General features: G+C 35.4%; 1 protein-coding gene and 1 pseudogene across 1 annotated transcript; one reads left to right on the plus strand and one right to left on the minus strand.

Annotated features, from left to right (window-relative positions):
* The first annotated feature begins 13,425 nt into the window (after positions 1 to 13,425).
* LOC149223956 (endochitinase 4-like) lies at positions 13,426 to 15,547 on the plus strand (annotated as a pseudogene).
* Positions 15,548 to 56,033: 40,486 nt separating this feature from the next.
* Positions 56,034 to 58,695, minus strand: LOC149223957 (endochitinase 4-like). The gene is made up of 3 exons (XM_089383435.1): positions 58,336 to 58,695; positions 56,622 to 56,736; positions 56,034 to 56,521 (listed from the first exon to the last, which is right to left on the minus strand). Exons 1-3 carry the CDS (start codon positions 58,616 to 58,618, stop codon positions 56,224 to 56,226), a joined length of 696 nt encoding a protein of 231 aa, XP_089239561.1. The 5' UTR covers positions 58,619 to 58,695; the 3' UTR covers positions 56,034 to 56,223.
* Between the last annotated feature and the right edge of the window lie 13,394 nt (positions 58,696 to 72,089).

The following is a 72,089-nucleotide window of genomic DNA, read 5'->3' on the forward strand; positions in this document are numbered from 1 at the left end:
CAATGCTGCGAGTCTTGGGCGTGCCTCTGGTTGTTCTTTGCTATGAGTGTGTTTGCCTTTAATCCTTGGTTCGTTGACAGTTGTGGTTCGTCCTGTAGCTGCCTGGGTAAGTGACCTCTGTTGTGTTTTCGTTTTCCTTGTACCGTGGGTTCAACAGGCTGCCGTATTTCAACTCATGCACTGGTATTGCTCATTCTGGTTGGCAACTCAATGTTTTCTTATTTCCAGGTTTAGCTCGATGGCTTTCTTTCATTCTCGGCTTAATACACAGGTAATTGCTCTTTCTCTATTTCAATTTATGGGTCTTTTTCCACAGTCTCTGACCTGGTCTGCTCCTTCGTCTCCACAGTCAGTCGGCGCTATTGGTTGAATGCCGATCTTGGGTCTCACTGCAAACTCTCAGGTAAGACGAATGCAACTTTCATTGTTTTGTTTCCCTTTCCAGCTCTGTATTTCACTTCTGTTACAATTTATGCTCTGACACCTGTGTATCATGATTGTGCAGGTGTTAAGGGTTTGCAGTTGGAGGGTTTGGCCATATACGTCTCGGTTTTGTCTGGTAGGCTCTGACTCTTTGAATTTCTTGTAGTGTTCATTCTGATCTTTAACTTATGCCTTCGGGTTGTATGCGTTTGTCACCCACGTTGCTTTTTGAATGACTCACACTGTGAGCTTTACTCTACTACTTGGAATTCTGGGCTTCGACTATGTCTTGACTGCAATTTTCTGTATATGGTTGCAATTTTCTGTCGAAACCCTCACCTAGGGTTTGTCGTTCAAGGGTGTACGTGTCTATGCTGTGTATGAATATGTGGTTGAAACCCTCACCTAGGGTTTATCGTTCATGGTTTGAGCGTTCACAACTTAATTCTTACATCACTGTTATGTAATTATTATACGTTGGACTTTGCAATTTTTTTGAAAGGAAAATTCTTTAGGGAGATATGATAAGACTTAGTTTGGTATACCTGAATAACGTTCGCTATTTTTTTGCTCTGAATTCGTAGCCGGAACTGCTGTTATGCTTCTTCAGTTTGCTTGAGATATGATGTATAAATGTGCATGAACCCTATAGTTATGTTGGCAATGTTATATGGCTGTCAATTTAATTGTATGGTGCAAACTTTCGTCCGGCCTGTGGGTATTTGGCCTGTACCGAATTCTCGTTGTATTACTCTTGGTTTATTTTCGCTGTTTGTTTCAAACGAATTACAAACCCTCATATTGTATCTGCTCTTCGATCTCGCTATGAGAACCAGTTCTTTCTCTCAGGAAACAAAAGGAAATTATTTTCAAGAATCTGTGTAGAGTTAGTTGTATGCTCAGATAGTCATCAATTGGAAAACATAATAAAGTACAGTAGACATACAGATGGACAGAACTTAATTTCTCTATTCTTGCTATTGTTTGTGTGCGAAAGGTACTGAACTGAACCCCTTACATGATTTGTCCTGTTACATTTATAGGTTCCTTGTTCCAGTTAATGAAACTATATAGTTGTTTTTCAGTTACAAACTTTTACAGTTACTTGGTTATTAGTCGTTCGTTCTATCTTATGACAAGATTTTCCCTTAAGATACACTTGTCTTTTTCCTTTTAAAATAAAAGGAAAATCATTAATCCATGACTTCTTAACAACAGAAAAACAAATAACCCTAACTGATCAACTACCCTTAACTAATTTAGAAATTAAGACAAGAATAAAAGTTCTACTTACTATTCTGTTAACTAACATAAAGACAACTAAAAGTAAACTCAAGTCTTTGACCTCACAGAGACCGACACCCGGTCATGGTGCCTGAGTTGGATGCTCCTGCATCATAGCACTTATGTGCATATAGAGAGGACTTGAATCTTTTGTATGGAGTGATATATTAATAGTAGGTGAACCAAAAAAGGATTTGAAATTGACCAGAATCCATTACCTTTGCATATTTTGTATTTTCTTACTAGGTGATTGTATTGTTATAATGGTTTCTCAAGAATGCCTTGAAAAGATAACAAGGATGCATATTACAAGACAAAACAAAATGGGACGGGCATATGATAAAGACCAAAATATGATTAAGCCACAGATTATGAAAGCATATCAATAGAGATCCATGCGAACATGCCGAATAGAATGGATATCCCTAAAGTCACATAGTCATCTCGAGGAATAAATTCTTGGAAGTGTGTTGAAATTATAATAAGAATACATCCAAGCTTTCTAACACCATGATAACATAGAAGTCAGTGTAATGGTATAGAGATAATAAAAGAGAACTCCATGTATGAATAGTGATAGGTTAGACTATCTAGTAATGAGTAAAACCACGTGAAATGTGCCATGTAAGATATCAGGATAAAGATATCGGATAGAGTTTAAATTAACTTACGAGATTGCAAAAATAGGTTATGTTGAGGTTCCGAGATGGAAAGAGGTAAAAATGAATATCGAGAAGAAATTTAAATTGATTTGTGATAACATCTTAATATCTCGAGGTTACGAGATAAGAGGAGGATTCATAAAAGAATTCTTGTAAAGTATTTAAATAAGAGTTAAGAGAAAAAGGAAGCCCGAGATTATTATTAAAATGCCCAAATGTTCGAGTTCACTAAAGCGATCAAAAGCAAGTACCCTCGAGGGGATTCCAACGAGGGACATTATGAAAAGAAGCCACCAGGCTAGGAGGTCAGTGAGCACCATAAGAGCTAGGGTAGGGGACGATCGAAATTATGGCTAGTATATGGGTGGAAAATGTTGACTCAGGAATTTACAGAAGTAAATACACTGAGCCAAACTGGTAAGAGTAATTATGTTAGAATTCCAATCCCCTCTTCACACCCTTGTTGATAAACCTGAGACTCACAGAGGCCAAATACAAGGCATGAGATTTTTTATTGGATTCTGCTATGGTAGGTTGATGATGTCGGGAGGCATGCATGCCTTCCCATCTTCCAGAGCAATAGTCTATCATGTGATACATAAACCCAGAATCCCAACATCTCAATGGCAACGCTAAAATGAGTTTCTCACCAACAGAGGCAACGATAACTAGAACCACCGCAATCGCCATCAGCATCGACCTCGTCCAGAAGCTCATGCTGAGCAAAGAAACTAGGCCTTCCCATCTTCCAGAGCAACAGCCTGTCATGTGATACATAAACCCAGAATCCCAATATCCCAATGGCAACGCTAAAATGAGTTTTCTCCCCAGCAGAGACAACGATAGCCAGAATCACCGCAATCGCGATTAGCACCAAACTCGTCCGGAAGCTCATGCTGAGCAAAGAAACTATAACCGACCAAAGCTTCTTTCAATTACAACAAAATATGGCAGCGCGGGTTTTGAGATTCAAAATTCCAATTTGGAGCGCCATTATACAATTCAAAATTTGGTGGCAATTAATATCAGATGGTAGATAGCATATGATACATGACATGCCATGATACACATGTCGCTCATTTCAATGTGCATCAATACAAACAACGACATGGATGATGGCATCATGCATATCTCCATTACTATGGAATCAGAATCTGTTAGCCGAAGAATGGAGGGGATGTCAAAACATGTGTCCCAATACTGTCCTTAGAATCTCTTAACAGAGCATTAATGTTTCTATAGAGGTGGAAATAGCTCTCACCTTTCCATACTATGGTGAACATTAATCAAGATGTAATCATGTTTTTCATTGAAATAGAGTTTGATAATGACATCTTCCAAAGAAATTACCAAACGTAATATAATTTCGTTCAAATAGAGACTGATAATGACATCTTCCAAAGAAAATACCAAAATTAATATAGCCCTTAAATATAAGGTGAGGAAAACTCTGCCAATTAAATAATTATTTAAAAATTATAGAGTTGTTAAAACATCAACAAGCTCTTTATTCCAAGACGAATGGATTTGGGAGATGTATTCCTCTTTTTAACCCACAGAAAATTGATAATAATAAATAAATTTTATGTGAAATATATATATATAAACTTGTATAATTTAAATTTTTAAATTGAATTATGTATATTTTGTTAAATTAGTAGTATAATAAAAGAATGTGTTTATTTAGTTTTGGATTAAAAAAAATTGATGTAAAGTCACTATTCCATTATGGTGATAATCACTTCTTGATGTGAAGTCACTACTCTATTGTAGTAATATATTGAATATGATGATGATTAGTCTTATCCAAATTAAAAATATATATAAAATAAAATAAAATATTATTAGGTTCTCATTAATATTGCAAAAAACTTATGAAATTTGTAAATAAGATGCTCACATGTTAGAGAAACTACATTTTGATTATACTATAAATATTTTTTATTAATTAATTATGCCAATAGGCTTGTTTATTTTAGAATAGTCTTTTTATAATTTTAATTTAATTATCAATAATTAATAGGTGTATGGTATAGATTTAATTTCCATGGAATATGCCCAGAAATGATTATTAGGTGGATGATAGAGATTTAGCTTCCACAGAATATGCTGAAATATTTATAATAGTAATCACACATCAAAGGTTAAGACTTATCTAGGAGTTAGTTATGATATTTTAATTAATTTGTCTCAAAGTAATTACTTAAAAAAATGTCATATTAACACGTCATATTGAGCATGTAGTATTGATAACCCATGGCATTGTTAAGAATCTCCATGGTTAAGAATATTGTTATATGTTTTTCAAAATATTTGTATATATTGAAGTCATATATTAATTATTTTAATAATAATAATTTAAAATAAAGTTATAATTTAGTTGATTTTTTATTTTGGACAATGTGAGATGTCTAATGGAGTAAATATTTTGACATTTATCATGTCTACTAACCAAGTAAGAGTCATGGTTTATGTCTATTGTTTTTTTTTGTAAGCTACGGCATTTCTATTATCTACATCAAAATTAGAAGTACAACCAGAGGAGCCTCAATCCGCCCAACTGGGAAACCGTATCTGTTGGCTCCAATTCATCAGACAGACAATAGAGTTTTTCATGTTTAAAAATGACAAAAAACTTTGAAGGCCATTAAGCCCTATTTCTCCAGGTTTATCCAAAAAACTATTCTGTCCCATTACTGCTAACAGATCTAGATTAAGTACTACTGCTAAGGCATACAAACTCATATTCAAAAACCAAGCAGTATCATTCTACAGTCAAAAGAAAACAAACAACAGGCCTCTCAATTCGCCGCATTTCCTCTTCTGAATTTGTTGTTGTCGTTGGTCTTCCCCAGCTCCTTCAGCATCTCTTAGATTTCCTTGAGTTGCTCGTTCTGTTGTCGCAGTAGCCCTTCCACGTTCGCCACGTCCTTTTTCGCTGTCGCCATTTCCTGCGCCATTTCCACCATCTCGGCCGCAACTTGCTCCATGGCTTTTGCCAAGAGGTGCTTCAGCACCCAGTAAGTGTGAAGCACGCGGTGGTACAGGGTTAATCTGCCCCACGTGTTACCAGGGTCCGGCAGCTGCAAGGCCCATTCATCCATCTCCGGGTCGGAGGGTTCCTCTAATACCTTGTCCTCCGTGGCATCAATGATTTTCCTTATGTCCAGATTTGTCTCCAAGTTGTAAGCCTGTTCAGCTTCATGCCCCGCCATGCTAATTGATTTCTTTCCCCTTTTCCGTCTTCTTTGCGCCTGATTACCCTCCTCGTTGATGGTTGGTTGTCGGGGTCGACCTCTTCCTCTCTGTTCATGCGTCTTCCATCGCCCACCTTTTCTGCCCCGTTTAATTCCTTTGCTGCTTTGCCCTGTTTCGAAATGCTTGCCCCTAAAGCCTCCCCCCTGGCTATGCTCCATTTCGTCTGAGCTTTCTATTTCAATTTTGACGTGGCCCCGTTCAAAGTGCCTGTCGCCTACAGCCTCCCTCTCTGCCTGGACTGTCTTATCCCTTCTCTCAGCCATTTTGGTGCGGTTGAGGCGTTGATTGTGATTCCTCTGCCAAATCTCCCCTTCTCTCGCCACCTTCTTCGAATTCTTGTTGCCTGTCATTCTCCTCCTGTTCTGTCTTATAAGCTTCTCGCCACCTTTTCACTTATGATGGGTTTGCTCTCCACTTCTTATCTCCCCTACGCTTTGAATGATGGTTCCTGCGGTGATGTCCGGTTTTCGCTTTGGGCCGCGTCCCTGGTGATCTGAATGATCATTAAATGCTGATGACAGGGATTTAAGGCCGCCGTCCTTCTGTCCTGTCTTCGCTGCCGCATGAGCCTGCCTTATTCTCCTTCTCCCGCTCCATGCGAAATTTTGATTACCATCATGCTGAGTCATGGTTATCGTTGTTTATGAGCTGTTTTAAGCCGTCCCATCTTGCCATCGCTGCTTGATTGGACCAGCTGTCATCCACTTTCGCCAATGATTCTTTACTTCCCCAATTAGCCAGGCAATCAGCGGGCTTATTTCCTTCTCTTCTTACATGAGAGGTGATCTTGTATTCAATTCCTTTCAGAGTTTCCTCGATTTCTTGGACTATACTCGCTGTCCTCCAGCTTTTAACTACCTTCTCCCACTGTTTCCCTTGGATTAATTTCCTTATGGTACTGATGACCAGGGCTGAATCCCCTTCAATTTCGATCTTCCTATATCCGTTCCTTATGGCGATTTTGAGCCCCTGATACACTGCCATAAATTCCGCTTCGTTATTAGTCATTGTTCCTCCGTGTTCTGCATAGATCCATTCTACCTCTCCTTGTCTGTTTCTGAAGACTCCTCCAAATCCTGCTGGACCTGGGTTCCCCTTTGCTGCCCCATCGAAATTGAGTTTGATAAACCCTTCCGGAGGTTTTTGATAGATTGTGTGACTTTGGCCTGCTATAGGTTGGTGCTGCTTCGCTTTTTGATAATAGATCATCCCTTGATCCAGATTCAGACTTTTTAGGATTTCAGTTTCTGCTTCAGATGTCTTCCAATCTTCTTCTGCCCAATTTTCCGCTAGGATTGATTCTCTGATTTGTCTTAGGGTTCTTTTCCATACTTCTTCCAGGTCTGAAGATTTCCCCTTAAAGATTCTGCTATTTCTCTCTTTCCAAAGATTCCATACGTTGAAGCCTGCTGTCAAGCTCCAGGCTCTTCTTACAATCTTTCTTTTAAACTTCCCTTCTCCCCAATCACATAGGGTTTGGATTATATCCTGTGGATTTCTTTCCATGGTCGAGAATAAGTTTCTCGTCTTTTCCCATTGGAATTGGGCCGCCCTGCATCCATTGAGAAGGTGTTCCTGGTCTTCTTCGTCTAGATTACAATGGCTGCATCTTGAAGGACCTGAGAAGCCTCGTTTTTGAATTCGATCCAATGTTAGGATGCGTTTCCTTCCTACCAGCCAAACGAACATTTTGATCTTCGGCCACCATTTATTTCTCCATATCTTCCTCCACTTCTGCTCTTCGGCCTCCCCCTGCTCTTGCTGTATCTTTACTTTATAGGCTTCCCTTATGGTGAACGCTCCTTTTGTTTCCTTACCCCATCGAAGGATGTCGCTGCCTCCTCTCTTTTTTATTTTCCTGGAATCTAATTCTTTACTAAATATAATTTTTTGATCCTCTGTTGCATCCCTATTCCATTCATCCATAGGTTTCCATGCCCTCCATTCTACATTCCCTCTTTCTTCTGTCCAATAATCTTTAACCCTAATGAGGTCTCTGTCCATACCTGTTCTGTAGATTTCTTGCATTCCTTGTAGATCTAACATTTTCTCCCTCTGTTGCCAGGCTTCCTCCCAAAATCTCGCGATCTGGCCTCCTCTGATCTCCCAAAAAATATGCCCATCAATTAATTCCCTGTTTTGGATGGTTAGGTTCCATATGTCTGATCCTCGAGGTGCTTCTTGCTTCCTTAGTATTTCTTCCGGAGTGACTGGCATATTATATTTTGATGTCCAGATCTCTTTCCACAGGTCTTGCCCCCCTTGCATCCATCTCCATCTTAACTTAGCTACTAGCACTTGATTTAGGGTCCAAGGGTCTCTCAGACCGAGACCTCCTTTTTCTTTTGGTTTGGTTAGGCTGTCCCAAGAACAGAGGGCCCATTTCTTTTGTTGCTTGGGTCCTCCCCACAGAAATTTTCTGTAAATCTCTACCAGCTTATTGCATATTCCTTTCGGAGCTGCCATCACTGATAAGGGGTATATCAGAATCGCCTGAATGGTGGATTTAAGAAACACAACCCTTGCTGCCAAGTTCAGGGTACGAAAAGTCCAATTTTCTAGTCTTTTCATGATCTTTTCCAGGGTGTTGTTCCAGTTTCCTATTTTGAGGGATGAGGAGTCTAGCATCGTTCCTAGGTACTTTGTAGGGAGATCCCCTTTCCTGTAACCCAAGATCCTGGTTAAATGGTTTTTAATGGGCTCCACCGTATTAAAGAAGAAAGTTCTTGATTTTTCATTGGTTACCTCCATACCTGAGCCTTCCATAAATACCTCTAAAATTTTCTTTATTCTTCTCACCTCCTTCATGGATGCTTTGCAATATATCATGATATCATCCACGAACTGTTGGTGGGTGACTGTAGTTTGATTACCCCATAGTCTCAGGCCTTGGATTTTCCTTTCTCTTAATTCTTTTTTGAAGTATCTACCTAATCCTTCTGCTGCTATTATGAAGAGGAAGGGGGATGGGGGGTCCCCTTGTCTCAGTCCTCTTGTAGCATTAAATGTCTTTGATGGTGCTCCATTCAGCAAGATAGAGAAATTCGGGGTGGAGATCATGCTTAAGACCCATTTCACCCATCTATCACAGAATCCAAATGCTTTGAGGATAGTTTCAAGATAATTCCAGCTTAACCTATCATAAGCTTTTGATAGGTCTAATTTTATCAGCATTCCTTTTTCTTTCTTCGTTTTCAAAGTGTGGATTACTTCCTGGGCCACCACTAACCCATCCAGGATCTGTCTTCCTTCTACGAACCCAGTTTTCTCTGGGGAAATTATGCTTGGTAGAATCAATTTCAGCCTTTGAGCCACCACTGATGCTACTATCTTGTAAATAACGTTGCATAAAGCTATAGGGTGAAAGCCTTCGGCCTGATCTGTTTGATTAGTTTTAGGAATCAGGGTCAGCAGGGTTGAGTTTATCCCTGGCCATATCCTTTGATTTATTCTAGCTTCCTCCACCACTTCTAAGACTTCCTCAGCGAGAAAATGCCACCCTGCTTGAAAGAATTCTACTGTATACCCATCCGGCCCGGGAGCTTTATTCCTTTTCATGTTCTTGACTATATCCTCCACTTCTTCCATCGTAACTTTCCTCATTAGGGCCAAATTCTGATCTCTGGTTACCAGTTTTGGGATCTCCCTACTTATCTTAGTTATGGCTTCTGATCTATTATCGTGAGATTCCTTTAATAGATTCTTGAAATGATTGACCAGTACTTTTTCAATTTCTTCGTGCTGGAGGACTCTCTGACCTTCTTGATTTTTTATTGAGAAGATTCGGTTTCTTTGTCTATGTTGTACCATCGCTTTATGGAAGAACTTAGTATTCCTTTCACCTTCTCTGAGCCATTGAACCCTTGACTTTTGTCTCCATAAAATCTCTTCTTGTTTCCTTCTTTCTTCTAGCTGGTTCAATATAATTCCTTCTTCGTTTGTTCTTTCCTCCTGAATACCTTCTAGGATATTCATCTGCTGCAGCTCTTCCATTCTCTGCTCCAGTCTCTTTTTTTCTTATGGTTTATGTCTATTGTTGTTGTGTAGGATTTTTATCATTATTTCTTCCATTTTGTTTTTATTTATAATAAGTAATTTCAAGTTAAAAGCAATGATGATTATTAAGATGGTTTTCGGCAATAATCACATTGTACATGCAGATTCTTATATTTTCTTAAAAAAAAAGAGAAATGTTGCAAATGAAATGCGGAGAGAAGTGATGAAAAAAACACTTCATGTGAGATGGTGTGCAAATGTGAACATTAACAAAGAAAAACTACTTCATTTTTAAAGATGAAAAATTTGTACTTGTGAATAGAAATATTAATATTGTATAATTTTATTATAATACAAATATTATTGAATTTAGGCTTCTGTAATCCATATCAAGTTTTTTGAGAAGAGTTTAACATGGAAAACACCAACGAGTGTGGTTTAACGTCAGGAAAAGTTGAAGAACCAGATCATGGCTGTAGTATAAATAGAGAGAGTAGGTTACATTTGACTAGGAAATAGCTACATTGGATCATGGCTACAATATAAATAGAGAGAAATGACTACATTAGATTGGGTAACCAGACAGGACCAAGAGATATGGAGAGGGACATGTAATTAGTTAATTAAATAATTAGATAGTTAGTTTTATTTCTATTTACGATTAAATGTAAATTGCTTGCATTTAGCCAAATTAACCAATAGACTTTTTTAATCATCAAAGAATAGAAAGACATATAATAATATTATTATATTAAATACTAAGAATAAATGAGTAATAATTATATAGCCTAATTAATTAGTTAGTTTTATAATTTAATTTAATTATATTAGAAACGAAGTAATTTCTATTTAGAATACAAATAAAAGTTAATAGAAAAATTATATCTATTTTCAATTAGTTAGTTAATTCAATTTATAATTTTATTTATTTTAATCAAAGATTAACCAATTAATTGATATAAAACCTTATAATCCTATTATCTAAGTCTCATGAAGAACATATTTTTATCCATTTATATAAGGATTAAGATGTAAAAATTAAAACATAAATTATTAAATGAAAAAACCCAAAGGAAAAAAGAAACTAGAAAAACAATCCAAAGTTATATGAAATTTAGCATTTATTAATTCCAAAAATCTTATGAAATAAAAAAGGTTATCAACATTATAAAATTAAAAAATTCAAATATGAAAAACAATGTGTTATAAAAATTTAATTTTATTAAAATTATGATCATTTTGAAATACTTTTATGATCATTTTGAAATACTTTTATTTTATGTTACAAACATAAAAATAAAGTTTAATTTTTTTTTTCTCAATAATTTCTTATTAGTCCTCATCCTCAACCTATATTTATACAATAATTTTATTTCTTTAACATATAATAATTTTAAAAATTTCTAATCAAAATCCATCTATATAATAGTTTTATTTATTTAAAATTTTAAATTTTAAAAATTAACAAAATTCAAATAAGGGAAAAAAAATAAATGAATTAACCTTTTCATTTTAATGGATGCATTCGATTTGAATTAAACTTTTCTGGACGGATTTAAAGCTTATGACAAACAGACATCAATGAATTCATCATTTCCGCTAATATATGTCAAGTAAAGAATCCCTGAAAATTTTCCCAGAGTGCTTTCTAATGAATGTTGTGGAAGAGTGTATGTAAATAATGACCGAATGAATTTTTTGCAGAGTGTTTTCGACCAAATGCTGTGGAGGAACATTTCTTAAGTTACTAACTTTTAACCCTCACCTCTGTGTTTTAATCCAAAGAAACAGTGAAAAATGAAAAAAAAAATGAAGATTCAATTCAAGCGCAATATATTACTCCTTTGTTTTTGAAAAAGTGCGCGTTGATCCTCAAGAGGGGAAATCCGAGAGACTGCTATTTCCTGATCCTGGCCTATGCAACATACTGAGTGTCTCAATAGAGTAAGAAAAGCTTGGCAATTGTTGGAATCCACTGTAATTTCCAGGATAAGACCAGGCCACAGGAACCTCATAACAAGACTTGTCGAGAGGCTTTGGGAAAAGCCTGAGATTATTCAAGTAAGAACCGAACCTTTGTTCAGCTGCGTTCCCTATCTCTACTGTCTGCCCGACGTCTATGTAATTAGCATCATTGACCCATGTTATATTGTTGTCGCCTCTGTGTTTTGCTTTCCCTCTGCAATTGATGTTCTAAAATCCACCTACAATGCCAGGAATGAAGAGGTTAATTTATTTAGGAATGAAGAGGTTAATTTATTTATAAATGAAGGGAAAAATACAAAAAAATTGCTTCTTTACCTAGTTGAGTGGTAACATCGACCAATAAAATCATCCCGAACAACAACAGGACGACAATCCAAATGGTCCATTTACCGGAGCCTATTTTGTCCATTGCTTCCTGAAAAGTTCCTCCGAACAATAGATGTGACGCAGAGATGCCACTTACATATGAATGTGGATTCCGTGTGAAGCTCTTCTATCCTTTTGGGTCGCCCTCTCGGCGAGAGCTACAAACACAGGTTTCAGTTTCAGAAGAACATTAGTAGAGGGCAACCAATATTTCCGACCCCATTAATACATCGGCACAAGTTCAAATTTCGAATTTGAGTGGGGCGGGCCTTGTGTTTCGTATCAGGACATTTCAAATTTTGAATTTGGGCGGGGCAGGTCTTGTGTTTCGTATGAGGCCATTTCATGGCTATCAATATCACAGGAATGGATGGGCCTATCTTACGCATGCTTCCACGTTTCATGACCATCAATACAAACAGCCAGATGGATGGATGATCATAGGTAGAGGTTGGTAAATGTTCCTCATCAATACGCCAGAGTGGAGGCCAAAGTGGAGGCGGGCAGGGTCGATGGGCAGGAGCACGGCAGACAGCAGAGTCGCCGGAGCTGCGTGACCTGTAATCGCCGGAGAGGGATGCATGCCATGATCCATGGTCGAGCATGTAAGGGCGCGATGACGTCAAGGAGGCTATCTACCACTGTCAGAGGGTGTAAGGACATAGCATTAACTTTGCTATGGAGGTGGAAATAGGAAGTGCCCCTGTGACATAGCGCATGATTAATAAGGAAATGGTTCAGTGTTCAATGTCACACACGAGTGATGGACGGGAGCAGACGCCTAACACGTTAACATTAATGTTGATATATGTCTCGTGTTAGTGAGGCACTAGGTCATGTTGAGGCTCACACGTTAACATTAATGTTGATATATGTCTCGTGTTAGTGAGGCACTAGGTCATGTTGAGGCTCACGAGGTATCTTGGTGGGTTGGAATTTCAAAACAGATTTATGGGTTAAATTCGTAGGATTTCACACTTTCTCAATTTATCTTCACAATTTCAAAAAAAATTGACAGTTTTAAAAAATACTATATTTAACGAGCAAATCATTAAATGACCACCAATTTAACCATCTATTGAGGGCTCCTCGGAGAGTGCAAATAAATACTGGGCACAATGGTTCAATGTGTTCCATGTCTCTCAGACTCACGAGTTGTAGAATCCCTAACAAGTTCACGTTGATGTTGATATATGTGACGTGTTAGAGACGTGAATAAAACAACAATTTATTTAGTGAAGGCAGTTTAAAGTCGGGTCAACAAATCATATAGAAATTGTGACAAGAGGTTGGCAAAAGGCCATCATCTTAATCTTCATTAATCTCAAATATTAAAAATCTGAATGGCTATATAACTAATAGCTTCTTCTTGCTATTCAGCCGAGCACCGCACTTCTCTGTGTGCATGTGCCAGCGATTGCAATAGTATTGATAGACAATACTCGCCAAGATGGCAAAGCATCTCCGTCTGAGCATTATTATTCTATGGCTTGCTCTTGCCCTTTCTGTTCTTTCGATCTGCCGTGGAGCTGTTGGGGATATTGCCACCTAAGCCTTTTTTAGCAGACCTTTATCTGAAGCTTCTGGTAGCTGCGCAGGAAAGACCTTCTACAAATACAGTGACTTCATTAACACAGTGCATTCCCTAGATTTGGTACAACTGGGCCTTCCGATGACAACAAAAGAGAAATTGCTGCTTTCTTCGCCAATGTTGGTCACGAGACTACCAGTAGGTGTATAATATTGTTTTTTAGAAATTGTAATTATTAGGGTATCTGCTAAATTTGGGAGAGTCAGTTGAAGTCCAGTGAGTTCGAATAAAGTTATAGTTTGTGAAAAAGTAGAATTTAGAGTATGTATATATTGAATTATTTAGGTTAGTAGTTAGTTTAAAAAATATAAAATACTTAAAATTAGATTTATTATAATAAATCAAATTTTTGTAAAAAAATATAAATACCTGCAACTATTCATTGTAATTAATCAAATTTTCGTTGTAATTAATCACACTTCATTGTAATTAATCAAATTTTCGTTGTAATTAATCAAATTTTTGTGTGATGATTAAATAAAAAATCATATTGTGTGTAAATTATTTATTTATTTGTAACTCTACTCGGTCTTTCCAACGGTTTTCACTTTATTATTTGTGCCTATCCTCTGTCTTTCCAACCGTTTTCGCTTTACCTCTAAATCCATATACTAATGTTTTGAATTTAGAATTGGTCGTGGGTATACATTGACAAATATCGCGTCTGACCGATTGGTAGATCTGTACTACGTGGAGGAGATAGATAAGAGCGTGTACTGTGATCCCAGCAAAACGCAATATCCCTGTGCACCCCGACATCAATATCACGGCCGTGGCCCATTGCAACATGTACATTGTATATAAGTTTATAAGCATGAAATGATAACTTATGTTTTAGTTTGCACGTGAGTGCACGATGTGTTGTATGTTTTAGTTTGGACGTGAGTGCACGATGTGTTGGTTGGGGCGGTTGGTTTTCGCATTTCCAGTGGCAGGAATCGATGGTATCTTTTCACGCTACGGCGTTATTTGTATATCTGTTTTGGTGATGTTATTTGTATATCTGTTTCGGTGATGTTATTTGTATATCTGTTTCTGTGATGGTATCTCTTCACGCTACGGCATTATTTGTATATCTCCTCGCTTTGGCGACATTTGCTGTATCATGATTCTTCAGCGACATTTGCTGTATCATGATTCTTCAGCGGGGATGTTTCTCCCCATTGAAAAAAAAACTTATGTTTTTGTTTAATGTTTAATTTGAATATTTGGTGGCATTATTTGTATATCTCTTAGCTTCAGCGACATTTGCTGTATCATGATTCTTCAGCGGGCATGTTTCTCCCCCACTAAAAAAACTTATGTTTTAGTTTAATGTTTAATTTGAATGTTTGGTGAACATTTGATGTTATTTGTATATCTGTTTCGGTGATGTTATTTCTATATCTGTTTCCGTGATGGTATCTCTTTACGCTAGGCGTTATTTGTATATTTCTTAGCTTCGGCTACATTTGTTGTATCATGATTTTTTAGCGAGTATGTTTCTCCCCCACTGGAAAAAAAACTTATGTTTAATTTGAATGTTTGGTTGCTTTATTTGTATAAGCTTCGACGACATTTGTTGTATCATGATTCTTCAGCGGGCATGTTTCTCCCCCACTGAAAAAAAACTTATGTTTTAGTTTAATGTTTAATTTGAATGTTTGGTGAACATTTGTTTGTGTAATTTTTGCAGAAACACAAATTATGGTGGAGCTGGAAAATATCTGGACGTGAACCTGCTGAATAACCCTGGAATGCTGGCTCAGGATGGCCTAACGTCGTGGAAAAGTGCGCTCTGGTTTTGGAATGTGAACAGTAATTGCCATTGCCACACCGCTATTACATCGGGTCAGGGATTCGGGGCAACCATTCAAGCAATCAACGGAGCACTAGAATGCAAAGGTAAAGCACTGATAAAGTTAACGACCGCATCAACCATTACACTAATTACTGCAGCCAGTTTGGTGTAAACCCAGGAAACAACCTGATTTGCAACTAATCTCATAATATTTGCAATCGATTTGCAAATAATCTCATAAGTGTTTTTCATCCTGACCACCACAACATTAAGCATCAACCATACCTCAAAATACTTAGTCACAATAATATTTTGTTGTAGATAATTATTATTGCTAGTGTTAACGGAGCAGAGCAGAGTTCGGTTCATATCGCATGGTCAATGCCATGAAATTCTGCCACTTAAAAGAACAAATATGGCGTAGACACAGCGACAGATTTGGTCCTTTTTGTGGGGTAGAAACTAATGTTTGCGTTAGCGAATCGTAGCCTTGCACCAAATACAAATAAAAATTGTTGAATGCTATTAATTTCTGCATTGATATGAAATGGATGTGTAAATTTTGTAATGATATTTGGTGCAGGGTTTCAGGTTTTTGTTTTATTGGGATGCTATTAATTTCTGCATTGGTACGAAATGATTGGGGTGTATTTTAAGTATTAGGAGAGGTTTTATGTTTTTGTTTTATTGGGATAGGATTATATAATTTTTAGATTTAATTTCTGCATTGTTACGAAATGGATGTGTAAAATTTGTAATAATATTGGGGTGCAGTTTAAGTATTATGAGAGGTTTTATGTTTTTGTTTTATTGGAATAAGATTATATAATTTTTAGATTTAAAGAATATAATGTTAAGTGAGATTGTAATTTTATATATATTTATACACGAAATGAAATGTAAAAGTAAAATTTTAATAAATTCCTTCAACTAAATCTAATAATTAAATAAATCTAAATTATTGAATACTAAATTAAACTTGTAACAATGCTTATAAATATGTAATATTTGGCTTTGAAATTTATCATTCAATAAGTTAATTTTTTTTGGGTTATTTTAGAGTTTTTATTATTGGTATAATAATCATTGGTTAATTGTGATTTTTTTGATATAGGTTTATATTATTGTTTTATATTAATCGAATATATTATTATATTTAGCATAGATTGTATATGTCAATCAATTTATCATTTAATTATTATTAATTTATTAAAATAATCTTTTTAATATATATGTTTTTATACTTTATGGTGAATGTTATTTTCTAAGTGTATATGGCACATAGTAAAAATTTGGAAAATAATATTTATTATTAAAATAATAATAATAATAATTTTTAATAATTTTATTTTTATCATTCTAATTTTTTTATATGATTTAAATCTTGATTACATTATGATATTTTTCTTATGAAAATGATTCACATTCATCATCTTTGACACAATCTTGAACAATGCCCTACACTTCATCATGAACATGTATCGTGCCTTACCAACGACAACTTTCTGTACCTGCATGGATTACGCATGGTAGAATGTTATATTGGACTGGTTCGTAAGGTCCATTATTGAAACAACTATGATGTGGTTGTACACATGGCTTGGTGAAGCTCATCCCCTTTAACCTTGACAATCGAGGACCATAGTGATCAGAAATAGAATTATCAAAGAGTAATCTAACTTTATTTTTTCATTTGGGATTACACCTTCAACAGTCGAGCTTAACTAATTAGCTTAATTTGAATAACTAATTAGCTTAATTTGAATTTTTGGCTTAATCAGGGTGAGCTAACCCACTGGTCTAATTTGAATTTGAATTGATGAACATAATTTTTCCCCAAATAATAATTCTCCATTTCTATTGGAAATTTGATTGGAAATTGCATTTCATGTGGAGCTGATAAATGATGATTGAACCCTAGTTTGGGTTTTCATTGGCTTCGAATATTACTCTTTCCTTTTGTGTATCTTGGGGTCTAGTGTTCTCTTTAATGTGTGTTGACAGTTTATCTAATGTTCTTTCATGTAAGGGAGGAAGAAGATTGTCGATGAAAAGAATGCAGAAGTTGTGCTACAAACAACTCTACAAAACTAGATTGGGGTGCTACAAGAGAAGATTGAGAAACTTAGACATATATGGAGTTTTGGATGAACTCTTATTTTTTATGTTTGTTTATAATGAAATTTGGGGCCAATTCTAGGTTTTGTAACTTTTTCCCCTCTTCCTCGATGCTTTATGTAACCCATTCACAAATCCTAGTTATTTATGGGATTTCACATTTACATGGAGGATACATTTTACTTATTAGATTTGGTTATGGTGATAATATGATTTATGATTTACATCAACGATAAATTTTACTCATTAGATCTAGTTATGGTGATAATATTATTTATGATTTACATGATATTGCTAAGGAGGATAATTACATTTCGGGTTTTCGGAAAGGAAGTCTTAAAAAATCCCAATGAATTGTAGATGACATTTTGAGAAAACACAGGTCATCAAGAACAAGAAGCTTTGCAGCTGAGCAACAAAAAACTTGTAGATGTAAGTGCATGATGTCCCATGCACCCCCTTAGTTTCGATGAGTAGCACCTACCATATTTCGAATTTTATTTGCTTGAAATGAAATTATATTCCTTGCAATGGTAACTTTTCAATATTTTACAGTTTGTAACTTGATTGGAATGTATGATAATGTAGAAGCATGTGTATTTTAATAACGATGAGAAGTCCACATCCCTAGTAGGACAAATTTGGAAACAATGAAATGAAACTTTTGTCATCCCAATATAGAGAAACTTAATAAAATTGTCAGCCACTTATTTCTTCGTTGTATGTGATCGTGTTATCAATGCAAAGAGAGTTGGAAGGGAAAATGGGCATTAAAATGTATCATTAGCTCTAAAGTTGAATATATTTTGGTTTGTTCTCTATAATTGCAGCTACAATAGTAACTTTGTGTATTTCTATCTGCAGGTTATGAACCCTAATTTAGCAGCACCACTGTAAACATAGATAATTGAGAATGTTGAACGTGTTTTGAAACATGTGATATAATCAGTGGAGAGGAATGGTATACCTCTCAAACTTATCATCTGCATAAAGCCCCAACAAGATAATAAGCACCATAATTTATGGTGGAAATCCTCGATGTTTATATTTATTTATAGCAAGGAGGGTCTATACGGTTTTGATGTTTCATTATTAAATACAAGAATAAGTCGATTTATGTTTTAACTCTAGCTACTGTAAAGATTTTATGTGAGTTAGAGTTTGGGGTCTGGACCCAGTGTTGCTTGGGCAGTCAATGTAGAAAAATGCAAGCCTGATTAGATTGCTAATGTTATACTAAAAGTAAATGCAAATTTATGAATTTTATTTGAGGATAACTAGCATTTTATATCAACTAACTTTCTTATTTTCATCATGATTATACTATCATTTGGATTTTGAAAAGATTGGCAGGAAGAAGTCATTGTTGGTTGATGAGTAAAAAAAGCAACTTCCCCTTATGTCATACATGCCTTATGTAATAATTGACCCTAATAAGTTTAGATTCCCTTATGACTTGTGACAATGCCAGCTCCAAACCTCGTCAAACTCTTCTACTCTATTGTTGGTGTTGTACCTAAATCCCATATAAGATTGATCTCTAGACTGAGCTTAATGGGGGAGAAAACGTTTTAGGGATGAAAGAAAACAAAATGGATCTAGAGGTTATTGCACAATACACTGTTCTAACTCTCCACCAATAAATCATCTCTGGTGGGAAACAAGAGGGCACCATTTGTTTTAGGCCTTCGCATGCCTCTCAAATCTCATCCTGAAAATATACACAATGACAATACTAACAACAAACACAACATTCAATCTCCCTAGTGACGTCTGGACAACCGGTTGGATTAAAGATACAACCATATCATAACCAAACTCATTTCAATGCACAACATTTTCTTTGTACCCATAGTCCATATCAATATAGCAAGCAGTACAACAATCCCATTTTTCAACTCAATATGCTCATTAAGTATCAAGACTCAGAAACAACAAATACAAGGGTCAAATTCCCCACAAACATCTTTTAGTAATCCTCATTTTTGTTAACAGAAGGAGCAATAACAACAAATGTAGTTAGGTTCATCGACACTATCCAATTCTAGGACATTGTCGCTTACCTCTCCACCATTAACGTTGGGTGGTGGCCCCACAAAGAAACCCAACAAAGACATGGAGTTTGTGTTGAAAATTGCAGCGAGAAATGTTAAAAATAACATCAAGAAAATCCTAATTTAATTTGTCCTTGACTTAAATCAGGAATTAAATTGTAATTATATTCTCATAGCAACTTGTAACATTTAACTAAGTTAATTTGATTTAGTTGGCTCAATAAATTCGAGTTGGAAGTTTATCTAGAGTCATGTAGAGTGATCCCTAAATTTTAGGGGCCCAGGTTGAGTTCTTGTTTAGTTGTAATTATTTAATTCAGTTTAACTAAGTTAAATTCAATTAAACTAGTTCTAATTGTTGGAGGAACTAGTGAGAGGTCAAGTGAATTAAATTGGATTTAATTCACATGTAGTGATCAATCAGATAATTGATAATTCACTCAAAAATTACTCATGCATGTCAACTGAAAGGAAGACCCGGTTGAGATTAGAGTTTAGGGACAATGTACTATCAATTGTAAAATCATCTAAATTAAATTGATGGTGCATGCAATCAGAGGAAGGCCTATGAATGGATTGCACAATTATGAGTGAGGAATTTCCTAATTAAAATCATCTAATTCCCTAGCAAACTGTGTAAAGAAGTAGGATCTTGAGAAGCAACAGATTTGGCTAAGTATTGGCTTGAGTTATTTTGTGAAGCATTGAGATAGATTGTACATGTGCATAGATTGTTTGGGTTGAACAAGCATTATATTTTCTTCTTAGTTCTTCTGATTGATGCAATATACAGATAATATGGGTTTTGAGCTATGGATTTCCCTAGAAAATTATTGTGTTATGTGATTGAAATTCTTCCTTTTCTACTTCATCATTTCACCGACCAATTTTTGTTTCCACTCAAGTGTAGAGTAGATTCAAGTCAATTGTTTTAGCATAGTAGAATCTGCAGTTTGAATCTACAAGAAAATTCTACATGGTATAGGAGATGATATCACTATAGAAGAGGAGAATACAATTTTGCTGTGTAGAGGAAATCGAATTTGCAATTTCATACTTCAGAACCAACAAGTTGTCGTTCTACAATTTGAGAGTTGAGTGTGCTCTTAAGGGTAGCTCAAATTACATAGTTTGGAAGGACAAGATGGAGGTAGTGTTGGAAGACAATGGGCTCAAGGAATTCATAGATCATGATATCCTGAAGCCTCCAAAATTTGATGCTAAAGATCTAGAAGAATGGAGAAAGTGTGTGGAAAAGGCGAGAAGGATTATCCTAGAAGGAGTTCAAGATCATATTGTCTTGAATCTCCACAGTAAGGAAAATCCATTTGCCATGTGGAAGGACTTGACGAACCTGTTTCAAAACAACAGTCCACAGGAAGCTGTAATTAAGGAAAAAGTCAAAAAGATCAAGATGGAGAAGGGTGACACAATCCTGAAGTACTTGACCAACTTCACCCAATGTTAGGATGCTTTGCTCTTGACCTGTGAGAAATTCCAGAATGCCAAATATGCAGAGAAATACAATCCATAACACAGAATAAAAATGATAAAAATAGAAAGTATTTTATTATTCATAGATAAAAGAAATCTTCACTTTCCTCTTTGAGGGGGCAACCTCCAGCAGAGCAGAGCTCGATTACAAAATAAGACTCAATGATCTTTCCCTTCTAACTAGGACTATTTATAGCTAAATGACCTTTAGAAACCTAACGACTAGTGGTCCTTTGCATAACATGGATTAACCACTTTATTTATTAATTATGGCCCATTGCAACTAACTGTGGTCCCTTTCTTAAATGCGTCTCAAACACTTACAATTATTAATACGGGATTTATTGACTCTTTAACTAACTATAAGTATGACTCGACCCTATTACATAAATAAAGGGGTTAAGGTTGGACCCTAACATGCCCTCCCCCATGAGAAGTAGCCTTGTCCTCAAGGCTGAAGCTGTGAAAACTGTTGAAGAATAGTGGCTGGTTCCAAGGTTGCATCTTCTCGAGAGGTGTCTTTCCACTTCATGAGGACTTCCTTAATCTTGTAGCCACACAGATGTCGTTCTCGCGTATCGAGGACCTATTCAGGTTGGAGCTAGAGTTAACCTTCATCCAATTCAGGTAGACTGGTTTGAATTCTGCAATTGTTCCCCACCACTTTCTTGAGGCATGATACATGGAAGACTAGATGGATTTTTGAAGTTGGTGGAAAGTCTATCTTGTAGGCTACTGCTCCAATGCATTGAAGTACTTGATAAGGTACGTAGAATTTTAGAGCTAATTTCTGGTAGCCCTTTTCTTTGAGTGATGTTTTCATATATGGTTGCAGCTGTAGGAATACCTTATCCCCTTCTTGAGATGTGTGCTCTGAACGATGTTGGTCTACCAATTGCTTCATTCGATCATGAGCTTGATGGAGATTATCTTTGAGATGAGCTAGCATGGTTGCATGGTTCTGTAGGAGTTGATCAACCTCTTTCACCTTAAAGCATCCACTGATATAAGAAATAGGTGAAGATGGGAGTTGGACATACATTGCTTCATATGGAGTCATCTTGGTGGCTTCATGATAGTTACTATTATACCACCATTCAGCTAAAGGTAGTCACTGCACCCATGATGAGCTGCTTTTCTGAAGTGAAGCACCTTAAGTATGTCTCCAAACATTTGTTTACTACTTCAGTTTGACCATTAGTTTGGGGATGATAGGAAGTACTAAGTTGGAGTTGGGTGCCTTGTAGCTTGAAAAGTTCTTGCCAAAAGTTACCGGTGAAAGTTGAATCATGATTAGACACAATGGAAGTGGGTATGCCATGCAGTTTGAAGATCTGGTCCATGAAAGCTTGAGCCACCAAGGTCGGGGTAAATGGGTGGGGTAGAGCACAAAAATGAGCATATTTAGAAATTATGTCCACGACCACCATGATCATTGATTTGTTACCTGACTTCGGGAGACCAATAATGAAATCCATAGAAACATCCATCCAAACAGAGGCAAGGATTGGCAATGGTTGTAAGGTGCCTAGTAACTTGATTGTTTCTCCTTTGTGGCTTTGACACACATCACATTCAGCTACAAAAGTAAGAATGTCAGTTTTCATGCCTGTCCAAAAGAAATAACGATGAGTGCGAGCATAAGTCTTTTGAAAGCCTGCATGGACTGCAATGGGAGATGAGTGCAACTCTGCAAAAATGCACGTTTTAAGGGTGGATGCCAGTGATATAACTACTTTATCCTTATAACGAAGAATCTCATCCTTCCAAGAGTAGCCATCTGGGGAATTAGGATTTTCTCTCAAGTTATTAATAGTTGGGAGAGAGAGGGGTGTGAAAACCATTCCTTCCGGGCTTCTTCAATCCAATCTGGTATGGGAAGATAGATTTATAGTAGGGTGCTTTCATCCTCAAATTGGCATGATAAAGCATCCACTACTACATTGTCGCAGCCTTTCTTGTAAATTATCTCATAATCATATCCCAACATTTTGGCTAGCCATTTATTTTGTTGTGGCAAGGATTGACGTTGCTCCAAAAAATATTTTAGGCTTTGATGGTCTGTGCAGATTTGGAAACACCGCCCAAATAATTATGGTCACCAAGTATCTACTGCATGTAAGATGGCCATCATCTCTTTCTCATAGGTAGATTGTCCCAAATGTTACCCAGTCAGTTGTTGGCTAGTGAAAGCCAAGGGTCGACCTTCCTGCATTAAGACAACACCAATACTAGTACCTGAAGCATCACTTTCAATCACAAAAGATTTGGTGAATTCAGGTAGTGCCAATACTGGAGTGGAATACATGGACTGTTTGAGAGCCATAAATTCCTGATTGTGTTGCATCAATCCAGAGGAATGAATTTTTCTTGAGAAGGTTAGTGAGGGGTCTAGAAATGCGACCATTTCCTATATCTTTTTGGGATCCACCCAGACACCTTCACGACCCACAATTTCCAAAATAATTGACTTCTTCCATGCCAAAAGAGCACTTGGACTTTTTGACAAATAATTTGTGATTCCGGAGCAGTTGCAAGAGCAGGTCTACACGCTGAAGATGTTTTTCCCACGGTAGGCTGTAGATGAGAATGTCATCAAAGAAAATGAGGACAAATTTTCAGAGATATGGTTTTAGCAGGTGATTCATGAGGCTTTGAAAAGTGGATGGGGCATTATAGAGACCAAATGGCATTACCAAGAATTCATAATGGCCTTCATGAGTTTAGAAATAAGTCTTGGGAATGTCTACTTCTTTCATTCGTATTTGGTGATAGCGAGACCAGATATCTAGCTTAGTAAAGAATTGAGCACCATGTAGTTCATCAAAGAGATCATCAACAACCGGGATAAGGAATTTGTCTTTAACAATGAGCTTGTTGAGGGCCAAAATGTCTGGACACATGCGCCATTCCCCATGTTTCTTGAGCACCATGACCACTGGTGATGAATAAGGATTGATGCTAGGACGAATAACACTGGCTTCAAGGAGTTCCTTAATAATTTTTTCAGTTTCATTATTTTGGGCGAAAGGATATCAATATGGGTGCACATTTGGCAGTTGTGCCTCGAGGACCAAATTGATGCTATGATCATGTTCCCCTCTAGAGTGTGGAAGCTCTTTAGGTTTGTCAAATACTTGCTGGTGGTGGTTTAGACTTGTTGCATGTCAGGATGAATATGAAGAGTAGTGGGTTATATGGCCTGGATGGTATTAAACTTGGCGATAACTCCATGATGGCCCTTTTTCAACAAATTTTCCATTTGATGCGAGCTGATGATAGAAGGAGCACCTGCCTGGAGTCCACGAAGGGTATGCATGTGGTCATTCTACTTAAAGCTCATATATAACTCCTAGAAATTCATTGTGATTGGGCCCAGTGTGCGAAGCCATTCAACACCCAAGAGAATGTCACAACGACCCATGTCAATCGTAAACATGTGGGTCTTTAGGTGGTAGTATCCCATATGAAGTTTAATATTTTCGCAGCGGCCCTCACATTTCATTGGCCCCCCATCAGTAATCAAGACTTGAAAATTAAAGACTTCCCTTACAAAACAAGGAACAGATTCGGTGAATCACTAATGATTAAAGTTTAGAGTGCTGCCACTATCAATCAATACTACTACAGGACGTTGTTTAATAACGCATATGATTTTGAGAGTTTGGGGTGCAGACATGCCCGCCAAAGCATGTAGTGAGATAACTGGTTCCTCTGGCATAGTTGTGATATCATTGTCCTACTAGGTGTCCTCAACTTTGTCCTCTGGTCCCCCAAGGGGTGGGGCTTCCTCAGATGAGTTGTGATCAGTAACATCAATTTGAAAGAATTTGGTTTCGTTGCATTTATGCCCCAGAGAGTATTTGTCATCAAAGTAGTAGCACAATCCTTGTTTTCTTCTTTTAGCCATTTCTGTTGGAGACACCTTTTGAACCTTAGGTGTTTGGGTAGGGTCGTGGGCCTAGGTGGGGCATCCCTTACCTATGAAATTTGGACAAGAATACTGGGTAGCTAAATCACGTTCCACTTTGACAGCCTTTATGCAAGCGTCTATCCATGTAGGTGGGTGGTGCATCTGGACATGTGCTTGGATGCCTTCTTTGAGACCACTTATAAAACATTCCAAGTAGAGTTCATCTCCCAGACCTTCTATTCAGATGGCAAATGTCTCAAAGGCTGCAATGTAGTCTTTTACTGTTCCTATCTGTTAAAGCTTAGTAAGACGACCCAAAAAATTAGATTCTTTGTAAAAGTGGTCATAAAGGGATTGCCAAGTTATGTTCTCGGGATAGCATTTCCTATACCATTGTCACCATTGCCATCTCTCTTGGTCTACGTAAATGGCTCCCACACATAGTTTAGTTGCATCATCGTTGATATCATTCAAAATGAAATATTTTTATATTTGTGCTACCCATGCTGCTAGATTAGAGCCATCAAATTTATACATGTCCAGCTTGAGTGGCCGAGGGTGGTAATGTTGGTGATTTCCATGGAAATGAATATGATGGCTAGATTATCCTTCAAGGTGTTCATCAATACTATGTTCCCCCTGATGAAACCCCAGCGTCCTCCTACTAGTGTTGTCAATGAATTGTGTAATTTTCTGCAGTTCTTCATGGAAGAATCAAACCTTTGTTCAAGTCTCTCGATCTTCTCATTAGCCATAACTTGAGCTCTGGTTTCTGCCATACACAAATCTTTGTCCCTTGACTTCACCTTGAAAAAATTTGGGACTACTAGAAAATTGAAGTTGACAAGTGAATGGTACCACTGCGATCAACTCGTCATCTTGAATCTTATGGGCTAAGTCTCTTGTAAGCGTCCCGGAAGGCCTCAATTTTTTTCTTTTTTACTCTGAACAGAGTTTTACTCCCTGCTGATTAATACTACAGTGTTCAAATTCTAGAAAACTTGATCTTGCCCAATGTCTTGCGAAAATCGGGCCCCGACTATAGGAGACACAAGCCTCACTACGTAGAGGGTCAGATCTGGCTGTGAAACCCCAATGGCTGAATGTGAGTTGGATTGCGGCGACGAAAAAACGCCAACTGCTAGATCTGAATGGTACTATGGTGGTAGAACCTCAACTGGTGGATTTGATTGTTGTGGAGGCAACAAAACCCCAACTACTATATTTGAATTATACTACGACGATAGAACCCCAACTAGTGGATCTGATCTGGAAAATAAGATAATGGGCGATCTTGAGAGAGTTGGGGGAACTATGGTCTCAAAGGAGTGTCAGGTGATACATATATTAATATACATAAGAGTCCAAAAATAGTACTCGGCGTAATATTCAGGGCAATAACTAAGGAGGATCAACCATACCCTTAGTCGTAGTACCCAACTACCCTATTGTACGTGCGATTAATCTCCTAGATTGTTGTTCTGAGTGTACTGTAGTAGCAAGACGACCGACGACTTATCTAAGGTGAGGTTTAAGGTGAGCCTAGGGGCTTCCAATATACCCAGAGGGTACGTGGAAGGTAGTCCATGGGCGGTTCTATCTAATGCGATACTACTCGAAGGGGTACCCACAGAGGTTACAAGGGAGTCCAACAAGCATGACCACCTCTTGTATTTCCTGCATGCATTCCTCCCCAAATCCACAGGTTTATGTGCTCAACGACAGATCTCATGGTTTAAAGACACCGAACACGTCTCTAGCCTAAAAAAAAAGTCTGCCAAAAATGGAGATACCATTAGCCCTGGAAAGATCTTTGATACCAATTGTTATGCTCTTGACCTTCGAAAAATTCAAGAATGCCAAATATGTGAAGAAATACAACCCAAAACACAAAATAAAATGATAAAAATAGCAAGTATTTTATTATTTACAGATAAAAGCAATGTTCACTTGCCTCTTCGAGGGGAAACCTCAAACAGAGCAGAGCTCGATTACAAAAAAATTCTTGATGATATTTTCCTTCTAACTACGACTATTTATAGCTAAATTACCTTCAACAGCCTAACGATTAGTGGTCCTTTGCATAACATGAGTTAACCACTTTATTTATTAATTATGGCCCATTGCAACTAACTTTGGTCCCTTTCTTAAATGCGGGTCAACCACTTACAATTATTAATATGGGATTTATTGACTCTTTAACTAACTATAACTATGACTCGACCCTATTACATAAATAAAGGGGTTAAGGTTGGACCCTAACATAGGATGAGCTAGGAAGTGTTGGTGTTATAGTTGTTGAAGATGATTTGGAGAGCCTAACATTTCTAGGACTTCCAAAGAGTTGGCACAACTACCAGGACTCAATTAATGGGAGGGAGAAGCTACCAGAATGGGAGCGATTGTGGTTCGACTTGGTAAAAGAAAAGATTCTATGGAACACTAGAGATGGTACCTCATGCAAAGAACTCGAAGATGAATTTTCATTAGCCAACAAAGAAAATGAATCCAAGGGAAAGAATTCCCAAGGGGAGGAGGGCAGAAAGAAGAAAGACTTGTTGAACATCAATTGTTTTCACTGTCATGAGTTCGGGAACTATGCCACAAAATGTTCGCAAAATAAATCAAGCAAGAAGGATCATGCAGTAGCAGCAGCAAGTGAAGCTCTAGGTTCACAATTCAAACCTAATTTCACTCTCATTGCATGCATGGAAAGCACTATAATGGGAAGCATGTGGTATCTCAACAACAATGCCTCACTCCATATGAAGGAGAATAGAGATCTCTTTAGTGACTTGGAGGAGAAAGACCTTAAGCAAAACATAGAGTTTGGAGATGATGAGAGGTATAGCATGACTGACATTGGGACAGTTACTTTTCATAGAGAGTCTAACTCCCCTCTCAGACTCACAGATGTGATGTATGTTCCATGACTAAAGAAGAATCTTGTTTCTGTCACAGTATTGGAAGATCGTGGATACAATGTGATTTTTAGTAAAGGAAAGGTTTTCCTTAGACACATCGCCATGGGTTAGGTGAAACATATCGTTGTGCGAGTCAAGAACCTGTATGCTCTTGAGGTACAAGATGCATGCAAAGCCTTGAGGAGCAAGGAAAATATTAGAGATTTGTTGGTTGAGAGGGAGCATAAATTACCTCTCAACATGCAGCCTCAAAAGCAGCCTCGACAAGTTGTGAAGAAACCACAATTGGAAAAGAAGAGAGGAGACTGAGTGGAGACATCCACTCAAGCAGAGACCTCTAGTAGGGGGAAATTTCAAGTCAAGTGGCCAAAGGGAACACATGCAATCATACCTCCAGGTGAGAGGTGGGGCGATGTGAAGCAATAATGCCAAGAGTGCATAAATTTGGGTAGGATCCACTGAGGTGTTTTTTGTCTCATGGATCATTACCTTGCTATGGGGGGCCATAATATTCAATGGCAGGAGGATCAGTGTGACTCATATACTAAGGAGTGAACAACACTATTGACAACAAAGAAGGAGGCTCAATAGCAGAGTCAACAACAACACAATTTTTCCCAGTAAACAGTTGTAGACACAATGGATTCAGTTTATTTTGTTTGGATTCCTTTTTGGTTGTAGATGTTGCAGTAGCAACAACAACAGTGATAAGAGTTGCATGTAGAATTTTCCAAAGGTGGCACATTGAGATAGAGTTAATTTCCTTTCTTTTTGAGAGGGAGTGTTGAAAATAGCAACAAGAAATGTTAAAAATAACATTAAGAAAAACCTCATTCAATTTTCCCATAAATTAAATTAGAAATTAAATTGTAATTCTATTCTCATAGGAACTTGTAACAATTAACTAAGTTAAGTTGACTTAGTTAGCTTAGTAAATTCGAGTTGGAAGTCTATCTAGAGTAATGTAGAGTGATCCCTTAATTTTAGGGGCCCAGATTGAGTTCAATTTCAGTTCTAATTATTTAATTCAGTTTAACTAAGTTAAATTCAATTTAACTGAGTTAAATTCAGTTGATCTAGTTTTAATTGTTGCAGGAACTAGTGATAGTGTTACAGGGAAAAGTGTTTATTTAGAACTGCTCTATCCCACTAAGGTGTGACAACTACCTTAGAAACAAACAGAGAAAAACTACTTTTGTATTTCCTTTATGAATTATAGATAGAGAGGAACAGAAAGACCAACCTCTGTCTTGCACTAATCCTTCGATTTGATCCCTCTCTTCTTTGGTAGTCCCCAGCTACCTGCTCTCTTGCACGCCCAGCTTTACAAAGTACCTGTAAGATCACAGAAGCATAGCACTATACAAAGACATGGATCTATAATCATAAACAATATAGGATCAGATGTAAATTGACCATACAAATGTAACAAGCATCAATGATACAAAAGCATGGAGGAAAACTCAAATAGCTTTTATTGATAAAACAAGAAAACATCCAGGAGGATTTACAACGAGTTGTTCGGACCCAGCATCAACCTCCCAGTAAAGAAGCCCCTCTTCACCTCAAACAAAGCTTAGATCACCCAACAATATGATGTTTGTCCCTAGAAACCAACAACAGTTCCTTACAATATGAAAAATTCTAGCCTCTGGATCTCTGGGATGAGGGATCCATATATAGATATCTGTAAGGGGGATGAGTTAGCTTGTGATTTGATTAGTGTCTTCTCTCTGACAGTTCTTGCTTCCACTTGGAGGCTGAGGGCCTCTTACTCATCCTTGGTCGAATTTAGTGAGGCAAGTGTCACAGGAGAAGATTCTGGAAGCTTCCATTGCCTCTCCACCTCACGGAATGACATTGCCATTTGTCATTTCTCGCCCATTGCACCCCACAGAAGGGAATTTTGAAATGCAACGCACCCTCACAGTGTATTTAGGTGAGATGCAATGCACTTAGCCAGTGGAGCAGCTGCAATGATCCTGTTTTGACCAATTCTGAGTAGTTTCTCATGGAGAACTTTTGGGAGAAGCTGTAATCTGTTGACCTTGTTCCTTTACGGGTTGGAACAACACTTTTAGGGACTTAGGAGCCCTTGGTTTATGGACATTTCATGCTTGGGATTGTAGGGCACAAAAATGTCTATAACAGTTGCCCCCTAAAGTATGAGGCTGTTAACCTTTTGGTGTCGGGTGAAATGCTTTATTATGAGGATCCGAAGTTCTTTCAATGCTGGGAGGAGACCTGTAATAAGATACAATACAATACATTATCTTCATACTATTTTCATGATCTAGCTAAGGTGGGCATTCCCATGCTCAGCTTTATAAATTCATTTTCATGTACATAGGACAGACAATCGTCTGAGTGTAGACTGATGATTCTGATAGAGCCATCATCCTTTTGTGTGGATGATTATCTGTGCGGAAATGATGTACATTTAATGTCTTTATTTCCCTGAATATATATCGCAGCCCGGATGGATGAAAATAGATCCGGGGTCTTCAATCTCGTCCGATCTTCACTCGAAGTACAAGTCGATCCATGTGAGAAATGTTCTGAAGTCGAACATGGAAAGACATCGCTTGATTACCAGTCAATGATGTAAATTGTTAACAAGTGCGAGAGGAATCACCGATAATGATAATGACCCTCAAGGTACTGCAGTACAATTCACCTGGTGTGAATAAAGGACTTGGTGTCGAACACCACGCAAAATCTTTCGGTTGAAGGCCATTGATGTAAACCTGTCGCCGGAAGTGAGAAACCTGCCATTGAGGCATGCAAGTTTCAAAGTACTGAATGGGGTGTTCCTAGATCAACTTCTTGGATAATGAGCTGATGTCAACAAGAAGTGATCCGTCACAGGAGGGTCTTAATGAATCCCACATCAATGACACGGAACGGAGCAAATGATTTTAATGGAGGTGAAAACGATCTGGTGATGTAAGGTTCAGGGTGGTGGTCATGAAAGAATGGAGTATAATGTATGGTAGTGGGTGAGACACAGGTGAATTCTCTGAATGACTTCTCTTGAACATATTGGCGACACTGATGTGATGGATTGGTAGCATTAACCCCAAAAGTGGATGGTATGGCGTGACCATGGTGATGTGACCGGTGAATGAAACAACCAAACCCGACTCGGGCACGGAGTGGAAGTGTCATGTTCAAGAGTGACTTGCTACCAACAAAGTTTCTTTGAGTTTTCTTCCCAATTTTTCCCCAGTCATTGCTGACCAGTACCTCTTTATTTTTGTCAAGCTTGAGGAGGATAACATATGCTTGTTCTATAATTTTCCCTTCGGGCAAACCCATCGCCATGTTTTAACGAGCCTAGCGATAGTGAAACTCGTTCTCGTCTATAGACAAGTTTGTTGCTATTAATCTTTTTAACGAGTTTAACGACAAAGATAACTCGGTCCTTTTCAATTTTAGAGAGTCTGAAAAGGAACATAAAGGTAACTCCAAAATTCGTTTTTCGTCATCTAATCCCTTAAGTCTGAAAAAGTATAAAACAATACAGAAGGGATGAATTTTCGATACTTTTAACGAGCCGAACAAAACAAGTGCTCGATCTTTCTGTGTAATAATCCCTCAAGTCCAAAAAGATTAAAATCTAGAGGAGGGATAGCACTTCCTATCCCTTTAACGAGCTAGAGAGGCCAATGGCTCGGCAATCTTTTCATATTTTACGAGTCAGTTGAAAAGAGCTTAAAGGAGACTCGTCTTTTGAGGAACGGGTAGGAGCTGATTCCAGGTAAGGTTTGGAATTTTCCAATCACGGAAGTGTCACAAGGATGCCTAGTGAAATCACTCTTCGCAGTTGTTCCTCAAAATGGGTAAACAATCAAATGGAGGTGAATGATCGGCCAATGAAAAAGTGGAGGTGACGGTGCAAACACGACCAAGGCTTTAACGGCTGAAGTACTACATTCACGATGGTTATTTACCGGGGAATAGTTCATTTTTTAACGAGCTTAAACGCGGGGGGAAACATTTGCTCATGTCTTATGTTTATTTTTTAACGAGCTTGAACTATGTGCTAAAACTGCTCGATGGAATGGTCCCTTTTGATTTTACCATAAATAGCTCTGTTCTTTCAAATATTGTACTGTATCTTTAACTGCTTCATCAAACTAGTCAGAAATGAACAATATATGCTTGAAAACGAGTTAGAACACTAATATTTTACTTTGAACTACGTAAAAAGTAATGAAAAAGCGTTTTTACCTTTCATTTTACCATTTCATTTGAACTTTGGTTTGTTGGAGCTTTGGAGGTGCTTTTCCCCCTTGATTTTCATCAGTTGATTTCGGGAGATTCTGTGGACGATTCTCAGCGCTTTCTGGACCAGGTAGGAGCTAAACCTGAGCTCTTTCATTTCATGGTTTCCATTTTTCATTTTGAGCTTGATTCCTAGCTTTTCTGAGCCCCTGGGGTTTGAAGAACTCGTTCTGCCTTCAGTGCACCCTCTGTGTATCGAAAGGTGCGTTGAATGTTGACCTGTCTAAAGGCTATCTGACATTCAACGCACCTAGAACACTGCTGCAGGTGCGTTGGGTGCAGAAAAGGAATTTAATGCACAATTTTTGATGGAAATTTTGCCTCTTTCTTACCAAAATCAAGATCTAACTCCTCTCTTGTTTGTTTTTCAGAGATATTTGGGGTAAGATGACCATTACATGGCGAGAACGTGAGCATGAAGAAGAGGACATGCTTGCCCTACATGATCCGGTTACAGTGAACGCACTGCGGCAATGTGGCTTGCTGAAGTTCTTCCGCATTTCTAGCATGAGACAGTAGATCAACTTACTGCAGTATTTGCTCGATGCTTAGGATCGTACCAATCAGGTTTTCCAGATCAGGGGAAAATCTATCCCCTTGACTGTAGTAGACATCTATTTCTTGACTGGCTTGTCGAGGCGAGGTTCCCCCATCTCTTTATCAGGTTCGGCCCGAGGAGGCGACTCTGTGAGAGATTATGTTCGCCGGTACTGCAGAGAAGGATCTCAACCGAGTAAAGATGGCAAGATCATCATCCGTGATGTCACTGACAGGTCCCTCAGGACTATTCTGTTTACTTTTGGTAGGATGGCTGGTGGTGCGGCTCTTCATGTAACTAACCGGTCTTACATGCAGTATGCCTTGGAATGCCTCCAACCAAAGGTGTTCAACTGGTGTGACGTAGTACTTCTTGTGATGAAAGAACAGTTGACCAAGATAAAGAACGGGAGGTTGACGAACTTTGGGTACGGTTCTATTTTGACCGCCTTTGCCTTGGAGAAGATACCACTAATGCAGCCGCAGTATATTGCACTTGATTTACCTTCTCCTACTGAACCACGTATGCAGAGATGGGTTGATCATATGTCTAGGCATGCTGGCCAGTCTCAGATTTCATTTTCTGATACCTTCTTCAGGTGGTTTGATCGTCAGGAGATGGTTTATTCCGAGTATCCATATGTTGGCATGGACTTCCGGGGTGATCCAAATTTATTACTGCCGGATGGCGAACAGTGGGGCGCCATTGGTAAAATCTTTGACCATATTCCTGTTTATCGCTTTTCATTTATAATGTCCTTGTGCTTTATTCTATCAAGACTTTAATCAAACTCATGTGTACATGCAGATGTTGGTCCTGTTCGTCCAGCAGTTTGCCTGAGAGTACCAGCTGCCGCCCCAGTAGGAGAGGCCGTCGGAAGGGCTATTCTTTGTGACCTCGATGTGGCTGAGACTCTCACAGCATTACAGGAGCAGGTTGAGGGCCTCACTCTTGGTATTCCAAATGTGAGGTCTAACGAGCTACCTTTGAGGTTACAATGACATACTACTGGTGTGCCCAGACGATGAACTCGTCTTTTACGCATGATCACACAGGCTGTGACTTGCTATCACGAGCATCATTAGACTAGGGTGCCCCCTATCATTTTGAGTTTTTTGGTCATTTGACCGATTTTGTCTTGGTTATAGAACATTATGTGTAAACCATAAACAGTTATATATATTTTTGATTTTCGGAGTTTTATTTTGGTTAAGTTATATGATCCAAATGCAAACATTGATGATATGTTTCTTTTTATAAATGTTGCAAATGTCTATCTAACACATAATTTGCTAATGAGTCAGTTAATGTGTTTAAGTTTCTGGAAATGTGTTGATATTGAATAAAATCAAACTGTCTTTCCAAAATCTTAACCCTTAGGAACATGCGATAAATAGCTGGGTTTCGGACGGAATATATACCCGTGAGTTGTAGTATTACGAGTTGTGAGTCTAGCTTGACAATTAGTTGGCGTATACCATTTGTGATGGCATCAGAGAGAAGTTCTATCAACGTGCTATATTCAGCGATGTTATTTGTTGATGAACCAATACATACCCCTCTAAAACTTACTAACTCGCCGCTTGGATCAAAAATAGCCCAGGCTGCGGAAGATAGGTTCCGAGAACTACGACTTGCTCCGTCTGCATATCCAACACATGACTCCAATAGGTTCGACATCTACAATAAATATAAAAAGTGGATTACTTGACCAAAATAAACACTTTAGCGAAAACAAAAACATAACAAAAGCATACAGGTTACCATTATGCATAGTAACGCTTGAGGTACAACCCATTACGAGGTTGCGCCAGTGGAATTCCGTCATAATCCATTAACTCGTAGGCTCCTTTTGCTAACAGTCGTTTAACAATATAGGGGCCCATCCATAAAGAATTAAATTTACCCGCTCCCAATTTATTGGATTCTTGGTCGTAAAGTAAGACCAAGTCACCTTCTGAGAAGACACGGGGTTTGACATTTTTGTCGAACTGCGCCTTGAATCGTTTCTTATGGGCTTCGTTAGTCAAAGCGGCATCACGACGAGTTTCATCCAATTGGATTAATTCTAAGAAACGAGCTTCTTCTTCTAAAGTTCCGGGGAGGAGATCAATTGCGAGTTTGAGAGACGAGATTTCACACTGGATTGGTAAGACTGCTTCCAGGCCATATACCAGTTGGAAAGGTGTAAACCCAGTTGCATTCCTTACCGATGTTCGGTAATCCCACAAAGCTGAGTACATGATTAGGTGCCATCTTCTTTTGTGAACTCCAATCATCCTTTTCAGCATGTGCTTTAGGACTTTGTTGATTGCTTCAACTTGTCCGTTGGCTTGCGGATAATATGGAGTAGAGCTATCGTGAGACAACCCTAGTTTGGCAGCTAATTCGACCATCATGTGATTGCGAAACTGCGATCCATGATCTGTGACTATAACCTGTGGTACGCCGAATCTGGCAACTACATGATTAAAAAAAAAAGAGGGCAGCTGTTTCACCAGTATTATCTAATGTAGGCATCGCCTCAACCCATTTGGTAAAATAGTCAACTGCGACTATGATATACCCATGCCCCCTGGTCGAGGTGGGGTTACATGTCATGAAATCGATGCCCCATTTGGTGAATGGCCCAACAGCCACTATTGGCTGTAGAGGTGCGGGTGGTCTTCTGGTTTTGCTATCGAAAATTTGACAAGCATGGCAACTTCTGACTGTTGTTATGCAATCTTTGAACATTGTTGGCCAGAAGTATCCTGCTCGTAAGTTTTTTTTTTGCACTGTAGCATATCCAGATTGATGCCCCCCACACGCGCCTGAATGACAATCATTCAAGACTTTTTCGGCCTCCTCATGGGTGAGGCACCTTCTCAGAACTATATCGATACCACGACGGTAAAGTGTGTCACCGACGATCATGTAGTCTTTTGCTTGGTATCGAATACGTTTTTGTTCGAAGTGGGAGGTGTTTGACCTGTATTTTTGGGTTTGGAGATAAATGATTATATCTCCATACCACTCATTGCTTGCAGATATCAGAAACACATTTTCGTCCATGATTGTTTCTTTGGATGTGTCGTCGTTGGACGACAATGGGAGATCACACAATAATTCTGCGAAAACTAGAGCTTTCTTCGACTTGGATTTTACAAATTCCAGATCGAACTCTTGTAGGATTGCTATCCATTTTGAATATTTGCCCCCCAGCAACTATCGCGACAATATATAAGTCATGGGGTTGCAATCTGACAGAATGGTAGTTTTCCGAAAGAGGACATAGTGTCGAAATCTCTGTATCGCTTGAACAGCTACGAGCGCTAGCTTTTCAATGTAAGAATATTTGCTTTCTGTATCATTTAAGTTTTTACTTAAATAATATATAGGATGTTCAATTCCATCGACTTCTTGAACTAAAACCATTGTGATGGTCGTATCCGCTGCAGCCAGATACAGGTTAAAATCTTTTTGATAATCAGGAGCGTACATTAATGATGCTTTCATTAGTGATTCTTTTAAAGCATCAAAGGAAGCTTGCGCAACCTGATCCCAGACAAAGGGTACTTCCTTCTTCAAAAGACGTGTATAACCTTTAGCAAGTTCGACGTAATTTTCAATGAACCTCCTCAGAAAGTTTGCTTTCCCTTGGAGTTTCTGAATTTGAAGAAAATTCGAAGGTGGAGGCAAATTTATGATTGCCTGGACCTTACATGGGTCGAGACAAATCCCGTCCTTCGAGACTACAAAGCCAAGTAAACGACCAGAACTGACGAAAAATACACATTTCTGTGGATTGAGTCGTATCTTGTAGTGTCGGCAACGTAGAAATATCGCTCTTAAATGCTGCAGATGATCAGTCCGCTTTCGCGAATGAGCCGGAAGGTCGTCGAGGTATGGTTGAACGATGTTTTTGATGTCATGGAAGGCATAATTCGTTTCCCTCTGAAACGTCGCCCCTGCGTTCTTTAAACCAAAGGGTAATTTTCGATATGCGAATGTTCCCCACAGACAAATAAATGCAGTCTTTGACTGGTCCTGTGGGCGGATATTTATTTGATTATACTCGGAGAATCCATCCATGAAAGAAAAGATTTCACATCTGGCGCATTCATCATTTATCTGGTCAATGAAGGGTGTAGGGTAGTTGTCTTTTAGACAAGCTCGATTTACATCCCTATAATCGACGCACACTCTAATTGTTCCTTGTTTTTTCATAACAGGGACAATATTCGATACCAAATCGGTTAGAGGAACCGGGTAGATGAAACTAGCATGGTGAAGTTTTTCAACTTCTGCTTTAATGGCAGCGGCTTTCTTGGGGTGCACCTGCCTTAGCCGTTGTCGTACTGGTTTGACATCTGGATACATCTTAATTTCGTGTTCAACGATACTCGAGTCAATGCCTGGCATTTCACTATATGACCAAGCAAAGACATCTCTGAATTCGCGAAAAAGAGCATTATATATTTCCAGTTCTGAAGGAGAACAACATTTGCCAACATAAATATTCTCTACAAGATCTGTTTTGGTCGAGATATTTATGGCGATAATCTCTTCAATGTTGGACAAGTTTCGCTCGGAATCCACCGTGTTTACAGTATTTGATAGGAAATCAAAGACTGAAGGATGATAAAGGTCATCTTTAGTTTCTTCTCCACAATCCGAAAGAAGGGAACGATGGTGGGAATCATTCCATGGTGCTCCTTCAATTACCATTGATTGAATAATTCCTTCGTCGGTGACATGCACTCGCGACCAAGGATCTGAAGGGGTACCATATTCTTTAGACCTATCTATCCAAACGCTTGATGAGCGTTGATTTGGGTTTGTCTCCCATGCTAGGAACATTTATTGCTACAATATTTCCATCGGGCTTGGGGGTAAAACCATTGCATGATCCATGTCGATATTGTTTTGTGAGATCTTTTTAGAAGATATCATATTGCAAGTTCCTATCGATGCTACTTCCGCTAGGTTGATTGGAGGTGGAAGGGCGAAAGTTCCCATTAGTATAGGATCTTTTAGTAGGCCTACTTCGATATTTTGAAGCGAATGGGGGCTTCCATGGATCATGGGAATGCTTCCTGTAACTTGAGAACCATTGGGGAGGAAGTTTTGTTGATCGACGATCGTAATCCCTCCTTGAAAGGGAAATTCAATCTTCCTAAAATAGGTCGACACAACAGCCTCCATAGCATATATCCATGGTCTTCCTAGTAGGATGTTGTAATCAAGATTTCCATCGATGAATTCAACATCTATTTCTACCCTTTTCCCTCCTAGTTCAACTTTCAAGTTACTTAGGATACCATATGGGGTATATGTCCTTCCGTCGAATGCTTTTAATGTCGTTGAAGATCGCGACAAGGTTGGAGATCCTAAAGTTTTCTAGCAACTCATCGACATAATGCATGTAGATGCTCCCTCATCGATAATTGTTCGATGAACAATTTTGTTGAGGGATTTCACTTGAAAAAGGAAAGCTAGTTGAGCTGGTAATTGAGGATCGTATCCTTTATGGTCGAAGGATACAAGATTGGAATCCTTTGGGTCTACCCCACCAATGGCTGATAATAAAGCCTGCCTTTGGGATGGGCAATTCTTTAGTACTTCAAGAGTCGACATAGCGGATGGCGATTGGGCCAAATCTTCCACTATATTATAATGTTGTGCCGCTCTAGCGCGGGGATTAAACGTCGACTTGTGTACTACTCCCTTTGGCGGTTTTATTGTCAATTCAGGGACGATGGGTGGCACAACTTCTATCGAAGTTGTTATCGAACTACTAGGTTGATCTTTATCCTTGTTTTTCGACAGCTGTGGATTCCCATAATCTTTGTTCCTTGTCGATATCAAAGCATCATTTTGCTGTTTTGAAACTGACAACATTAGCACTTGACACCGGGAAGCATCTTCACTCTCAACCAGATTTGTTCCTGGATTTGGAAACGGATCAGTTAACACTGCGGAGGTTTTTGAATTCTTGAAGAATTTTTTAAGCTCAGCTCTGTGTGGACAATCTGCGGTCCGATGATCCTCATCATATATCATGCATGGAAATTTTAGTTTCCTATCTCCAGGAGGGTTTGAAGAAGATTTCACAAGTGATGATTCCTCCTGTTTCTTCTTCTTCCCTTTGCCTTTCTTCTTGCTTCCTGGTTGTTTGGTTTCTTTGCCTTTATCTGTCGATACAGCATTTACTTCCGAAGCAAGAAGTTCATATTTTGCATTTTGACTTGAAATCTTACGGGCCTTTTTGGATGTAGCCTTTGTCGATTTCGTGTCTGTTGTGCCAATCACGCCATCGCCGGCATGAGAGTCATTGTTCGATTTAGGAGGAGGAGGAATTGACAATTCCGGTCTAGGGGCGTCAGGTATTTTATCGTAGAGCGTGCCAGACTGAGTGTAAATCAAGTCCAGATATTGCGCACGAGTGATGAATTTCTCTTCTGTTATGACCCCCCCCTTTGCCACATCTTCCGTGATGGAAGGTAGTAATGACTTGATAAACCATTCAGCTAGGAGCTGATCGGGAACATATGTTTTTACCATTCTACGACGACGTCGCCACTCATGTATATGATCAGATATGTGAGTGGCCGTTGTCTGTTTGAAGTTGGTAAGAAGTTCTGTTCCCGTTTCGTACCTTATTGGTAACTGAAAATGGGTTAAAAAGGTTGTGGCTAAGGTACTGAAGTTGTCGAACGAAGCTCTAGGCAATTCGATGTACCATTTTGCTGCCGGACCCATTAACGTCCTCTAAAAGAGGCGAAGTCTTATTGAATCATCATTTAAGGTGTTTGATGAACACCATAGATGAAAGGTCATCATGTGATTCGATGGATCTTCACCTGGATTTCCATTAAATTTAGGAATATCTAATGGAAGTTTATGCAGAATCGCTGGCCACGAAGGGGCATAAGCGATTGGATCGTTTGTTAATCGGTTTAAATCAAGTAACTCCAAAGTTACCACAAAGGGTAACTGTTGATTCAGGTTAGGTGAAGCATACCCAGGATAAGATGGGATTGCCTGAGCAGTTGGTCTTTGCATACCGGCATAATGCATTTGATGCTGGTATGTTTGGTAAGGTTGGTGGGCATGACCATTGTAAAATGGTTGATTTTGACCGTTTTGAATGTACGACTGTCCACTATTAGCAAAGATTTGTTGCTCAGAACCTTGGTATACTTGTTGGAATTGCGGTTGTTGGTATTGCACCAGCCATGGTTGTGAAGCCATGTGATGTTGCTCGATACTAACAGTTTGACCATGATGAGGGGTAATTGTACCCATCTGAACCTGTGTCGTTCCACCGGTCGGCGATTGTGATTGAGTCGCAAGGTCAAGGGGCTGTTGCATTAGAACCTGAGAAACCTGAGGTTGGCATACAACAGGGAGCGCTTGAACTTGCGACACCGTCACAATAGCTGGCATAGTTGGGATATTTGACATAGGTAAGCATTGTTGCATCGAGTATACAACTCTTGGTTGTTGAGGTAGTATAGGTACCCAACCGCTTGAGGTAATTCTAGTATAACCTGAATGTGGTTGTGAACTCCCGTATGGATATCCCCCTGGAGGGGATAATGAAAGGGTATACTGCCCCCCATACGGTGGTAATCCAGAACTCAAGGGAATTGTTTGCCCTTGGGGGCCGGACTGCCCAAATTGACCTCCAAATGGATCAATTTGTTGAGACTCAACATAAGAGTTTCCGGATATTATTCCGGATGAACAAACAGGAACAGACCATACTGTCGAGATAGCCCCTGAGTGGACTCCTTCTAGCGGTTGAGAGCTAGTTGGGACAGATGGTATACCGGCGAACATTGTCGGAGTGATAGCAGGGAGTTCTGTCGTCGCTGTGTCAGACGACACAGTCCTAGATGTTGACGGTTGTTCAGACATTTGTAGTCTATCCAAAAGATTACCTAGCGATTCTACAGGAGCTTCCGCTGGTGGTAGACTAACTTTTGATGAAGAAGGATATAGAGTGATCCCGACTCCAAATTGCGTTGGAGTACTTGTTTGAGGATCTTCTACAATTTCTTCTATGGCAATTAGACCAAGTGGAAGGGGAAGACCGTCAGGTCCATAGAATATTTCTGGTGCCGAAGATGGTGTGAAATCGGCAGCGACAAATGTTTGAAGAGCAAGACTCTCTGAATCGGTTGTAGATGGAACTGGTTCGGTAACACAAGTGTTTACTCTCAGACTAGGATCAGTATCACTTTCCTTCTGTGGCTGCTGAACTTCTTCTGTAGAGGCAGGGATTGCAGAAATGTTTGGAGTAACCGGAGTCTCTGATGTCGTTGGAACACTTGCTCTAACTTTAATAGGAGATTTGGAACCGGTTAAACGAGTTCGCTTTGTCCGTACTGGCTTCGATTCCGGAGACAAAGATGGTTGACTCGTAAGCCTCCGTGAACGACGGGGTTTCAATTTACTTTCTTCCACGATTGTGGATTACTCAATCAACTAAAATAAAGGGGAAGTATGTTTCCAAATTAAATGAATTTTAGACACTTTGACACAACTTGTTTTTTCAGTTTTTAAGAGTCGAGAAAAAACAAAAGATGACTCTAGTCTCCTTCGATTTTTAATGAGCCTGAAGTGACAAGTGCTCAGATGGACCTTTTCCGTTAAGGAGTCTGAAAAGGAACGAAAGGGACTACTCTGGAAGTCTAGGTAGAGGGCGTACCAAACCAATCGCAAAACTACAGAATACTTTTTACAGTACGGCAGTCAATCTTCCCGAATGCTGTGTTCAGTGCATTGCGATTGATAGGGCGGCAGACACGGCTTCCTATGGATAAAGGATTAAGCTTATTGGGGTCTCCCAAAACATACTCGACGGTACGTGGGAGAACAAGTCCGTACTGGCACTTATCGTCTCAAAGTGGAGGAATTACCCAACCATCAGTGAGAACAACAGTTACCAGGCTTTACGATGCCGGAATATGTCTCTAGCCTATACTTCTAAATGTTGTGCGTTAAGTTCCAAAGCGTTGTTAGATTCATTGAATTTATTTTAAGTTGATCTTGTTTACGAAGTTTGCCTTTCGGGTTCACCACGAGATGTAGATGTAATTCCTAAAATGCAATCTAAGATGATAAACAAACTTTTTATCTCTTTTATGCAATGAAAATCCTAGCTACTAGGGAAAAGAAAGACAGAATCTTTTCACAAAGAGCAAAGAGCACACTGTAAATGCACTTTCCTAAATCAAGCCAAACAGACTGTCTATATGCAAATGCAGATGCATGTATTTGTTTTCGACTTTCTTAGTATATGGATGCTAAACAGAAGGTTGATGCACAAATCTGAATTTCTTTTCAAGCGACAAATATCAACAAGTTTCTTTTCGAAATAAAAAATGGAGACGATTACAACACCTTATGATTTTGAACTGAACACTTGTTCTTGACACTAGAAAATTACAAATTCAGACCAAAAGCAATAGTAACAGGATAATCGACCGTCAACAGCAATCAAACTTTTTCCTACGATCGAAATCGACACTTGCGACAGATTCAAATCAAAGGACGACAGTACGACTATGCTACTTTTGCAAAGGAGAACTGTAAATGACTCAACAAACACACAAAAACATCTACAGTTATTTTGTACAAAGGAGGCAGAATAACAGCAAGGAAAAGGGGTTTCAAACAGACATATACTGATCATAGGCAACAAAATTCAGGAATAGAACTGGAAAGAATGATCCACAGAAGTCATAACTGCATAGAGCTAGTCTGGTTAGCGCACATGTAACACAGAGAATCTGAAATGCAACGCAGGTTGTCCTCTCGGGAAGTGCGCTGAAATTCAGAATCTCTGAGCAGTACCTGTGCTAGGCCAGAAACGAGACTCTGTTCGGGTTCCGAGTCACAGTTTACAGTTCAGTTCTTGGGTTTTGGCTGAGTAAAAAGCAATGAGTAATGCAACAATCAGGGGTAGATCTAAGGAGGATCTAAAAGCTATCACAAGGGCAATCAGATAGTTTGTGAATCAATTGTTTAAATCATAAACAGATCCAGTAGATGGATTGAAGTAGCAGTTGTCTACTTTGCATTTGTTATGGCAAATGCAGTTCGAATGCTACTTGTAAGTTTATGAAACAAACAACAAAGAATTATAAACAAACAAACTAATTAGATCCCCAGCGGAGTCACCATTTTGTTACAGGGAAAAGTGTCTATTTAGAACTGCTCTATCCCACTAAGGTGTGACAGCTGCCTTAGAAACAAACAGAGAAAAACTACTTTTGTATTTCCTTTATGAATTATAGATAGAGAGGAACAGAAAGACCAACCTCTGTCTTGCGCTAATCTTTCGATTCGATCCCTCTCTTCTTTGGTAGTCCCCAGCTACCTGCTCTCTTGCATACCGAGCTTTACAAAGTACCTGTAAGATCACAGAAGCATAGCACTATACAAAGACATGGATCTATAATCATAAACAATCTAGGATCAGATGTAAATTGATCATACAAATGTAACAAGCATCAATGATACAAAAGCATGGAGGAAAACTCAAATAGCTTTTATTGATAAAACAAGAAAATATCCAGGAGGAGTTACAACTAGTTGTTCTGACCCAGCATCAACCTCCCAGCAAAGAAGCCCCTCTTCACCTCAAACAAAGCTTAGATCACCCAACAATCTGATGTTTGTCTCTAGAAACCAACATCAATTCCTTACAATATGCAAAATTCCAGCCTCTGGATCTCTAGGATGAGGGATCCATATATAGATATCTGTAAGGGGGATGAGTCAGCTTGTGATTTGATTAGTGTCTTCTCTCTGACAGTTCTTGCTTCCACTTGGAGGCTAAGGGCCTCTTACTCATCCTTGGTCGAATTCAGTGAGGCAAGTGTCACAGGAGAAGATTCTGGAAGCTTCCATTGCCTCTCCACCTCGCGGAATGACACTGCCATTTGTCATTTCTCACCCATCGCACCCCACAGAAGGGACTTTTGAAATGAAACGCACCCTCACAGTGTATTTAGGTGAGATGCAATGCACTTAGCCAGTGGAGCAGCTGCAATGATCCTGTTTTGACCAATTCTGAGTAGTTTCTCATGGAGAACTTCTGGGAGAAGCTCTAATCTGTTGACCTTGTTCCTTTAGGGGTTAGAACAACACTTTTAGGGACTTAGGAGCCCTTCGTTTATGGACATTTCATGCTTGGGGTTGTAGGACACAAAAATGTCTATAACTGATAGGTCAAGTGAGTTAAAATGGATTTAATTCACATTTAGTGATCAATGAGATAACTGATAATTCACTCAAAAAATAACTCATGCATGTCATTTCGGAGGAGGACCCAGTTGAGATTAGAGTTTACGGACATTGTACTATTAGTTGTAAAATCATCCAAATTAAACCGATGGTGCATGCAATCAAAGAAGTCCTTTGGATGGATTGTGCATTGATGAGTGAGGAATTTCCCAATTAATTATGGGCTAATTCCCTAGGAAGCTTTGAAATAAAGTAGGAGCTTGGTAGGTAGTAGATTTAGCTAATTATTGGCTTGAGCTAGTTTGTGAAGTAGTAAGATAGATTGTACTTGTGCAGAGATTGTTAGGGTTGAACAAGCATTTTATTTTCTTCTCAGATCTTCTGATTAATGCAATATATAGATAGCAAGGTTTTTGAGCTGTGGCTTTCCCTAAAAAATTATTGTGTTATGTGTGATTGAAATTCTTCCTTTATTGCTTCACGATTTCATCCATCAATTTTTGTTTCCACTGATGAGTAGAGTAGATTCAAGTCAATTATTTTAGCATATTATACTCTGTAGTTTGAATCTACAAGAAAATTTTACAGCCTGGATTCCTAATTTTTCTCATTAGCTCAACTTCACTCTGTAACATGCATATATGTAAATGCAATTCACTATCCTAAATATCACAAAACCTCTTCCAGGTACATGCTTCAAACCAACATAGGAAAATGCAAAGACTTGGAATCTTGATATTCATACCTGAAATTCATCAGGTGTTCTTTTCTGTTTTCATCTAACATCTTGATCATGCCACAAAAATCATCAGGGAACTGAGATCTATATACAAAACAAAAGCATCCTTTCCGAAGGAGGTTATAACTACTAAAATTATTTGTAGCTACTTGTAAAACATAATACTCTATGGCATATGTGTATCCCTTTTTTTACCAGTTCTGAAAGAGTTGAAATGAGTAGTCAAGGGGCCAAGTGAAATTCCCTTATTGCCATATACACACAAGTAAAATGCAATTTAGTTTAAGAAAAATTTGAGTTTAAATTTAATTTTCAATAAGAATCATAAAGAGGCCAGTCCCTATAATGGGTTTTAATGGGTTTTCTTCCCAAAAATTCTTGTTTATGATGCCTATGTTAAAATCCATTCCCTTCTCCATAGAAAAATTTTATATTATATTTTGGCATAGATATAAGCATTTTACAAAAATATTAGATTCGTTTTCCCGATTGAAAGTTTAGTATTCTGAGAAGAATATCGAATAGTAACTTGTTCAAACATTGACAGAAAGCGGTTCCATGAATTAGTACCCAACCTGAGTCATCAATATCTGACTGTTTTCGTAATGCTGGAGGTTGAGATGATGGAAGAACTGGACATAAACGACTCCTGGACACCCATGTACAAGTCCAATATGTGAAAAGGATGATGATGGCCCCTAAAATGAGGAGCACAAGAGCAATGGCCACAATGATCAGAACTTTGAGATGTTGAATTTCATGTCTTGTGGACTTCAGGGGCTTTTCTTGTTGTAGGGTTGTTTTAGAAATCACAATAGTTAAATAAAAAAAATCCATAACAAATATCCCTCATACAAAGCCCACGTTTTGAACTAGAGAAACAAAATATGCAAAAGTGCATGTCTCTAACAAAGTTGCATTGTTAGATATTAATGGAAGCACTCCTCTCTACATTATCCAACATTCACTTAAACATGAAAAAATAGAGTTGGCAATACACTTACACATTGAAGCCATAGGAGCCACAAGCATAGTTTCTTTGAGAAAATATGGGTTTAGGCTTATACATTCACTGAAACATGAGAAAATAGATTTGGCAGTACACTTACAGATTGAAGCTATAAGAGCCACATGCTTATTTTCTTTGATAAAATATGGTCATGGGCTTGTATTTGTAAATTTTCTTATGAAAAAGGCGAATGAATGATGAATCGATGGAAGGACTAAATGACCAATCACCATAGTGAGACTTAAATATGGAGCATGATGTGGACTATGTGATTCAGGAGAATGCATTAGTGCATGCGATGGAGAATATGGCTTTCCTATTTGAAGAGATGGTATTCTTCTCCCGATCTTTCAAAAATAGCATACTTGAACTCTCCAAAGACAAAAACCCCAACAATGAAAAAAACCAACAATATTGATTTTTCCATCATGTGTCAACTAATTTAGGAAGAACTTCTCATAAATTGTACTCAAACTGATGCAAAAACAAGTTTGCACTTATCCATCCTTCTTATATCTCTTCTAAGCCCACACTAACCATATCTTACAATTACCCATCCATTGCAGCGACTGTATTTTTCTAAAAAATCAAATATAATACAATCACAACAATATTAATTCAACACTAAACACAAATTTTGAACGTTGGCCCTAGAGTGGCATTTTCACCTATGGGTGAAAATATGAAAAAGGGAAACACTTTTGGGTATGGGGAGATAATTTTGGTTATGTTCAGCAAAATCTCGACCGAGAGAAAAAGTCAAAAATATTTTATTGGCCGAGATTTTGATCATTTCTTCGCTGATTATTTGAAACTCTTTTAGTCAATATTTTAGCAAGGTTAATCTTGGGTTTGCAAATTGATCTCAACTGAGAGTAAGAAAAGTTTTTGGCTAAGAATTTTAGGAAAAAATATCTCGAACACAAACTCTCAGCCAAAAGTTTAAATTCAAACTAAATCTCTCTACCAATATATTATAATATATTCTCTCAGACATAATTTTGATGTAAGTTATGTTCCTCTCCATGCAAGAAGGGAATAAATAAGTCGACCAAATTTCGAGAAGCTTCGTAAAGTGCCTCCCTAGGAGTTAACCCCCCATTCGTCCATGAATCTCTAGCCATCCTTCTTGCAAAGATTCTTTTCCAACGTAAGACCTTCCTCGTTTGAACCTTGTCATTCAAGGCCATGCCATCCTAAGGTGCTACCAAATGGAAAAATATTCTTAGATGAAAGTTTAGATTCCATTTAAAACTCTCAACCAAAGGTTAGATTCTATATAAAACTCTCAGCTAAAAGTTTGAAAGATATAAAATGGAAAAAACATGGCATTAGAAGCCATTTGTGCAATGTACCCTGGCCCGTGAAATCCTTACTTCCAAGCTTTGTTGCAAAGAGGGTTACTATTGCATTCGCTACATGGAATATATATCAAAGAGGGTCGTATTCTGAATGTGAGGGGCATCATATTTGTTAAGGGACTGAGGGATATGTCATGCTTATTGCACTACAACAAAACCCTGTGATTAGCATCCTTTTTTTCTTCCTTTTTTCCATATAGAGCCCATTTTTGGTGCTATTTGTGTCCATTTATCAAATATGATGCAAAACTTGATGCAAAGTTTGCACCGAGTTTTGCACCAAATCTTACATCAAGTTTAGCACCAGGTATTGTAATAGGTTTTGCACCATATTTTACACTAAGTTTTACGCCTTGTTTTATGACAAGTTTTGTGCCATCCTTTGCACCATGTTTTGCATCAAGTTTGGCACCTAATTTTGTATCACCAACTTTTTCATCCTCTATTGCATACACTTTTTCCGCCTACACTTGCATCAACTTTTGCATCATCTCTTGCATCATTTTTTAAATCATTTTTTTCATCCTTTTTTGCATATTTTTTGCATCCCCTTTGTGCCAAGTTTTGCATTGAGGTTTGTGTCTAGTTTTGCATCTAATTTTGCATCTACTTTTGTTGCATTGACTTTTACATCTTGTTTTGCATCCATATTTACATCCTATTTTTCATATGTTATTGTGTCCACTATTGCATCCATTTTTCTTGTGCCATAGTTTGCACCTAGTTTGACACCTCCCTTTGCACCCTTTTTTGTTTCTAAATTTGCATCCACGATTGCGTCCTCATATACATGTAGGTTTTCATCGACTTTTACATCTATTTTTGCATCCCTTTTTATATCCACTTTTGCATCAATATTTGCATAAGGTTTTGTGTCTCATATTGCATCTACTTTTGCCTCGAATTTTGTTGCATCAACTTTTGCATCTTGTTTTATATCCATTGTTGCGCCCATATTTACGCCCACTTTTACATCCCTTTTTGCATCTTATTCTTCATATTCATTTTCTTCTTTTTTTGCATCTATCATTACATCCACTTTTTTTGTGACACAATTTGTGCCATGTTTTGTACTTACTGTTGTACCTACGTTTGCTTTCAATTTTGCATCCATCTTCGCATCCTCTTTTGCATAAAATATTGCATCTATTTTTGCATCCACTTTTGTGTTGGGTTTTACATCTCATTTTGTATCTTCTTTTGCATGTACTTCCATTGCATCCATATTTTGCATCCAATTTTGTTTCTTCTATTGCACTCGTGTTTGCATCCACTTTTACATCCCTTATAGCATCTTGTCTTGCATCTAAGTTTTCATATTTTTTGTGTGCCTATTATTACATCCACTTTCTCATCCACTTTTGTTGTGCTATGGTTTGTGCCATATCTTATGCCTATCGTTGAAACCCACATTTTCTTCCACTATTTCATCCACATTTGCATCCTATTTTGTGTCCAAGATTGCATCAAATATTGTTTATGTTTTTTGCATCCCATTTTGAATCTACTTTTACATCCACTTTTGATTCGTCCAATTTTGCAACTAATTTTGTGTCCACTATTGCACCCATGTTTAGCCCATGTTTACATCCATTTTTGCATCCAAATTTTCCTCCTTTTTGCATTCAAGTTTGTGTCTTTTTTTTTACGTTCATTGTTGTATCCACATTTGTTTCACCAAAATTCATGCTAAGTTGTATGCCTACTATTGTTCCCATGCTTTCTTCCACTTTTTCATCCATGTTTGAATCCCATTTTGTGTTCAGGTTTGCATCAACTATTGCATCTACTTTTTCATCCACTTGTGTCAATTTTTCTATCTTTTTTTGCATCTACTTATGTTGTGTCCACTCTTCATCCAATTTTACGTCTATTTTTACCCCCATTTTTTTTGTTCACTTTTGCATCCATTTTCCAACACACATCATATTTTTTGCATTGATGATATTTCTTATGACATTGAAAATTATGAACAACTAATGACAATGTCAATAATTATGATGATGATGATAATGAAGATGACGACGATGACATGAATTTTGATTTTTATTATAATGAAAATGATGATAAAGACGATGGGGGTTACAATGACAATGATGATGACGATGGTAATGACCTTGGCCATTCTTCCCAATTTTTAAATGTTGTCATGGTCCTAAACATAATAATTATCTTTGGTGTCATCTTCCAAGTCATCATCATTTGATCATCATTATCATTATTTTCATCTTGGTCATCATCAACAACAATGATGACATGAATGATTATTATGAAGTTCATGATGAAGATGACAACAATTATGACAAGAATTATATTAGTTATGATGATGGGGATGATGACAATTATAATGACGATGATAATGGTAGTGATGATGATGATCATCGATCATCTCTAAAATATAAAGTTTTTATTTCTCTTGCATATATCATGTGTCCTAACAACCCTTTTCAAGCACTCGTAACATCTTTTGGTTTGATGATATTTCTTACGATACTTATAATTATGAACAATTGACGATGATGTCCATAATCATGATGATGATGATGATGAAGACATGAATGGTGATTATGATGATAATGAAATGATGACAATAATGATGACGATGATGGTGGTGATGATGGTGATAATGAAGATGATGACCCTCCCTCTAAACTAGCGAGGTATTCATAATGAGACAAAAAAGTACTCTCAAGTTGAAATATTCATATAAGAAGGGATCTGGATTGATAAGAATCAATGATGATTTACATCATCATAGTCAACATTGTCAAAATATCAAGGCCTTGACTAACCAGTTTACATCTCCATTAGATCTGAGCACAATGGTGGGAGGCATAAATTTGGACACCACTGCCTCTCTAGGCACTTAGCCCACCAGGATGTTCACCAGGTATGTCCTCGCATGATCATTTCCTAATCCACTGTCATAATATTTGACACCAAGAAATGTCAATCCTCATGACTATTCTTATCTTGGATTAATGTACTTGACTTATGGTGGTTAGTCCTAGTCAAAGTACAAATTCTCAAAGAATATTGGTCCTAGATGTTTATCCAATCCACCATTCTCCCTACTGGTGTCTTTACTAGGTTTACGATTGTTAGTCCTAGCCATACTACATGACACATGGATAATATGGTGTCTAACCTCACTCCCTCTCAACCAAAGAGGAGACATCCACAAGTATAAGATTTTCTCAAGAATACCCATCATTTTCATAGAGAATAACATCATTAATTTGTTTTCATCATATGACACCTTTATGATTAAGAATTCATAGATTTGTGGCAAAATATTTCCCCTTTTGTCATTTGTGATGAAATAAAATCAAAAAGTGAAAGCCAAAATCATTAAAGATACACTATAATGATTTATCTAAGTCTAAACTCTAAGGCTGAATTGAAAATTCATGTAAATGTTATATCTATGAGTTGTGCCAAACTTATGAAAACCTTATTCCCTAAGTCCTATATATAATAAAAATAAAAAGAAAGAAAAATAAGTCCCAATGAATGGTAACTCATGTATTCACTCCCTGTTTGGAAAATATATGAATATATACACTCCTAGTCACACTTTATCACATGTTTGTGATGGTTAGATCATGAAATCCTCTTCCCCCTTGCATTTTCACTTCATCATTTAAGCACATAATTGAGGATCTAGGGAATGTTTTTTGCTTAAGGTTTTAATGTCTACTCTTGGTTTACTTATGTCACACTACTATCAATTTATGTGATGGAGTGAAATACATAATTTTGTGGAGTTATTAGAAAAGTTTATTAAGTTAGTCACCACACACACATGTATTACATCTCATTGATCCACATGTGTGGGTTGGAGACTCATTGCTTGACAACTTTAATGGAGACTACTTTATGGCTTTAATGGTATAGCTTACAAAATATCTTGTTAAACATTGTGATTCATCCTTTCTTTTCCTAGAGACACTTGATAATATTGAAGTCACTCCCAATAATCCATGGAGATGGGGAGTATAAATTACTTGTGCTAGAAATAGAATTGAGAAGTAGAGATTTTCTGTTTGCGATATTGGAGTCATAGACATTAGATATATGGTAGTATTCCTCGATGTCAATTAAGTAAAATTGCATTGTCATAATGCAAAAAGAGGTAAACATATTGGTAACCTTGATGTCCTGATCATTTCAAATAATAACCATTCCACCCAAGTATCTCTAAGCATCAATAAATACTACTTGGAAATTCCTCCCCCATTTGCTAATTATAGGAGGTAGAACCTCACTTAATGTTTTTGTTTCTTATATCAACATTATTGATGGGTGCTTTGCGTACCATTTTTTTTTTAGGAGTCTTTGTTTTCCTTTACTATTGAGGCCCCCCATATTCTATGAGACTATTTTCATCGAGAATTTACACAGAAAGGAAGTATAATGTGACTAAAAAAAACATGTCTCAAGATTTAAGTGCTTGGACAATTCCACTTCAGGAATCCTGTATTTCCTTTACCTGGGACTGAATGGTGAACATGATGGCCTCAAGGGAAATTTCCCAATGAAAATCTAAAAAAGAGGTGACTTTTGACTTTATCACATACAATTTAATATACTAAAAAAAATATCCATAACAATTTCATCAATCAATGAATCATTAAAAAAAATATCCAAAACAATTTCATCAACCAATGAATCATTGCCTTATAAAATACAATCTATAAACCTTTTGGGAACATTTTGCTAAACCATGCTAAAAAACCAACATAATTAATATTAATATTTAACAATAATATGGACAATATCACATTTTGATAAATTAAATAACATATTATCAAGCCTAAAAAATGTCACTAACAGAAAACTATAAAGCATGCAACTAATGAAAGTGACCACTCAAAGCCACCATAAGACAATTAATATATTAAGACCAAGATTAATGGGGACAAATATCTAAAAAGGATAAAGGCAAACCCATTTTAAATTTATTGTTTTATTAGGTTCAAGATGAACATTTCAAGATATAATGAAAAACATAATTAGTTTTATTGCATTAAGAAAACCCAAGCACATTCTATAACTTAGCAAGGAAGAGATGTATAATACCCATCTCAGCGACACAACACATGGCATTAAGTTACTTTTTTATATATAATTTGAACTCCTATCATAAAATCACAAATTTAGCATGAATGGAATGTTTAAAATCCATTTTTATAAAAAAATAGTATAATTTTTCTTATAGAAAAAAATACCAAAAACTAAATATTTTTTTTTAGAAAATAAAAAAATACTACAACTAAATATATATTAAAAAAATCTAAAACATAAGCAAACTAGAATTTGAATTTGACACTCTTGTTCACTTTTGGAAACTCATATGGTGGAATGTGATCTCTTTATCCTTATCTTTAGCTTTTTCCTAAAAAATAAAAGCATACAAAAACGAGAAAGAGCCATAAAGCATGGGAAAGATTTTTCCTAAGCACAAAAGCATCTAAAAAGTGGAAAATACCATTTTTATATGAGAAAACATTATTCACTCAAAAGATTTTTCCCAAATTGAACTAATGAGGAATTTGGGAAATCTTCATAGCCTTCACTTTCTTATATATTGGAGGCTTGGCCATTGAGAAAATGATGGGAATTCTTGTATTGTCACGCTTCTCATATCTATCTTGAGAGGGAGATTTTTGGAGCTAGGAGTTGGGGGAGGTGTTGCTGCAACTACATCTGATTGTTGTAACTTTCCTCCAACTCCTTTATTAATAAAGATCAGTTGTTCTTCCTTCCATATGTTTCTATTCATTCTTTACTTATTCTATTTAACTAATGAATGTATGGGATTTTGGTTTATATTTATTTATTGAATAATATTTATATGTTTTTGATAGTTTCGATTATCAAGATATTATATTGTGAAGGTTGTTTTATTCTCTCTCTTATGTGTAGGAACAAGCTTTGGAGCTAGCTAGGAGCACTTCCTTGCTATAATAAAAACTCCAAGAAGACCTGCATGCGAGGACTCACAAGAATTCTTTCTCTTCCTCTTAATCTATACTCTACATCTTGATCTACTAAGAACCCCAAGCCTTAGAACAACCTTTCTCTACATCTTGATCTACTAAGAACCCCAAGCCTTAGAACAACCTTTCTCTACATCTTGATCTACTAAGAACCCCAAGCCTTAGAACAACCTTTCTCTTAATTGGTCTATCCTAGGTTTCTGGGATAAAATGGGAGGGTTTTATGTTCTTCTAACTGTGCATTAAATCCTACAACAAAATGATATTTAGAAACTTGAATATATTTCAATATGTAAATGAAATTAGTAAAATGAACCCATAGAGGGGGTCATAAATGGAAATAAAAGTAAAACTCTAAACAAGAAGCCAAAAGTGGATGTAACCATGGATGCAAAATTGGGAGTAGAATTGGATGTTAAACTAGCCATCAAAACAAGATGCAAACAATGACACAAAAAGGGTTTTAAAGTAAAATTTGAAAAGGGTGCAACACTAGACACAAAGAAGGTAACAAAATAGGGCATATGAAAGGATACCAAATTGGGCGCAAACAAGGATGCAAAAATGGACACCAAAATGAGGATGCAAAAAATGGGGTAAAATTAGGATGGAAAATTGGGTGCAAAAAGGATGTAGGAAAAGACACAAAAAAAGATGCAAAATGGGACTAAAAAAGGATGAAACTAAGGATGTCAAAAATGATGCATAACTAGATGAAAATTCAAACTAAAATCTAGGTGCAAAATGAGATGCAAATGTGGACACAAAATGTGGCAGAAGAAAATGATGCAAATTTGGATGCCAAAATGGATGCAAAATTAGATACCAACAAAGATGCAAATTTGGACATAAAAAATGGTGCAAAATTGGACACAAAAGAAGAAAAAATGGTGCAATAATGGGCATAAAAATGGCTCAAATTTGGATGCAAATTGAGATGCAACAATGGATGTAAAATGAGATGCAACAAATCATTCAAAACTTGTTGCAAAAACAAATGCAAAAGTAGATGAAAAAATGGCTCAAAATTGAACGTAACAATAGACACACAATGGGATGCAAAGGTGGATGCAACACATGGTTCAACATAGGATGCAAATTTAGATGCTCAAAAGGATGAAAAATTGGATGCAAGAAATGGTGTTAAAAATGATGCTAAATTGGATGCAACAAATGATGAAAAATTAGATGAAAAATATGGTGCAAAATTGGATGCAAAAAATGGTGCAAAAATGCATGCAAAATTTGGCACTAAATCAGATTCAACATATGGTGCAAAATTGGATGGAAAAAATGGTGTAAAAAAGGTAGAAAAACTGGCGCAAATATAGATGTAAAAATAAGTACAAAATTAAAAGCAAAAAATGGCATAAGACTAGATGCAAAAATTGGCACAAACTGGATGTAAAAAAAGGCACTAAATCAGATGCCAAAGATGGTGTAAAACTCGATGCAAATTACGACACAAAACTAGAAGCAAAGAATGCCACAAAAGAGGAATAAAAAAATGATGCAAAAATAGATGCAAAAAATGGCACCAAACTAGAAGAAAACCCTGTTGTAAAACCAAATGAAAATCTTGGTGCAAAATACGATGCAAAAAATGATGGAAAATTTGGCGTAAAAAAAGATGCAAATTTTGGTGCAAAAAAGGACGCTTTAAAAATTGTACAATAGAGCCAGATTTAGCGCCAAGCTGCTCGTCCCAATTGAGAAAAAAATGCACTAAAATATGGTGCTAAATCTGGCGCAAATTCCCTGTTTTGTTTTAAAGTAGTGTTGTTAGCTCCCTCCGTGTGTATATCAATTGTATTGGTTTTTGTCACTGGTTGGAAGTCATTCTAGGATTGAAGAGTTTGTATGAGCATTGTTGGACGGCACTGAGACCTCCATCTTGTGTGTTGAGGGTGGCATTCTATTTGCTAGTGCAACTACTCACTTCATCAAAACCCGTTCAAATTGCAATTTAATAAAGCCACGTTCTTCTATTTACTCAAAATGGTGTTTCAATATGGGTTGAGTTTTTGTAGCATCAACCATAAGTTACAACATCAAATAACATTGTATACTCTATTCGATATCTTAGTTTAATCACTGGCATTGGGAAAAATAACTTGTGAGTTGGTTACTATGTAGATACAACATTATAATTAATTCAATTGAATATCTATCTAAACTTCACAAAAGAATTGAATTGTACATTTTGGGTTTCATCTTCCCATACAGATTTAAATAAATTTTTGGGTTTTGAAGCCTTATCAAACTCCACACTACATTTTTATGCCAGAAGGACCTTCGTTACCCTATTTATAATTGATATCAAGGCAGGTTGTCTAATCCTCATCTTGAATGGATTCGATTTTTCAACGTGTGATGTTGTAGTATTTAAATTTATATGTCATAATTGATATCAAGGCAGGTTGTCTAATCCTCATCTTGAATGGATTCGATTTTTCAACGTGTGATGTTGTTGTATTTAAATTTATATGTCATGTAGATACAAACTTATTTGATGTTTACCGAAAAAAAAAGGGAAAATGATATATTAAATATAGAAAATTAACGTCTTGACTATTAGAAATTGATATTTGGATTATTGGAAATTGACTAAACATTGCAAAACAATATTTTGAATATTGAAACCAATAATAATAACATATTTATGATAGAGTAGATTGAGTAAGTGACAATTTAGCTAGATTTTTTTTTATTAAAGTTGAATATTTTGGAAATCTAGGTTATAGCCATTAAATTATGGAATTTTAGTTGTGCTAGAGTGTTTTGATTTTTGAGAGTGATGAATTTATTTCTATTTTCAAAATTATCTAAATTAGAATACTTCTAAGTCAAGATTTTGTAAAATAAAAAAACATCTATAAACATAAGCATCCAAACAAAATTATACCCTCATTGGAAAATGCCAATTTTTATTATTTAAATCATATTCTTACTTCAAAAAAATTGAAATATTGAAATTGCTAAATTTGAGTTCATATTTTAAATAAAATTAACCTCTAAATAAAATATGATCTTTTATTTATGGGGGGCAGAATTTTGTGTACAACCTGAGACAATCTATCATCCGCTCTTGTAATAATAGCAACGGTAAGTAGCCTCAATCACTTTATTGACTATTTCACTTAATTGGTTATTTTGAACTAGAGTGATGGTGATCAAGAGGCGCTGCCTAATTATTCTTAACAGCTAAGGTTGCTTCCACGGTCCACACCAAATTGATTGCAATAGTTGGTATAATGACTGATGCGGTCATTAACTGCGCCGGTGTTTCCACCGTTGCATTCTACGGCTCCGTTGATTGCTTGAATGGTCGCCCCAAATCCCTGACCGGATGTAATAGCGGTGTGGCAGTTGCTGTTCACATTCCAAAACCAAAGCGCAGTCTTCCACGAGGTCACATCATCCTGAGCCACAGTATCAGGGTTATTCAGCAGATCTTGGCCCAGATAATCACCAGCTGCACCATAATTATAATTCCTGCAGCAAGCAAACGGTCAGTCACCGAACATTCAATTCACATATCTATAATTGCTTGCCTGCCTACCAAATACATAGACATATACACAAAGATACATACCATGAGAGTTGCAGGGGGCCACGACCATAGTATTGTTTCCCGGTCGCACAGGGATATTGCGTATTGGTGGAGTCACAATAATCGGTTTTGTTTATCTCCTCAACGTAGCACAGATCTGTTAACCATCCAGACAGACAATATGTTTGTAAGTATAAATAAATAAGTAATTTTTAATATTTGTACAGATCGGTTATTAATGTCAAATTATTATAATATTTATTATGTAAAATTATAAAATTCAAGGTTATAATTTTTTTATTATTTATTAAATAATAAGAAAAAACTTTTGTTTCCGTACGAAAGAAACCGTGTATATATATATATATATATATATATATATATATAATATGCTCGTTCGCAATCTCTCAAATCTTCCATCATGAACAACTGCATATATAGTCTCACAAAGTTAATTTCCAAATCTCTTAACTGTATTACTTTCACTTGTAAGGTGACTGTGGATGTGAAACACATATATTTATATGATTTTCTCCACAAAACTCTCAACTAATTCCTAAAATTTATCACAGGTGATTTTTCGATTTTTCAAACTTTTAATCGTTTAAAAAATTGATATTATCCCTCTTTTTTTTGACAGTTGCCCTTTCTAAAAATTGTCGTTCTTGCAGTTTTTCCTTGATGATCAACCAAAGGCCTCTCTTCCTCCCATGGGCTTATTTACTAAATAAATAACTAATTTTTAATATCTACTGTGTAACATTATTAGCGCAGATCTGTTAACCAGCCAGCCAGTCAATATATTTGTTAACACAAATAAATAACTAATTTTTAATATCTATTATGTAAAATTACATTTCAGGTTTAAATTTTCATGATCTTCAGCCTGCTAAATTATTATAATAGTTATTATGTAAGATTATAAGGTTCACGGTTTAAATTTCTCTATTATTTATTAAATAAATTATTTTTAGGCTGATACAGTAATTTTATTTTTTTTCCAACTTTAATTTTCAAATCTTCCATTATGCACAGCTGTATATATAGTCTCACAAAGGTCAACTTGCAAAGTTAATTTCCAAATATCTTAACTTCTGTCATAATTTTACCTGTAATGTAAAGTTAATGTGGCCCTGAAATATATATACAGTTTTCTTACTCTCTACAGGACTTTCTCTACAAAGCTCTCAAGGAATTCCTTAGATTTCTTACTGATGTGATTTTTCAAACTTTTAATCCTTTACAAAATTGATAGTGTGTAAATTTTTTTACAATTGCTCTTTTTAGAAATAGTTCTCGCTGATTTTTAACAGAATTGAAAATTCTTATATAACTTATATACTAAATATTAATTTTTAAAGTAAAATTTGATGATACAATTTCAAGTAAAATTGTGATTTTTTTTATCTTTTAAAATACATTCTTAAATTTATAAATAAATTCAAACCCTGAATAAACATCCAAACCTCTACAAATTAAAAAATTAAAAATCAATCAAAATCCCCTTAAAAAAAATTAATTAAAATCACCGAAATGATAACCCTATACCAAAAAAAAATGCCAAACCATGCCAAAACCAAATACCCGTCTTTTTTCCAAAAGAAAAAACATACTTCTCAAACACATGACCTGTTTAGCTGTAATTTTATGGAAAAAAAACCTAATCTCTATAAATTCTGGAATAAAATCATATAAAGATTTAGACACCAAATGAAAAAATTGTTTATAGAAAGAGGTATAAGCATGTGAGACGCACTGGTAGTCTCGTGAGCAACGTTGGCGAAGAAAGCAGCAATTTCTCTCTTGTTGACATCGGAGGTTCCAGTTGTGCCAAAGCTAGAAAATGAATTGGCCGCATTTATGAAGTCACTGTATGTATAGAAGGTCTTTCCTGCGCAGCCATCGGCAGCGGCAGATATAATTCCATTGAAGAAATCTTGGGTAGCAATATCCGAAACAGCTCCACGGCAGATGGAAAGAGCAGAAAGGGCAAAAGCAAACCATAGAATAACAGCGCTCACACGGAGATGAGTTGCCATATTCGCGACTATACTCTTGTTATCGCTGGCAAAGCCAAAAGATTATGGTCCTCTGCTGCGCTGTGAAGAGAAGAGGGCGAGATGAGTGTTGGTTATATAGCCGTGGGGATCGCGAATTGGGATGATATTTGGTTTAAGTGGATGGCATGTTGACTTATCACCGCGTCTTTACCGTGAAAAACATGGAACAAATTAACATTAATATTTACGCGTCACAGTTCAAAGATTCGGACAGCATATTATAGTACACCCCAAAAAAAAACCTCTTTTGCCTCTCTCAACAACCTGGATTTGGTTATGATTGAATGCACCGTCAAATTTGAAGAGTTCCCATCACAGACCACAAGCACGGCGCAGATCACGCTTCCAGAGAAAGGGATTTGTTTGGCATTTGCCAACTTAATAAATAAATGGCAGAAAAGCAAACTCTCTTTTCAGCCAACCTTCCCATTAATTACACAGTACAATATGAGTTGCGTACCCGTTACAGGCCAAGTTGTGGAAACGACAAATTGTCTTTAATTTAAGATTATGCCATTCAAATTGGTGGGCGCAGTATTTGAAAGTAACGCTTAGCTTAATATTCATTAGAGATTGACAGCGATAAAAATTGATCTTATAAAAGTTATATTATAAGAAATTCAAAATTATCTCTTCGTCCTTGTTAGGTTTGGAAATAAAATAAATACAGATTTCTATAATTTTAGAAGTGGATAATGCATGCATTTTGTGTGAAGTGAAAAGATGAGTGGATTTTGTTTCATAAATATCTATCATTTGATCTTTACATTATTTTTTTTGGTACGCAAGTAATTACAGGGATTTGAACCAGTGACTTATTAATTATTGATTTTTAGATTATTAAAATTCTATTTTTTACTTAATTCGTTTACAATAATAAGTTACAGACACATTTGTATAATTTTGAAAGTGGATAATGCATTTTTGTGTGAAGAGAAAAACCTATAAACTAGTGGATTCAGTTTCATAAACATTTATCATGTGGATTTAGATTATTATTCTTTGTCGTAAGAGGATAATAATTTATTTAAAATGAATTGATGTTGATATTAATTTTAAATTGACCAAAAATTAAATAACATTATCTAATGTTTAAATTTGAATATATATATATATATATATATTAAATCTAATTTTTCTAAAAACTGATTGGTTAAATTGTTTAACCTCTTATTTTGTAATGATAATATTTTGTAAGTAATACAGCAGCCTCGCCAAGGCTACAGGCCCGAGGCAATACGTCAGCCACTGAACAGTTCATTTATTAATTATGGTATTCTTTTTATTAATTATGGTATTCTTTCTTTGTTAACAGTCGCTTTCAAGGTTGGATTTTGATTGGTAAAATGGTCACGTTAGGCATTTTATACGGAGTTGTCTATAATGCAATTTTTTGGAGATTCAGGTGACTGAATTTGGTGGAAGAAATTGAGATTAAATCATGATTTGTTGCAGTTAAAATGGTTTTTTAACTGCATATTCGCATTCAGCACCCTGAAAAACCCCTGGGACGCTTTGATTGTGCAAAAACTAGCTATCAAACTTGCGATTCCAATAAATTGCTGCCAGATTTTCACCGGAAAAACCCGTCGGAAAAGCTTTCAAAAAGTCGCGTTATAGACAACTGCTTTTATACTACCATTTCTCATGATTGGTTTTGAACGTCACAAAGTCTTAGTTTAATGAGGCAGAGAAGTTGTCCGGAAAGTTATAGAAATTATGGTCAGAGAAAATCTGGCAAAGATTTTTGTAAATCCAAGTTATAGTTGTTAAACTTCAAAATTTTAGGTGTACTGGACGTTTTTGATGGTGCCGAATCCATTTTCAACAATCCAAAACACAATTCAAACACTGCATCTATAAAAAAATTTAAATTTTTTTACCCAAATTCTAATCACTTTTAACTGTCCAAACAATTCATCTGCCCAATAGACAGCTCCATTACAAAACAGTCTATTTTTTTCAATAACGTTATTATTAACTAAATAGAGATTTTGCCGTGCCTTTGCCGTGCCTACCTTCTCACACGCTCCAGCACGCTCCACTGCTCACTTTCCCATGTTCCAACTCTCCAATGTAAATAATGACATCTACCGACATGTATTCAATTCCACCATCGGTCAAGGAGTTCCGAAACAATGGTTTTCCAGCTTTAAAGTTTTAGTTTTAAGAAAGCTGCTCACTTTCCCATGTTCCAACTCTCCAATGTAAATAATGACATCTACCGACATGTATTCAATTCCACCATCGGTCAAGGAGTTCCGAAACAATGGTTTTCCAGCTTTAAAGTTTTAGTTTTAAAAGCTTTCTTATGGCAAGTTTAATTGTTATATATATTTTTAATAAATTTTGTGTAAAATAATTATTTATTTATAAATAGATTAGTAAATTGGAAAGGGTGAAAATCTTTATAATGTTAAATTTGTTACCTTAAATAACTTGAGGATACCATTTAAAAGTTCATTGGAAAATGGAGCGAGAAAAAGAAATCATCTAGACTAATCTGTTTGTCTTTAATGGTGGGTAGTGTCGAGTAATGTTAACACTAGGTAAGCTTCTAAATTGTGCGAACCATAAATGGTTGTTTACCAATTAAACAAAAAACGAAAAATAAATCGTTGTTTACCATTAAATAAAAAATGAAAAATAAATGGTTGTGTGAGAATATCCAAAAATATCTAAATACATCTGTGAAATATAATCAATTACTTTTATTTACACATCAATGAAATATAATCAATTATTTTTATTTTATTTTTTATAATTAATTTTAATTTGATTATTAATTTGGTTATTAATAAATTTTAATATAAAAAAAAATAGAAAATATGTTATGAATATTAATTATAAAGGAATAATAAGATTAAGATTTAATAACTTATTTGTGTGTTATAGTTTATTTTTTTTATTATGATAAAGATGTAATTTTTTTTATATATAATTGTGTTATTGAAGGGCAATTTTTGAGTCAAGAAGTTTATTTTACAACCCAGTGTAATGTGTAAGCTTGTTTGTTCGTCATCAAAGTTGAAATTTTGTTCAAGTCAGTCAAAATAGAATTTTTAAAAAATCTTAAAAAAAAACATTATACAAAACATTTAAATAATGTGTGCTCATAAAAAAATTTGCAGGTGAAAAAATTCGGTCTCTCTCAGCTCATGTTAAATCCATAATTAAAATAGATCTATGCTAGTTTAATCAAAATTTTATTGGTGTAGAGTTATTTTATTATAAAACATCCTCTTGAAAAACAAAAATTTTAACATAACATTTTTTGACGGGAAATATGAATATCTAAAACGTAAAAAAAAATAATAATATGAAAGGTAAAGAAAAATCCAGATTCCGACCTTAGTACCATTGTTAAAAAATGGAATACAATAGCATTCGTAATCTGTAAAAAGTGTGACCATCGATCCATGCTCCACGTGTACCACGATCGCGCCCCATTGGATTACGTTGTTTTCACTATCGTCTTCTTATTAACTTTATCAGTTGAAACGTTATTATTATGTTTTTCTTCGTTGAAGGATTAAATCAATTATGCCTTTGAAACGAAAAGGGAAAATTCTAGATCAAATGTTTCTAGAGATATCTTGAATAACCAAACTTGATAGAAAAGGAAAAAAAATAAAAAATTAAACTAACATTTCATAATTCAACCATATATTAAATCCATATATTTTTTCATAATTCAACTGTATATTAAATTCTTATAAAAAATATCAAAAAATGATTTTGGAAGTTATCCCGAATGAACAAACTTGATAAAGAAAGATTATCCAATTTCTCTCATAACTTGACCATGCATTAAATTTTTTTTAAGAAACGTGAACAAGTACTTTGGAACCTATTGGGTTTTGAAGTTAATTTAAATGATAAAATTTAATAGAGTGGGAAACTTTATCTATATTAAATCCATATATTTTTCTCATAATTCAACTATATATTAAATTCAAATAGAAAATATCAAAAAATAATTTTGGAAGTTATCCCCAATGAACAAACTTGATAAAGAAAGATTATCCAATTTCTCCCATAATTTGACCATGCATTAAATTTTTTTTAAGAAACGTGAACAAGTACTTTGGAACCTATTGGGTTTTGAAGTTAATTTAAATGATAAAACTTAATAGAGAGGGAAACATTATCTATTAACCATGTTTTGTATTATTTTGGAAATATAGAAAAGTGGTATTTTGAGTTTATCTTGAATAATCAAATTTTGTTATTAATTTATAATAATTTGATTAAGTATTATACATTATTTTTAAAATATGGCAAAAATAGTTTTGGAAGTTATTTTGGTTGTATTTTAATTGTTTTTAAATTTAAAAGTTTTTTGATATATTACTTTGGTCAAAATAATAATTTATAGAAATTATCAATTTAATTTATAAATTTAAATATCTCAAAAAAAAATATTTAAAATACTAAATCTATTTATTCATTTAAAAATAAATTTTAAATTCAAATATATATATAACTTAACTAAAAAGATAAAATTTAAATAAAAAATGTAATTTAATAAAAAAAAATAAAAAATTAATCATTAAAATAGCTTCATTATTTTGAACTTTATAAAGAGGAAAAAAAACATGATATGACTTATAATTTGACCTTGTACTTAATCTTTATGAAAAATCAGAATAAGGTATTACGAGGAACAGGTGTTACCCACGTTCGAACCTCAATCCCTGTTAGGCCTATGAGTGAAAAATATAAGGACGCGCTGCATTTGAACCTCGATTTGTGAAAATTCCGACGGGCCCTATCAAAACCGCCTTGTTATGACAATCCCAAAGCAACATGCTCGCTCGTGATAAAAAAACACGAAGGATAATAACGAAAGAATGTGTAAAATTAATGTGAAGTAAAATTAAATTATATTATATTTATATTTATATTGTATTCAATTTTTTATTGGAGATAATTTATATTAGTAAAAAATTAAATGTTATTTATGGCTATGTTCTTGTCAAGTAAAGTGAAAGAATTAATCTCTGAAGTGATTTATTTTTTTAATAAATATCTAATATCACAAATGTGGTTAGATAGGTAAGTCATGATAAAATGTTTTGTACTAGCGATGCTACAAATGGTTTTAGCGATTTTTTAAGTCAGCAATATAAGTTTCTTTAAATGGTGGATTTGGTGAATTTTGTCTATTGTCAAGCAGAGGTTTTCAACTAAAAGTAAAAGTAAAAAAGTGTAATGGGCTTAAGTAACTCCCCAAATTGATGTTAAATATTTTGGAAGTTATATTATTTTAACTCAAAATTTTAAAATGCTCTATATTTTTAGTTTTTGTTGTATTTAATTATTTTGTATCTTTGAATTTTTATTTCACTGTTTTGCATTTTAAAATTTATATTAAATTTCAATTTCTAAAATGATACAATCATAAAATTGTCATATATACTATCAAATAACATATTACATCATATAAAATAAAAAATTACATTATATAAAAAATAAATTATCAAATAATAAATAATACATTTCGTTTTGAAAAATATAGAAATTATTAAAAAATGCAATAGTTAGCTAAACTATTATTTTACAGTACTTAAATTACATAACTTGTAATCTATTGGTTCTTGAAATACACTTTGAAATACCTATTTTTTACTAGGAAAGATTTTAATTATATTTATTGTCAAAGTCTTGGATCTAATGGTTAGTTAAGTTATAATTTTATATTATTTAAATGACATTTTTAATATCAGTTTTGCCAAATTCTTTATTCATTTTGAAATGTCATAAGGTAATTAATGCAAATTCATATATTTTATATTTTTTACAGTACATTGGAATCTAGTTATGTAAATCATGGTCAAATTATCACTGGTGAATTTTTCCTAAAATCAAATAAAAATTAATTTAAATATCTTTAAATTATTATGCATTCAAAAACACATTATTAAAAAAATATATATCATAATTTTGTTAAAAATTATATCACCTAAAATTAATAATGTAAGGGTGCCTTTATTACATAAAACATTACAATGTCAATATTTTCTTAATTTATTAGTTCCTTTATTGTGTTTGATAAAAATCTCTACTTGAGTGTTCATTTCACTTGTGTAGAACTTAGCATATTCATATATATTCGTACAAATGTAATATTGTGTAAATATAGAATTTGATGAGAGGATATATATATATATATATATATATATATATATATATATATTTGTTATAGCAGTTTTAGTTAGCAAATTTCCAATGTAAGATAACAATAATTTTTTTACTACTTTTGATAGAAACAATTTTTTGTTTGGAAATATGGTTCTAGAATTTTGGTTTCAACGTTGGATATCAATATTTTTTTTACCACTCTTGGTAGAAACATTTTTTTGTTTGAAAGTATGGTTTTAGGATTTTGGTTTCAACGTTCAGGTACTAAGTCTCAGGTCATTAGCAGTGTTTTATAGCTACTAAAAAAATTATTCATTCATTATGTATGTCTTATTTGTTCTTACTCTAATTTAAGGATACAAAAACTAAGCAAGAATATCTACAAAGTAGCCCTTGTTCAAATACAATAGTTAGTTCATACATTTCAAAATTCAATAATTGAACTAAGTGGCAACGAATGCTAGCATCCTTGTTAAAAATCTAATTTTTAATCTATTCGTTTATACTAACTTTAAAAGAAATGATAATATTTGATCAATGGACATGTTATTGCGCACTACGTAGTGAGTAATTAGTTAGCTGAACATGCTAATTAAAATTTGAGTTGAAGTATCAAATTATATATATATATATATATATATATATATATATATATATATATATATATATTAGTTACTTATATACTAATTCTTTTGTTAATTAGTGCAACCATATAAATTAAATGGTTGGTAAATGGTGTTATGAATCCATTCTTAACAGGCATCAAAGTACTTACTTCATAATACATTTCACATTGTTAAAATTAAAAAAAATCATAAAAGTAGCTCAAAATAACATATTAAAACATATCCTCCTTCATTAATAAACACAATAAAAAAACTAAATTTACTACATTCTCTATATATTCATCATGGATTTTTCCTTTCTTCCTTTCTTTCTGTGGACGTTAATCCATTCCACATAATTATCATGTTCAACTATAGGGGGAAAATTAACACCTTTCTTTGAGATAATTATGTTTCCTAGGGTTCCTCCATATTTGTCATTTCCCTCTCGCTATTGGATTAATCCAACTCATGGGTATGTTTTTTTCCCACTCATTGCAGAAGGCACAATTATGCCTAAGTCTCTTTTGTTTTCATTTAAAAGATGGGCTCCTCCACTAAGGGATGAGATGGTCACTACATTGGCTAAGTTCAATTTGAAGGATTTGATTTGGTTGTAGATCTCTTATGTTGTTGAGGGTTGTCTTACTTTGGACCTAAAGTATTCTAGGGTCCTTTTTATCCCTTCGAATGTTTCCATCCACTGCTTGAAAAAGGGGCATACAGATTGAATATGACTGGGCTATTAATAAGATATATAGCAAAAAGCAATATTATTTTAAACTAATGGCTGCGTAAAAAATCTCACCCCTCCACTTGATTAGGATTCTATCTAATAACCCTTTATTGAGGTCCACTTCAACACATGTGAACAAATGTGAAAATTCCTTTTGAAATCCTTCCAATATCTATTTTGATGAAGCAACCTATTGAATTTCCCACATATTTTAAGATATCTGGATGTGTCATGGTAAAGTTAGGAATCCTTACCCATACTATAGTTGTGGAAGATGTCACAGAAAGAGGATTAAAGTCGAGAAACCATGGTTGCATTAAGAGGCCTGATTGAAAGCAAAACTAGGCTCCCTTGAAAAAAACCTTTTGTTGGTCCATTAAATTTTTCAAGAGCACCACAAAGAATCCTTTTGATCAAAATAACAGCTCTATGTTTGGTGATCATTTATAGTGTACCCATTTTCATAGAGTTGATGTTGAGGGAGAAAAATACATTAAAACGACATATAATCACTTGTATTTCATAATATGTAGCCACAAAATTGGTTAAAACAATTTACACTTCAAGATATGGGATATTTGTTTCCCGATGCACAATGAATTATGACACTTATAGAACATTGGGGTTTGAAGATGAATGTCCTAACTTTAGGACTTCCTTGAAGTATTGGATTGAGAGGAGGAAGGCGTCCCCCATCTTTTGCATCCACCTAATAATATGGTGATTTAAGAAATGGATGCATCCTTGGCTATGGCATATTCTTTGAGGGATTTCAAATCCTGAAGCTACCTTCCACCACATATGATTCATAATTTGCCACAGAATATTCACAAGTAATCCTAGATTCTAGCAGCGAATGAAGAGACAAGATCTAGTGCTTTGAATAACATGCAGAAGAAACCCACTTAGAATGGCCATACAAAGATTGGAAAAGTCACCAAAACTAAGATAAAATAATCATTTCAGCTACAAGAAAGATTTTAAAGAGAATAAGAGCTCCTCTAATTGGCCAAATCTTGAATCTGGATGACTTTCTTCAGACCCTCATGAGAAAGTGAATTATGCTTACTAAAGGTGCAAATTCGTCGAACCGAATCCTCGTAGTGGTCTCCTCATTTACATTGTTTGTCATTCGAACATGCAAACCTATCTCTTTGGCCATGGCTGAGAGCTTGCAGCATAAATATGATATTAGGGTTTGTTGTTTGGTGTCTTCCTTGATATAGCCCCATATCTTCTTAGTGGCCTTGGTGCAAGATGTCTCAAAGATGACTAAGAATATGTGCATGGAATGGGATGCAACTGAGTAATGCCTCCTCCTCTATGAACGTCAATCTCTTCTTGTGTTTCTATGCAAAAAAACCCTATAATTATTTTTATCATTGTTATCAATTATAAAAGGTCATATATATATATATATATATATATATATATATATATATATATATATATATATATATATATACAATACAATGGACCAATACTATGACTAATCAATACCACATGCCCAAAAAATCATAACTCCTTTCTTATGAAAATTGTTTATATGGGATTTTTTTAATTAATTGATTTAATAAAAATATAAAAAAAGGCATAACTAGTTTGGAGATAAATCTTCACCATAGACTTAATAATTATTGATAATTAAATTAAGATTTTAGAAGTCATAGTCCAAAATGTACCTATCTAATAATAATAATAATAATAGATTTTCAATTTAGTTCATCTTTATGAGTTTTGTTTTATGTTATTTTATCAATGTGAAACGTATAATAAAATAAGTGTTTTGATGTTTATCATAGATTGATGCCTACACATATTTTCTAATTATTTCATTTATATGGTGTCTACTCGTATAAATTATTATATGAAAATGTTATATATATATATATATATATATATATATATATATATATATTATTTATGAAATAGTTGATAGCGACCATGCAAGCTAAATATCATAAATATTATGTAAATACTTGCATGTTATTGGTTTTTCTTAATATTTTATTTATGTTTTTAACTACCACAATCATTCATGGTTAGCGAGTGGTTATTTAATGGCATGTCTCTAAGAACAAGATTTGCACAAAACAATTGGAGCTCAGTGTTAAAGTTTAAAAAATGGTGAGGGTATTCTCATTATATATCATTCAAAACCATTAGTGTTAAAATAGTGGAGCTGTTTCGATCGTTTATACTCTAAGACTTTGAACTTGCAGAAGTGGATGTTAGCATCACACTTGTATGAGTAGTGAACTATCTATTGCCTACTAGGGAATTGAATTTGAAACAATTGATGTTCTTATCGTAGAAACGGAAGATGGAAGTAAAGGTTCTTAATGATTTTGATTTGGTTTAGATCATGATAGGAATTCATCTCGTCACTCGTTACTCTCAAGTTTATTACAATGTTTAAAATGTTTTTTAAAGTTCATTTTTATCAATCTGGTGTGGTTATGCACAATAGTTTTTGATTGATTCAATATGCCTTTGTTAAATGAAAGTATTAAATAATATATCATTAGTATTGAAAAGCATGTGTGATTTTTGGAAATTAGAGAATTGACCATTAAATTCCACCAATTATTCATTTTATTAGTATACGCACAAAGTGTGCATATGCTATTTACATGTCCATATTGGATGTGTGTATCCCAGTATGACTGTGTAAGGACTAACTGTGTGTAACGAATAACTGTGTAATGAATAACTGCTAGTTAGATTTACTAATTACTTAACTAATTAGTGTTATGGAGATAATTATTAGTCATTAAGTTATTGATCTAATGGTCTTGAGCATGGTTCATTTTATTGGTATACGCACAAAGTATGCATATGCTACTTATATGTCCATACTGGATGTGTGTATTCCAGTATAATTGTGTAATGAATAACTGCTAGTTAGGTTTATTAATTACTTAACTAAGTCATTAAGTTACTGATCTAATGATCTTGAGCATGGTTGGTTTTTATAATTTTTTAGGAGCAAAAATTAAAATATATTAATTGTTTAGCTTATAATTGAATACTATTCTTACCTTTGCAATCATTATATAAAACCTTTAAAGTAAGGTGGTTAGTTGAATAATAATATTAATTCATGGTTTGAAACTGACATGCATATAATGAGCGATAAATAAGGGAAAAGTGGAAGCATTGAAAATTTTTATCCAGATGTTAGACGTTTTCTTGAAGAATTAAGAAAATGATTGGATTTGAAATGTATTGGGAAGAAACATATAAAATATTATTATTATTGGAGTCCTAGCGTGGAGGGGGAGTAAACAAAAGTGTTTCCTAAGGCTAGGACAACAATCATTGTTCCACTTTGCACAAGTTGAAATAATTGACCCTGAAAATACTATCTACTTATTAGACAATACAATAACCAAAGACAATAAAAACTAGATAAAAAGGTATTTTTCCTTGAGTATTTATTACATTTGTTTGATTTTGAAAAATCCTATAACTATATTTCCGGTTCTTCATTGAATATTAAGTTACACGTAATTTATCATGTGAATTAACTATAGCTATTACTAGCACATTCATATTATCCTCTATATAATGTATTGCAACTAGAAAACAATTATTAAATTTTGAATAATGATACTACGATTATCAAAACATACGTTTATGTTTTTGTTGAATTTAAAAAATAAGTAAATTTGTTGAATTTAAAAAATAAGTAAATAATCCATTCCATATAAGGGGCATGGCTAACACTCACCTCTTATGACACCAAAATAGGCATGGTGCTGCTTTAATACTCATGTGATCTTCTATAATTTCATATATATTTCATACAATTTGAACTCAAGTCTTACCAATATTTATAGTAGTGCTATTAATTAATGGTTAGTGATTATATCGTATAAACTGTTATTATAATTCCTTGTTCTATGGAATTATAGTTACGAAACTAAATAATCAAGGCGAGTTTATTCAATTGCCATAATTCATTGTTGGCCACGTCAATCGTTTTCATACTATGCTCCTTACGGGTCATAATGAGACATTTAGAGGACTTGATAGTAGGTGGGGAAGAAAACCACAAAAAAACAAGAGAAGGTAAACATAAAGGTTTCAAAAGTTCAAAGTGATGACCTCGTCCTAAGAATAGGAGGAATCTTAAGAAAAATAAGCTCTCAACGTTGTTTTTTTAAGACTTTAAAGGAGAACACATTGAAGCATGCCTTAAGGTATGATAGGGTGATTTTCACTAATACACTATAATTCCACCTTGAAAGTTAATATTTCCCTTTCCAACGTCCTCATGGTGCCTTAACTTGGTGAGGGGACCTATAAAAGTGCCACATTTCACTTAGATGGATTAATTCATTTTTTCGTATTAGCTGGTTGTTATTCTTAATATATATTATTAAATGGATTTCACTCATTTTCCGAGGATGAACCATGTAAAGGGACCATGGATGAAAATATGGGGTACCTATGGTGATAACCAAGTGGAATATTTAATGGAGTGTGAATGTGATCATAAAATAGGGTATACTTGGTAGTTGGATGGTAATAAATAAAACGATTAGGTAGTTAAAAGGAATAATATAATAAATGAGACGGTTGAAAAGTTATATAAGTCTTTATATAGATTAAAAAAATCAATAAGAATATTACACATCAAAAGTTTCATATTTATATATTGTACTTAGTTTTTCAAGAAGTAAGACTAATTACTATGTGCATTTCAAACATGTTGGTGATCATTTTCATTATGTTGTCTTGCACCTTAATGATATGTTGATCGGAAACAACAATAAAATCATCAAGGAGGTCAAATATCATTATTCGTTTAAATTTCATATAAAATAACTTTCTTGCAACCAATTTTATTTTGGGAACGGTGTATGATTTAATATGATGAACTAATTTATGATAATATACAAATATTTTCCAATAAAACAATGATTAAAATAATTTTCAACTCAATTTGATGTCTCAATTGCTAAACACTCAAAAGCATCAATATTTTTTTCTATTGTTCTCATTTAATACAATTTGGTAATTCGTTCCACAAACTTAACATCCGTGAAAAAGAGAGAAAAAAAGGGATTTCACAGAGTACTTGCATGTAATGTATGCTGAAGATGCTTTCTTATGCTATTACCACTGTTGGAACCTATGTTATAACCTTAGGGTATCTTCTTTCATCACACCTATAATAGAGACAGTTAGTTGAGTCAACTAGAAAGGCTGCTAATGAGATGGTTGACTGGATGGTGAATGGGTTGACTCCTGGAACAATCGACTGAGTGATTGAATGGATAATAAACTATGTGATTGACTATGTGTGTAATAAACTCTTTTTTCAGCCAACCTTCCCATTAATAATTACACAGTAGAATATGAGTTGCGTACCCGTTACAGGTCAAGTTGTGGCATTGTCAAATTGTCTTTAATTTAAGATTATGCCCTTCAAATCTGGTGGGCGCATTATTTGAAAGTAACCCTTTGCTTAATATTCATTAGAGATTGATAGCAATAAAAGTTGATCTAATAAAAGTTATATTATATGAAAATTCAAAATTATCTCTTCGTCCTTGTTAGGCTTGGAAATAAAATAAATACAAATTCTATAATTTTAGAAGTGGATAATGCATGCATTTTTGTGTGAAGTGAAAAACTTACAAACGAGTGGATTTCGTTTCATAAACATTTATCGTTTGGTCTTCCGTTATTAAAACTTTAACTTTTACTCAGTTCGTTTATATTAACAAGTGCTGCATGCAGCCGGTAGTCCCTGCCGGGGTCTGCTAGAAGGTCTATGTTGTAGATGGCATAAAGGTCGAAATTTGTTTGAAATTATTTTTAAATACTGAAATCATAAGAGTAATTTTTTTATTTTGTAATAAAAAGATGTCCATCGAAATTGTTTTCAAATTATTTTTGCAGATTTGTTTTTAAACAAATTGTATTGGTCAAGATGTCGGCTGAAATTGTTTTC

The sequence above is a fragment of the Pinus tabuliformis genome, chromosome Q, assembly GCF_031772625.1.
Source record: "Pinus tabuliformis cultivar Carrire ecotype Pingquan chromosome Q, CPIR1, whole genome shotgun sequence".
Taxonomy (NCBI): domain Eukaryota; kingdom Viridiplantae; phylum Streptophyta; class Pinopsida; order Pinales; family Pinaceae; genus Pinus; species Pinus tabuliformis.

Bases quoted from the DNA above. Each gene is read 5' to 3' on its own strand.
- LOC149223957 (XM_089383435.1), bottom strand. From the start codon at position 58,618: ATGGCAACTCATCTCCGTGTGAGCGCTGTTATTCTATGGTTTGCTTTT. The intron at 56,737-58,335 runs GTGCGTCTCACA...GATGGTTAACAG, and splicing joins CGTTGCTCACGAGACTACCA to ATCTGTGCTACGTTGAGGAG. The intron at 56,522-56,621 runs GTATGTATCTTT...TGCTTGCTGCAG, and splicing joins GGCCCCCTGCAACTCTCATG to GAATTATAATTATGGTGCAG.